At 40.5% G+C, this 72,089-nt stretch overlaps 4 protein-coding genes, 1 long non-coding RNA gene and 1 pseudogene across 6 annotated transcripts; 2 read left to right on the top strand and 4 right to left on the bottom strand.

Moving 5' to 3' along the window:
• Positions 1-10,637: 10,637 nt before the first annotated feature.
• Positions 10,638-11,673, bottom strand: Olfr45 (olfactory receptor 45). The gene has a single exon (NM_146963.2). It carries the CDS (start codon positions 11,648-11,650, stop codon positions 10,715-10,717), a length of 936 nt encoding a protein of 311 aa, NP_667174.1. The 5' UTR covers positions 11,651-11,673; the 3' UTR covers positions 10,638-10,714.
• A 14,357-nt stretch (positions 11,674-26,030) lies between these two features.
• Gm39112 lies at positions 26,031-49,023 on the top strand. Of its 2 annotated transcripts, none has more exons than XR_880994.2 (3): positions 26,031-26,233; positions 28,559-28,705; positions 45,440-49,023. It is a non-coding gene; the product is annotated as a predicted gene, 39112 (long non-coding RNA). The 2 variants fall into 2 exon arrangements; XR_880993.2 differs by having other exon boundaries at positions 28,562-28,705; positions 45,440-45,647.
• Olfr540-ps1 (olfactory receptor 540, pseudogene 1) lies at positions 32,743-33,425 on the top strand (annotated as a pseudogene).
• Positions 34,309-35,268, bottom strand: Olfr539 (olfactory receptor 539). The gene has a single exon (NM_146961.1). It carries the CDS (start codon positions 35,266-35,268, stop codon positions 34,309-34,311), a length of 960 nt encoding a protein of 319 aa, NP_667172.1.
• Positions 49,024-49,637: 614 nt separating the features above from the next.
• Olfr53 (olfactory receptor 53) lies at positions 49,638-56,105 on the bottom strand. The gene is made up of 2 exons (NM_146960.2): positions 55,969-56,105; positions 49,638-50,662 (listed from the first exon to the last, which is right to left on the bottom strand). Exon 2 carries the CDS (start codon positions 50,574-50,576, stop codon positions 49,638-49,640), a length of 939 nt encoding a protein of 312 aa, NP_667171.1. The 5' UTR covers positions 50,577-50,662; positions 55,969-56,105.
• A 7,813-nt stretch (positions 56,106-63,918) lies between these two features.
• Olfr61 (olfactory receptor 61) lies at positions 63,919-64,854 on the bottom strand. Its single transcript, NM_146964.1, has one exon. The coding sequence runs from the start codon at positions 64,852-64,854 to the stop codon at positions 63,919-63,921; it is 936 nt and encodes a 311-aa protein (NP_667175.1).
• Positions 64,855-72,089: the final 7,235 nt, after the last annotated feature.

The raw sequence follows: 72,089 nt of genomic DNA, 5'->3' as shown, positions 1-72,089 counted from the left end.
TCAGTTTTGTTTACTGATGTGATCTCCCTTTATAGACCACACTCCAAAGTAGACTCTAAAGAGTAGTTAGCCAACCTCCTGTAGCCATGCAGGACCCAGAGTGGAGGGATTAGGACACTAACCCACCCACAAAACTTTCAATTCCAAAATTTATCCTGTCTAAAAGCAATGCAGGGACAACAATAGAGCAGAAACTGAAGGAATGGCCAGGCAATAACTGGCTCAACTTGAGACCCAACCCATTGACAAGCACCAATTCTAACACTTTATTAATGATACTCTCTTATGTTTGTAGACAGGAGCCTAGTATCAAGGCTAGAGGACTCTGAGAAGCATTACCCAGCAGCTGACTGAAACAGATGTAGATACCCACAACCAAACATTGGACAGAGAGGGATACAATATCCACAGGAAGACCAACAGAGTCAACTAACCTGGCCCTTTGGCAGATCTCAGAGAGTGAGCCCCAACTGGAGAGTATTATACATGGGCTGGACCAAGGCTCCCGGCACCTAGGACTGCCTGGCTAGCTACAGTGGTAGAAGATGCACTGACCTTGCAGAGTCTTCACGTGCCAAGGTGTGGGGGGATACTCAGGGAGGACCCAACTCCCTCAGAGGAGAAGGGCAGGAGGGGTGGCAGGAGGGACTCTGTGAGGGGAGGATTGTGAGGAAGGACAGTGTTTGGGATGTAAATTAAAATGGGTAGGTGGCCCACAGAGATTGGTGTGTTTTAAAGGAGAAGATACAAAAAGTTGAGTGAGTAGGGTGGTGGGGATGTATCTGGGAGGAGTTAAGGAGGGAAAATGAACCTCATCAAAATATATTGTATGAACTTCTTAAAGAATTTATAAAAATATTTTAGAAATCACATCATTTCAAAATTGGTGGACATGCTGGCAATGCACCTTTTCTCCAAGCTCTTGGGAGAAAGAGGCTGTTGAAAGCCCGAATCATCTACATAAAAAAGGTTCAGATTAGCCAGAATACATAATGAGACACTTTCAAAATGCAGAAAATAAATTCAGGAAATATGGGGAAAGAGAACCTGTAGAGACCATATCCAGAGGTTAGGCATGCCCCCTCCCCCCGATTGAGGGATGAGGCCACCCATTCTTCTCAACATTTTAACCCAGAATTGCTCCTGTCTAATAGAAATACAGGGACAAAGAGCGGAGCAGAGACTGAAAGAAAGGTCATCCAGAGACTGCCCCACCTTGGATTCATCCCATATGCAGTCACCAAACCCAGTCATTATTGCTGATGCCAAGAAGTGCTTGCTGACAGGAACCTGATATGGACGTTTCCTGAGAGACTCTGTCAGAGCCTTACCTATACAGATGGGAATGCTTGTAGCTAAAGATGGGACTAAGCAAGGGGACCCCTATGGAGGAGTTAGGGGAAGAACTGAAGGAGCTGAAGGGGTTTGCAATCATATAGGAAAAAAAAAACAACAGCATCAGCTAACCAGACCCTCCCAGAGCTCCCAGGGACTAAACCACCAACCAAAGAATACACATGGAGGGACCTATGGCTTCAGCTGCATATGTAGCAGAGGATGTCCTTGCCTGGAATCGTTAGGCCCTTGGTCCTGTGAAGGCTTGATGCCTCAGTGTAGGGGAATGCTAGGGCAGTGGGGCGGGAGTGGGTGGGTGGGTGGGTGGGTGGGGGAACACTTTCGTGGAGTCACCGGGAGGGGGGTGGGATGGGGGTTTTTGGAGAGGAAACCGGAAAGAGTGATGCCATTTGAAATGTAAATAAACAAAATAACCAATAAAAAAAATCAATATACCAAAACAACACCAATACACTCTTGTGGAGAATAGGTCACATTAGCAAATAAACAGAATAACCCTAGGCATACATCTTGAAATGAGAGAATGAAAGAAAGATAATAAAGATGCACAATAGAATTTATTCAACCATAAAAGCATGGAACCCTTTTATGTACAGTACGATGGATAGGGATGAAGAAACTATAGGAAGAAAAATAATCCAGGTGCAGAGACAGGTATCACATTTATCTCTCACACGTGGAAATTAGAAAACCCTATTTTAGAAGAATAGTGATTAATAAGATAATAAATGTCAAAGACGAGAAAGTGTTAAGTAAGATATGACAATGGTAGTAACCAAGTCTGTTTAGACAGAAAAAATAAGTTCTAGGGATCTGCATGGTGGAGTGATGACACTCTGCAGCCATATCTTATGTATATACAGACAACAAGAAGAGAGGAGATCACACCCAGAGAAGACAGAGATGATTAAGTCACAGAAACATAAACATTTACTTAGAATATGCATAAACATATTGAAATATCAACCCATGTCCCATCAACACATATAGTGATGCTCTGTTACAAATAGCAACATTGATCAACATCACTCATGGTAGCTTTATTCATATACCAATTCATAAAAATATATCACAGAGAAACCAAATATAAGCAGACAATGTGGATAGTGGCCAAAGTTTAAGATGAGAAAATAACTGTTTATAATGAACTTATATGATTGTGTGTAGAGGGAACTGCACTTCAAGACCTGACTTACAGCAGAAAATGCACACGGGGCTGCCTCTTAATAATTGTGACCTGAACAAGAGACTGTAGAGGACATCTGGGCTCATGAAACTGTCCTGCATCTTCACTGAACTGGGCTACAGGGAAGGAAGTGGTCTGTAAAGCACACCAAAGGGTCAAAAAAGAATTCAAACCACTTCCTCAACAATACCTTTAAAAGTGTAAAAAACATCATTTTCACTTTTTAATTTTAATTTAATCAAAGCCTTGGCTTCGAAATAGTTTAAGTGCATTTGAGCAAATGGAATTTGTATTAAGTGTAATAGGCGACAAGTGTATTAAGGCAAAGAGATGAGACCCCAGTGTAAAAGGAGAGAGAGTGTGGCCTCTGTGGAGTAGGCTTGTTCCAGGAGAGGTTAGATGGAGACATGTATTTTGAACAGTGGAACACAATGCCTTTGCCACAGTAGTAATCCAACGGCAACCTGCACACTTGTGTGCTCACTTCACAACTGCTAGAGATGTCATGTGAGTGTGTGCACAGCATCAGACAGGTCTGAAATGAACACACACACAAAAACCCACCAATGATTCCATAGCAGGTGTGCCAAAATTTCTGTTTGTATTTGTGTCAAGCATATTGAAAAATACCATGTTCCAGTCCCCTGAGAACACTTAGAAGGAAGAATGGAACAATTGCAATCAATGTCTGAAGCCTGTAAACATGCAAAGGATTAAAGGCTTGTTCTTGGCTTTGGCATTGACGGTGAGGTGAAACCTCTAAGAGCCTGTAGTGACTTGATGTGTATATACACCTGATGAATAAGTAGCACTCATTCAAGGAGACAGAGACACCATTAGTGCTCTTGTCCATGAACCCAAAGCTTCTAAAACTGGAACAAAGAGTGAAATTAAACAGGTGCCCAATTATGGGATTCCTAAGTGCATATTGAGGCTGGCTAGCAAACTAGAAGGGGGGGGGCTTGTTTTTTCTTGAAGAACCAGCAGTTGGAAGGAAATTAGAAAATCAATACAAATCAGTGATGGCCAAAAGCTGGATTAGACACTGGATTTTCAGTCTCAGCTCCCCATAGATTTTTTTTGTCATTTCCACAGGAACAGTGCTAACATCACCTTGTGTATCCCACTAAGTGGTACCAGCTGCTGTTTTTTATTTGGATTAAACCAGGCATTCCCTGTAGAGTATCACAGAGGAGCCATGGAACTTGTACTATCATAGAAAATAAACTACAGAGAGAAGATGTTGGTGGGAGATCATTTTGGTGGACAATGACTGCCATTTTGCCTGGACTGGCCACCTTTGGCATGCTGTATACTGGAGCATCCAACCACCAAAAGCACAGATTTTCTGTGGGATAATTTGCATGCACAACAGGGAAGAGAATGACATTTCTGTAAAACTATGAATCAATAATTAGTTGTTTTGTATGCAATATGTTTAGCAAGCATAGGTCTAGCAGAAAATATTATCTAAGTCAGATGTGATTTTGTTACACAGAGGGAAAAATAAATTAGTAAGTTTCACAAATGCTCAACCATACACACTGTGAAGCAGAGAGATGAGCTGGGCCTACCCTAGCTCTCTTTCCATAATTCCATCCTGGTCTTTTGGGAACTTAGCTTTGATTGTTTGTGTGTCCATTTGTGCATAAGAGGACATGGGAGATCTAGGTGGGGAGTTCGTGTGGAGCAAATTCACAACAGCCTCTCATGGTTACCTGTAAGCCAGATCTCAGCAAGGCTGACCTGAAAACCTTCAGAGGCTGAGCTTCAGCAAGAAGCAAAGTTGCTGAGGCTCCTTACCAGGGTCATGAACTAGAATGCCTGCAGATACCGTGGTTAGGACTAAAAAAGGCAGAGAAAGTATCTACACCTCCAGACCTCTTATCACAGCTCCCTGTTTGTTTGGTCATTTTTCTTGTCAACTTAATATTAGACAGCTAGGTAACTCTCAGTCATACCAGTCTTGTCCTGCAGCAGACAGGACAAGGTTAACACCATAAGGGCTTTGCTGGTGTTTTTAACTCCAAGGAAGCTGCAGGTCATTTTGTGAACAGTGGACTCTGGACAATAGGATAAAAAAAATCTCTGTGGCATTTCTCACCATTCTCTGTGGATACCACAGACCAACAAGACAACATTCAAGTCCTATCTATTCATCTATATTTATCTTAGATTCATCTGAATCTGTTGGCTGCATCTAAAAATTAGTGTGAGCACTGTGGGTGATGAATGGATAGATCCAGATATGAACATAGACAAAAACAACAGGCACGACGAAGCCCTCTGATGGTGATTAGATGATAGAAATTCTGCTGTTTATACAATGGAGGAAGATAACAAATCTTTCTATCATATTCTGTTATCTGGCCTCTAACCCAGCACTCTTCATCAAACTCAGAGTTCATTGAGAAGATAAGTTGTTGTCCTTTAATGGTGACATGCAAACACTAGGACTAATGTCACTTTTATAGTGAGACGTTTGTTTTGGAGCTCCACTACTGGCCAAAAGAGACACATAAAGGAACTTAGGATTTAACCCACCTTTTTCTGTCACAGTGTATTCAGGTGACAGATGACTCCAATAAAGGTGCACACTGGGCTGAGCACAGACTATTTTTCTGCAAGCAGCAGGTCTTGACCCTGTGAAGCTCTGTCTTCCTTTGGATAGAGGCAACTGACCTTCAGGAATAACTGTCATTTCTGAGACCAGTGGTAGGTGCTTATCTTGTGCCTCATGGGATAGAAACTCAAGGAGAAAACTCTTAGGATCAATTAACAGAAATTTATGACATAATGATCCAAGCTCCCTGCAGACTTGTGTGGAGGACAATGGTCAGGGGAGTCACATACTGTGGGTACTACCTGGGTTGGAACTGTTCCCACTCTACAGCCTTGTTGTCACCAACCCTATGCATGCCCTGGTGTTACCATGTCCTGTATGGAAGTTCTCACCATAATACTAATTGTCTACTCTGTATTCTGCTGAGATTGCTTCCTCTGAATCAGACATGCACACAATGGGTCTATTCTAAGTATCTTGTACTGCCCATCTCTCTCCTCCTTTCCCTACACTCAAGACATTCTGTATATTGTTATGAATTGATGTTCCTTCAGCACTTCCATTCTGTTTGCTACAACTTCAAACATTTAAAATATTTATTCAGTCCTGGGACTCTCTATACTAGTAGCATTATACAGATAGAAGAATTCATACTTAAAATATATATAAATTTATGTATACATATATGCATGCAATAACAACTGGAATAAAAGAGCAGCCATGAATTTGGAGAAGAGTGACAGAGGGTTACATAGAAGGGTTTCAAGGAGAAAGGCAAGTCACAAAGGATATAGAGAAAGGATAATCTCACCAGAGAACTCCTAAACCTGATAAACAGCTTCAGTGAATTAGCTGGATATAAAATTAACTCAAACAAATCAGTGGCCTTTCTCTAAACAAAGCATAAATAGGATGAGAAAGAAATTAGAGAAACAACACCCTTCACAATTGTCACAAAAAATATCAAATACCTTAGTGTGACTCTAACTAAGGAAGTGAAAGATGTTTGATAAGAACTTCAACTCTCTGAAGAAAAAAATTGAAGAAGATCTCAGAAGATGGAATGATCTCCCATGCTCATGGATTGGCAGGATTAATATAGTAAAAATGGCTATCTTGCTGAAAGCAATCTACAGATTCAATGCAATCCCCATCAAAATCCCAACTCAATTCTTCACAGAGTTAGAAAGGGCAATTTGCAAATTCATCTGGAATAACAAAGAACCGAGGATAGCAAAAACTATTCTCAACAATAAAAGAACCTCTGGTGGAATCACCACACCTGACCTCAAGCTGTACTACAGAGCAATTGTGATAAAAACTGCATGGTACTAGTACAGTGACAGACAGGTAGATCAATGGAACAGAATTGAAGACCCAGAAATGAGCCCACACATATATGGTCATTTGATCTTTGACAAGGAGCTAAAACCATCCAGTGGAAAAAAGACAGCAATTTCAACAAATGGTCCTGGATTAACTGGTGGTTATCATGTAGAAGAATGTGAATTGATCCATTCTTATCTCCTTGTACAAAGCTGAAGTCTAAGTGGATCAAGGAACTCCACATAAAACCAGAGACAATGAATCTTATAGAGGATAAAGTGAGGAAGAGCCTGGAAGATATGAGCACAGGGGAAATGTTTTTTTTTTTTTAACAGAACAGCAATGGCTTGTGCTGTAAGATCAAGAATTGACAAATGTGTCCTTATTAGAAGTTGGAAAATCTTCTGGGTATATGCCCAGGAGAGGTATTGCTGGATCCTCTGGTAGTACTATGTTCAATTTTCTGAGGAACCGCCAGACTGATTTTCAGAGTGGTTGTACAAGCTTGCAATCCCACCAACAATGGAGGAGTGTTCCTCTTTCTCCACATCCTTACCAGCATCTGCTGTCACCTGAATTTTTGATCTTAGCCATTCTGATTGGTGTGAGGTAGAATCTCACCCAAGAAGAAGGAAGACCAAAGTGTGGATACTTTGTTCCTCCTCAGAATGGGGAACAAAATACCCATGGAGGGAGTTACAGAGACAAAGTTTGGAGCTGAGACAGAAGGAAGGACCATCCAGAGACTGCCCCACCCAGGGATCCATCCCATAAACAGCCACCAAACCCAGATACTATTGCATATGTCAGCAAGATTTTGCTGACAGGACCCTGATATAGCTGTTTTGATTTGCACTTACCTGATGATTAAGGATGCTGAACATTTTTTTCAAGTGCTTCTCAGCCATTTGCTATTCCTCAGTTGAGAATTCTTTGTTTAGCTCTGTAGCCCATATTTTAATAGGGTTATTTGATTTTCTGGTGTCCATCTTCTTGAGTTCTTTGTATATATTGGATATTAGTCCCCTAGCTGATTTAGGATTGGTAAAGATCCTTTCTTAAGCTGTTATGGCCTTTTTGTCATATTGACAGTGTCCTTTGCCTTACAGAAGCTTTGCAATTTTATGAGGTCCCATTTGTTGATTATCTATCTTACAGCACAAGCCATTGCTGTTCTGTTTAGGAATTTTTCACCTGTGCCCAAATCTTCTAGGCTTTCCCCCACTTTATCTTCTATAAGTATTAGTGTCTCTCATAGCATCCTTTTTTATAATAACCAGAAGCTGGAAAGTACCTAGATGTCCCTCAATAGAGGAATGGATACAGAAAATGTGGTGCATTTACATAATGGAGTACTACTCAGCTATTAAAAACAATAAATTTATGAAATTCTTAGGCAAATGGATGGATCTGGAGGACATCATTCTGAGTAAGTTAACCCAATCACAAAAGAACTCACACGATATGCACTCACTGATAAGATAAGTGGATATTAGCCCAGAAACTTAGAATACCCAAGATACAATTTGCAAAACACATGAAACCCAAGAAGAAGGAAGACCAAAGTGTGGATACTTTGTTCCTCCTCAGAATGGGGAACAAAATACCCATGGAGGGAGTTACAGAGACAAAGTTTGGAGCTGAGACAGAAGGAAGGACCATCCAGAGACTGCCCCACCCAGGGATCCATCCCATAAACAGCCACCAAACCCAGATACTATTGCATATGTCAGCAAGATTTTGCTGACAGGACCCTGATATAGCTGTCTCTTATGAGACTCTGCCAGTGCCTGGCAAATACAGAAGTGGATGCTCACAGTCATCTATTGGATGGAACACAGGTTCCCCAATGGAGGAGCTAGAGAAAGTACCCAAGGAGTTGAAGGGGTCTGCTACTCTATAGGAGGAACAACAATATGAACTAACCAGTACCTCCAGAGCTTGTGTCTCTAGTTTCATATGTAGCAGAGGATGGCCTTGTCAATCATCACTGGGAGGAGAGGCCCTTGGTCTTGCGAAGATTAAATGCCCCAATTCTTGGGAATGCCAGGGCCCAAGAAGTGGGAGTGGGTGGGTTGGGGAGCAGGGTGGGAGGAGGGTATAGGGGACTTTTTGGATATCATTTGAAATGTAAATGAAGAAAATATCTAATAAAACAGCATACAAAAAAAGAAGCGATTTTAGATTCTAATCTTGCTTTTCCAGTGCGTTGGTGTATCCAGGACTTGCTATGGTGGGAGAATTGGGTTCTCATGATGCCAAGTAACCTTGGTTTCTGTTGCTTATGTTTTTATGCTTACTTCCTGTCATCTGATTATCTCTGGTGCTACCTGCCCTCGATATATCTGACTGGGGTCTGTCCTTCCTGTGATCTTGATTATGTCAGAACTCCTCAGAGTTCAGCTGTCTCTGGGATCCTGTGATCATGAGATCCTGGGTGTGTCAGAGCTCCTGGGAGTCAAGCTGCCTCTGGGACCTTTAGATTCTGGTGTGACCAAGCTCCTGTGATCCTGTGATCCTGTGGTCCTGAGCGTGTTAGAGCACCTGACAGTGGAGCTTCTTCTGGGTGTTGTGGGACTGGCTGCAGAGTTCAAACCCAAGGTCTGTTCAGGGCACTACCTCTCACCAAAAGGAACATGTGCCACTGGTCAGGTGGAATTCCTGGATGCCTGGGTACTGCTCATCTCAGTTAATTCCAGTGTTGGGGCAGATGTGTACTCCTCACCTCTGATCCTCTGATCCTGGGCGTTTTAGAGAGCCTGGGAGTAGAGCTTCTTCTAGGTGTTGTGGGACTGGCCATGGAGTTTCTGTCCAAGGTCTGCTCAGGACACCAGCCCAGACTGGAAGGAAATCGTGCTACTAGATGGGCAGAATTCCTAGGTCTGGCTGGTCCTCAGAAGTGTTCCTTTTTCATGTGTTCTGGGCTGCCATGATGGGAAGAAAGTTCTCCATCATACCCCCACTGCTGCAAAGCCCTGCCTCACAAAAGGCCAAAACAAAGACACAAATGGCCATGGACTGAGGCCTCTGAATCTCTGAGTCAGTATAAATACATTGAAAATATATTTATTTGACACAAAGATTAAGAGTTGATTAATACAACATACAGAGTTTTCACCACAAGTTCTGGTATGGTACAGCATTTATGAAGAATAGTGAAGTAGGTTGACCAAGAACGTGTTTAGTCTGAAAAGGATACAGCATCTTTTCAGCAGCATTTCCTGCAGAAGCTGCCCTTTATCCACTGAGGTGGCATTGCACCATTCTTTCAACAGTTACTATAGATACACGTCTCCACCCTCTTCCTTCCTCCTGCTGCCTCCTCATTGTTCTGAAGTGTTTGAGTCAGGGGTAATTGGTCAATGTATAAAGGACTTCATTTTCTGTGCATTTGTTTTGTTTTGGTATTATTGGTATTGTTTTATTGGTTTGCATTTTGTGCATTTTGTTGCAAGAGAAAGAGAGGTGTGGGTGTTGGGTAGGTAGGCAAGTGGGTAGTTAGGACCTTAGAAGAGTTGCAGGAAAGAAAAACAAGAAGATTAAATGATGTATGAGTAAGAAGGTTTTAACCTAGCCTTGTCGTCTATGATCTATATTTGGTTAATTTTTATTTATAGTGTGAATAAAGCTCCACTCTATGCTTTGCATGTCATCAATAAACTAGTTTCCCCATTTCTCTTTGCTGGAAATAATCTTTCCCATGAAAGATCGATTGTTTTCATGGTCGTAAGTATGCTTTGTGACATATGTGACTTCATTTTGAAACTTAAATGTTACCTCAGTTCCATAGATTATCTCTTTCTCCATACCATCTGACTCCCAGAGCTCATAGAAAAGTGTGAAGTGGAGAATCCAAGACATGCAACTTGTGGCCATGCTGGCCCCTCATGTTTCATTATGAAGTTTAGATTGATTAGTCATAGCTCTGAAACAAGCACCTGTTATATTTGCAGAGTCCCTGCATGAAATGCTTTTGTTTTGTGACAATCACTATTGACACTCACTGAAAATCATCCAGTGGCCAGTGGCACCTCCATTTAGGTAAACTTTAGTTACTTTTGAAATAGTTTGTATTTATAAGGAAGTAAAGCTTGAGTGTTTTGTTTACATTGCCAGTAAGAATTTTAGTGTATTTAAGGTTACAGTGAGTTGAATGGTCCAGTCCTTGCATCAGGCAAAGCCTTTCTAAAGCAGAGATAAATAAACCACACCCCACGAATCTGCTCTTAGAAAAGTGTGATTAGGAACAGCACAGGCCAGAAGAAAAGCCTGCACATCTCCACTTAATGTGAGAAAGAGGCCAATATTCTGCCCAAGGCAAGCTTGACATCCTTGTTCCTCAGTGTATAGATGAGGGGGTTGAGGGTTGGGCTGACGATCGAGTATAACACTGAGGTAACTTTGCTTCTTTCTGGACTGTAGCTGGAAGCAGGGCTGACATAGGCACAGAACACAGATGAGTAGTACACAGAGACCACAATGAGGTGGGATGAGCAGGTAGAAAAGGCCTTCCTCTTGCCCTCAGCAGAACGCATGCGCAGGATGCTGGCAATGATGCAGCCATAGGATAGCAAGGTAAGCACAAAATTGACGCCTCCAAAAAAGGAATCTCCCAAAAGAGTCATAATGGTATTTACATATGTAGGACTACAGGAGAGCAGGAGGAGTGGGGGAATCTCACAGAAGAAGTGGGTGATGACCTTGGGTCCACAGAATGACAGCCGTGTCATCAGGCCAGTGTGCACAGATGCATTCACAGCACTGATGGACCATACACCCATGGCCAGGGCCCCACACATCTGTGGGCTCATCCTAGAGCTGTAGTGCAGGGGACAGCAGATGGCCACATAGCGGTCATAGGCCATGACCGTGAGCAGCAGCAGCTCAGAAGATGCTGACCATGCAAGGAAGAAGAGCTGAGACATACATTCCTTGAAGGAGATAGTGTTTTCCTCAGACACTAGGCCAACCAAGGCCTTAGGAATCACAGAGGAGGTGCACAAAATATCCGTGGTAGCCAGGTTGCACAGGAAAAAGTACATGGGATTGTGGAGCCCAGTGCTGGAGGTAACCAAAGCGATGATCAAAATGTTGCCCATCAGAGCCATTATGTAGAGGGTCAAGAAGCAGCCTATCAGGAACAATCTTAGATCAGGGTGCTCTGAGAACCCTTCCAGCACAAACTCTGTTACTTCTGTCTGGTTGAGTCTCAACATCATCAAGGAGAGGATGGGGTCCACTGCTATGTCTTTCAGGTTCCTATAAAATGCCACAGTTTACCTCTTCAAAATCTGGATCCAAACTGTCTGCTGTCAGAAAGGGAAGGAGTGAGTGTATTTCCTTCATGAAAGCATCTTGTCTTTTCTTGTATGTACCACACCATTGGAAAGCCACATATATTTCATTTTCTCTTATTTCTCACATAGTAACTTTCCCCCTATAGTGTTTTATCAAGGGGAACCTATGTTCTTCTCTGATCTTGAACATTCGGAAAGGGAGAAGCATCCTTTACTCAGCACTTGCCTATGCTTTTCTTCTCCATCGCTACTAAGCCCTGTGCTCTGGGGACAGTGTTTGGTGACCCAGCTGTACCCCTTACTTTCACATCTCCTATTCTCCACCTGATGAGAATTTTAGGTAGATACACTGAGATGATTATTATGTCTTTGTTTCTACACTTGGCCTCCTTAGCTGACAGGCACTTTGTCTCTTCTGATATCTGGAGTGGTTGTCCAACTACCCATCTCAATGAGATATTGGCACCCCCATGGCCAAGTAGCCATGTATTTTCTGAATTAATTACTGTTATTGGTATCTTCTGTATTTGGAAGTCTTCTGACTCTACCCAACATTGAATCTATGACCACAAAGAACATTCTTAAAACCCAGCCCTATGAACCTAAACTGCTCATGGGGCTCTTCTGTCTTAATGAACCCCATTGAACACTGAAGTCAACATACCCACAGCTGAAGTCATTACCACTGTCTACAGATGTTTCTTGTAGTTTCAGTATCTTTAATCAGTAATTCACCCTCAGCTACACAGTGACTCCAGATACTTTTTCCATGGAGCTCAGCTCCATCTTTCTGACTCATTTTCTCATGTGTAATCTATTCCCTTGATAGATCCTCATTAGTGTCCAGATGCTGAGCAAAGAGAATGGTGTTCTTTACCCTCTTTCCTCTCTAATCTAACTGATCCTCAATGAGTGCAACTATAGCTTCCCCATTCTTACAACTCACATTCTCAAGGTCTTCAGTAGTTTCATAATTTCTGGGTTCTTGTCATTTCCATCATTTCTAGTTTCCTTCTCTACCACTCAAGGGATACCAATGGTATACTTAAGATAACTGGACTTCTGCCCTAAGCAAAACTCACCATGTTTCCCCAGTCTTTCAGTGAATAACACTCCATAGCTTGACACAGTAGACTCATCTAACATCCTTCATTAGCATTTTCCATAAGTTCCTGTCTGAGCGTATATGTGAATATACTCTACCCTATCTAGAAATCTGTTTTGGAAATTATTTTCAGTGCTCCTCATCTGGAAATATTCTTCATTTTGCAATAGTCTTCCAGTGAAATGTTTCATTCACTGAGTGCAGTGGCATAACCCACTCCCCAATTTGCTGTATAACCCTTCATTTTCTTTGCTCACATTTTATTTCACATAATTTTCATAGTATGGCTCACAATCTATTTTCTCTCTTATTTAGTTATGAATGCTGATTATATCTTTCTACATTTCAAACTATAGCTACAGAAATATTGTATTTACCCTTTGGAACCATATGAATATTGATATGACTGACCATGTCTCCTCCTCCCCATTCTATTGTACTGGAGAATGTTAATGCATATTTAGTATTGCTCAAGGTTCTGCTGAAACAGAAGTTCAAAACCAAATTCCTATAATGTTCTTGAGATTTTCTTGATCAGGCTATCTAATTCATCTATACTTGATACTGTAAAATACTCCCTCAATAGTACATGTAATCAATTTTATTTGCTTCCATTCCTTTGTACACCTGCCTCAGAGCTTAAGGGAAAGATTAAAAAAATAATCAAAACCTGTAATAGACATGTGATATATGATAGAAATTTCTTAGTATTAATAACACATCTATACAAATCTAACTATGTGGAAAATAACTAACTTATTCTTAAATAATGCACCTTAGAAGAAGTGACAGAGAAATATAGTCCTTGGGGTGATCTGAGGACCCAGAAACATGTTAACACATCTATGGACACATGACTTTTTGTAAACAGACAAAGAAAGAAAGAAACAAGCGGGGGGAAAAACAAACTAGAGAAATAATCGCATGTTCAACAAATGGTGCTGGTTCAATTGGACATTTACATGTAGAAGAATGAAACTAGTCACTTTCTCTTTCCCTGTACAAAACTCAGCTGCAATTAGACCAAGGACCTCAGCATAATATCAAACACCCTAAAAATGACAAAGGAGAAATTATAGAATATGTGACTCATTATCACAGGAAAAGACTTTCTGAACAGGACCATGGTAGTTCAAGCATTAAGTTCACATGCTTCACTATGTTTATAACAGCCTTATCTATAATAGCCAGAAGCTGGAAACAACCCAGATGTCTGTCAACAGAGAAATGGATACAGAAAATGTGGTACATTTACATAATTTACCCAGCTATTAAAACAGTGACTTCATGAAACTCACAGGCAAATGGATGGGACTAGAAAATATCATCCTAAGGTAACCCAGACACAAAAGAACACATATGGTATGTACTCACTGATATGTGGATATTAGCTCAAAAGCTCAGAATACCCACGATACAACCCACAAACCATATGGAGCTTAAAAAGAAGGGAAGACCAAAATGTAGATGCTTCAATCCTACATAGAAGGAGAAACAAAACAATCATAGTAGGTAGAGGGAGGGAGGGCCCTGGGAGTAAGAGAGTAGGGGGAAGGAAAAGGGGAGCAGGATCAGGACTGGAAAGAAATACAGAAGAGACAAAAGAGACTGGACAGAAGAGAAATACAGATGGTCAGAAAATTGAATAGAAAGACGTATCAGTGGGGGATGGGGGACTGGGGTTAGCCACTAGAAAGTCCTAGACTCCAGGTTACCCAGATTCTTCCAGGACCTAATGGTGATGACTTTAGCCAAAATACCCCCCAAAACAAAAGATACAACCTGTAGAGACCACCTCCAATAGATAGGCATGGCCCCCAGTTGAGAGATGGAGCCACCCACCTATCTCAAAAAATTTAACCAGAAATGTTCCTGTTCAAAGGAAAGACAGGGACAAAAAATGGAGCAGAGATGGAAAATAAGGCCAACCAGAGACCACCCCACCTAGGGATCCATCCCATTTGCAGATACCAGCCCTCCTCACTATTGCTGTCATCAAGAAGCACTTGCTGAACAGGAGTCTGCTATGGCTGTTCCCTGAGAGGTTCTACAAGTACCTAGGCAATACAGATGCAGATACTCGCAACCAATCATCGGTTTAAGCCTGGGAACCCCAATGAAAGAGCTAGGGGAAGGACTGAAGGAGCTGAAGGGGATTGCAACTCCATAGGAAGAAGAATATCAACTAACCGGAACACCCAGAGCTCCCAGGGACTAAACCACCAACCAAAGAGTATACATCGAGGGAGCAATGACTCCAGCTGCATATGTAGCAGAGGATGGCCTTATCAGGCATCAATGGGAGAGGAGGCCCTTGGTCCTGTGGAAGCTAGATGCCCCAGCGTAGAGGGATGCTAGAGTGGTGAGGCAGGAGTTGGTGAGTGGGAGGAGAAGCACCCTCATAGAGGCAAAGGGGAAGGGGCAGAAGGAGGATGGAATGGGGATTTTCTAGGGGAAGAAACTGGGAAGGGGGATATCATTTGAAATGTAAATGAATAAAAGTATTAATAAAAAGATCAGTAATGTACAAATTAGTCCACATGCTATAATTATGCATCTATTTATAAAAGAACACCATCATTTGAGTGAATTGGCAGACTGGAGAATGGCAACAAGTCTTTAACAACTATATATGTGATAGAAGGTTAGTATCTAGAATATACGAACAACCAAAAATGTAAATATCAAGAAATCAACAGCCCAGCTAAAAATGAGGAATAGAACTTAACAGAGAATATTCAGAAGATGAAACACAAATAGCCCAAAAACAGTTTTAAAGAAATGTTCAACATTCTAAGCCTACATAGAAATGGAAATTAAAAATCTTTTGAGACTTTATCTTAACTCAGTAAGAAGTGTCAAGATAAAAACAAGGACAATAGATGCTGTCTAGTTGTGGGGCAAATAACAATTATTCACTGTTACTAGAAGTGCAAGTTGGAGCAATTACTGTAGAAATCATGAAGATTCCTCAAAAAGATGGACACAGATTACACTACATGCTTCAGTATACCATTATTAGCATATTCTCAATGACTATATATCTTAATACAGTGACACCTGCTCTTTTATGCCCATTGCTGCTCTATTCACTGTAGCGAGGGAGGGAAAACAACATAAACGTCCAACACATGAGTAATGTGTAGTCAAACTATGATACTTATGCAATAGAATATTATTTAGCTGAAAAGAAAATGAAATTATGCAGTTTTTTTTTTTTTTAGGAAAATAGGTTGAGTTGGAAGTAATCATGTTGAGAGAAGTAACCCAGACCCATGAAGCAAACATCCCACGCCTTGTCTCACATGTGGATATCACTTTTAAGACTTTCTGTCTGTGCACTCCTTCTGGAATACTCAAAGAGTTTAGCATCTAGTGAGGCACCATGGGGAGGAAGAAGAGGAGATGACATAGAATGTTTCAAATATGGGAAGAAGAACATTAGATCAGAATGATGAAGTGGGGCAGGGGGTGGGAGGGAGAATGAAGGAGGGAATATGTGTAGAGACAAGCAACCCTAATAGTCTTTTTAAAATTCCTTATAGAACTCTATTACAGTTGAAGATCCTAAACATACAAATGTAAAAATAATTTTAATAAGTTACTCTCTAATGGGAGGCCTGCATCGGTACTGCCTAGTTTTATGTCAGTTTGACACACACTAGTCATCTGAGAGGAGGGGACTTCAATGTAAAAGAAGGCTTTCATTAGATTATTCTATAGGCAAGCCATTAGGACATTTCCTTATTAATGTTTGATGGACAAGGACCCCAATCCACTGCGGATGGAGTCATCACTGTGCTGGCAGTCCTGGGCTGTATAACAAAGCAGGCTGAGCAAGCTATGCCAAGTGAGACAGGAAGCATAACCCCTCCATGGCCTCTGGAACACCTTCTGCCTACAGGTCCCTGCCATGTTGAAGTTCTGCCTTGAATTGCTTACCTCTTTCTGAGATGTCAATCATTAGGTCTGATAGACCCTCAAACATTATAGGCTACTGCTATTGTTTTTGGTTATCCTTCAGAATGTTTTGGTAAGTCTTTATGACTGGAGGCACCACTCATTGATCCATAAACATGGAAACATGAAATGGGTACTGACATGAAATCTTCACTCCTTTTTGGGTAGCTCTTACAGCTCTGGAAGTTGCTATCCACACTATTTGAGAAGAAAAGCATAAATATTGGTCTTACCTAGCTTAGAATACTATGAGCTATAACAACAACCTTCTTGATAAGATTGGCCAAGGATGCAGTAGTAGCACAATGTTAAGGGCCAACCAACTACTTTCTGACAGAATTTTAAGGTCCACCACCCTAGCTAGAACCCATACGTGGTACTGCTAACAAGGCCAAGAACTTGTGACTAGATGCATCATAGTCCTCAGAAAAAAAACCCTATTAATGTTTTTCTACTAAATGTACATAGCAATAAAATGACTCCTCATAATGCATTGCTATACTCATATATCAGCCCATCATTTAACTTTCATCAGAGAACCCTCTTCTTTGAGCAGAGGACAATTACCACAAAGGACTATAATTGGCCAATGTACACAGAAAAAGGAATGTCGGAATGCACAGACTTAAATGGGAGGTTTAGATCACAATACTTCCTTGAAGACTTAAGAATCTTCATGGAAGACATGGAGGCAATAAGGCTCTAAGAGGCAGAGGTGGTAGAGGACATCAAAGAGAGAATGTTTTCTGGAAGCAGTGAGGCAGATGCATATACTAACTCACAGAAGTTTTACAGTGTACAAAAGAGCTGTGCAAGCCACACAAAATTCCTCAACAGAGGAGCTATTGACATATGGTGGGTGGTGGCAAAAGCTGCGTCAGTTTTGCTTACTGATGTGATCACTTTATATAGACCATACTCCAAAGTAGACTCCATATCTAAGAGTAGTTGGCCCACAGAAATCATTCTTAATTTTAAAGGAGAGGAGAAGTTTGAGTGAGTAAGGTGGTGGGGATGTATCTGGAAGGAGTGGATTGGGAAATTGAACTTGATTGAAGTACAGTATATGTAATTCTGAAAGGCTATTAATATATATATATATATATATATATATACATATATATATGTATATATATATGTATATATATATATATATATATATATTTAAGTCACATTATTTCTAAATGGTGGATATGTTGGCAATGTACCTTTTATCCTAACTGTTTGGAAAGAAAGGCTGTTCAAAGCCTGAATCATCCACACAACAAGTTACAGATTAGCTGGAGCTGCAAAGTGAGACAGTTTTCAGAAAAGCAGAAAATATATTCAGGAAATAAAATCAGCACATCAGGGTGTCAGCAATACACACTTTTGAAGAAATGTTCATATTAGCAAATGGACAGGATTACCCTATGTATTCCTCTGGGGATGCAAGGATGAAGGAAAGGTAAGAAAGATGTATAATGGAATGTTATTCAAATGTCAAAAGCATGGCATGTTAAAATTAATGGGAATGGAGAATAATGTGTGAAGAAAAATAAAGCAGGCATAGATAAAGTGATACCATATCTATCTCTCACATGTGGAAACTAGAAAACACAATCATAGTAGAATAATGATCAGTAAACATGATAAATGGCAAAGGTGAGAAAAGGTTAAATAAGATAGATCAATGAGAACCAAGTATATTTAGACAAAAATATAAACTTTTGAGATCTGCATGGTAGAGTGATGGTACCCAACAATCATACCTTATGTATATACAAATAACGAGAAGATAGCAGGTCATAACTTGAAAAAAACAGAGATGATAAAGTCACAGAAACAAACATTTACTTAGGATATGTACAAACATATTGAATGATCAACACATGTCCTATCAACATGTACAGTGAACTGCTATCACAAACAACATGGATTGACACCAATAATAGCTGCTCCATTCATATAATATTGCCTAAAATATGTCAGAGAAAATCCAGATATAAACAGAAAACGCTGAAGATAGTGCTCAAAGTTTAAGATGAGAAAATAACTGCTTACAATGCGCTGATAAGATTTTGTATGGAGGAAATGCACTGAAAACCTAACCTGCAGCAGAAAATGCACACCATGCTGCCTTTTAATTATTGTGACCTGCACAAGAGCAGGTAGAGGACATCTGGGATCATAAAACTGTCCTGCATCGTCATTGAATTGGGCTATGTGGTAGGAAGTCTTCTATAAAGCACACCAACTGGTCAAAAAACGAATTGAAATCATTTCCTTAACTGTACCTTAGAACTGTAAAGAAAGACTAATTTCACTTTTAAATTTTACTTTAATCAAAGCCTTGACATGACATCTACCTTCAAAATTCTTTTAGTGTAGTAGAGCAAATAGAATGTATATTCAGAGTAATGGGAGCACATGCCTTCAGGTGGAGAAAGGAGACACCAAAGACAAGGGGGCAGAGTGTGACCTCTGTGGAGTAGGATTGTTACTGGAGAGGTTAGATGGAGTTATGCCTTTTGAACAGTGGAGCACAATGCCTTTGCTATGTGCATATTCCAGTGGCTACACTTTGATGCTTATAAGTCTTATAGGTGTAGCAGACAATTTTATGTTAGTCAGAAGTAATCCAGGTACACAGAAGGAAAAATAAATCAGTAGGTTTTCCAAGTTTTATCCATATCTATGGTGGAGCAGGGAGATGAGATGTGCCTACCCAAGCTCTTTTTCCATAAATACATCCTGGTCGTCTGTGAGTTTAAGTTTGTTTGTATCTAAGTGAACAGGAGGGAATCTACTATCCAGGTGGGGAGTTATTGGTCATCAAAGTCACTAATAGTCCCTCATTATGTCAGCAAGGCTGATCTGAAAAACCTTCAGAAGCTGAACCTCAATGAGGAGCAAAGCTGCTGAGGATCCTCACCACAGTCAGGAACCAAAGTGTCTGCAGATTGTGTGGTCTGCTGAGAACAGTCGGCAGTGGAAGGATCCACATGTGCAGCCCTGTATCCCAGCCCTCACCCCTTTATTTGGACATTTATCTTCATACAGAATATTGGACAGCTGTAATTTTTTCTTTAGGTGACTCTCAGTTGTGCTATCCCTGTCCTTCAGCAGACAGGGCAAGGCTAACACCATCAGTGCTATGCTGGTGTTTTTAAGTCCATGGAAGTTGCAGGCCAGTTTCTGTCCCTGAACAGTGGACTCTGGACAACAGGGTAAGAAAAATCTCTTCTGTGGCATTTCTCACCTTTCTGTGTGGATACCACAGACCAATAAGACAGCATCTAAATCCCATCTACTCATATAAATTTATCTTAGATTCATCTAAATCTGTTGGTTGCCTTTCACAATTAGTGTGAGCACTGTGGGCGATGAATGAATAGATCCTGTTATGAACATAAGACGAAAACAACAGGCATGACGAAGCCCTCTGATTGTAATTAGATGCTAAAAATTCTGCTGTTTATATAATGGAGGAAGATAACAAATCTTTCTATCATATTCTGTTTTCTGACCTCTAACCCAGCACCCTTCATCAAACTCAGGAATCATTGAGAAGATAAGTTGTTGTCCTTTAATAGTGAAATGCAAACAGTCTGACTAATGTCACTTTTATAGTGAGCCTTTTGTTTTGGAGCTCCACTACTAGCCAAAAGAGACACATAATGGAACTCAGGACTTAACTCACCTTTTTCTGTCACAGTGAATTCAGGTGACAGATGACTCCAACAAAGGTGCACACTGGGCTGAGCACAGACTCTTTTTTTTGCAAGCAGCAGGTCTTGACCCTGTGAAGCTCTGTCTTCCTTTGGATAGAGGCCACTGACCTTCAGAAATACCTGTCATTTCTGAGACCACAGGTAGGTTCTTGTCCTGGTGCCTCATGGGATAGAAACTCAAGGAGAAAGCTCTTAGGATCAATTAAGAAAAATTATGACTTAATGACCCAAGCTTCCTGCAGACTTGTGAGGAGCACAATGGTCAGGGGAGTCACATACTGTGGGTACTACCTGCATTGGAACTGTTCCCACTCTACAGCCTCATTGTCACCAACCATGTTCATGCCCCGGTGTTACCATGTCTTGTATGGAAGTTCTCACCAGGATACAAATTGTCTACCCTGTATTCTGCTGAGAGTGTTTCACCTGAATCAGACATGCACACAATGGGTCTATTCTAAGTATCTTGTACTGCCTATTTCTCTCTTCATCTCCCTACAGTCAAGACATTCTGTATATTGTTATGAATTGATGTTCCTTCAGCACTACCATTCTGTTTTCTACAATTTCAAACATTTAAAATATTTATTCAGCCCTTAGGCTCTCTATACAAGTAGCATCATACAGATAGAAGAATTCATGTTTAGGAATATGTATCAATTTGTGTATACATATATGTATGCAATAACAACTAGAATATAAAAAGTGGCCATGAATTTGGAGAAGAGTGACAGAGGGTTATATAGAAGGTGTGCAAGGAGAAAGGCAGGACATAAAGGATCTAATGAAAGCATAATCTCAAAATTATTAAAGATAAAATATTATTTAACATTTTCTGTGTCACTAGATTATATAAGAAAACATAAATAAACCAATTTAATTACAAGTTTTAGATGCAAAATAATTTTTTCACACAATGTTTTCTGATCATGGCTCTTTCCTTTTACAACTTCTCCCAGATCTTCTCTACCTTCCCCAATCCATGACCATCCTTCTTGGCTCTTCAGAAAAACAAACAGAAGTGCAAACAACATACAAATAAATCAACAAAAATGAAGAAACAAAGGAAATAAACACACATAACCCTAATCCAAGAAAAAATAAGAAACCATAACGTACAGGTACAAGGTTAGTAAGACAAACATAGCTACACAAAGGAATATGAGAGAAAAAGTCCTTTGAAATATTGAGTTTGGTTTTTGCTTTCCACCTACTATTGGGGAAATGTCCTACTAGTTATTTGGGTTTTATGTATCTGGTGAGACTCTATTGGGGAAATGAGTTTTCCATGATTGTTCCAAGGTCTCTCACTATTGCACATTGTTCAGTGTGGGTTTTTGTGTTAGTTTCCATGTACCGCAGAAGGATGCTTCTCTGATAATGGGTGAGTGAGACACTGACCGACCTCGAGTATATATGTATGTTGGGGCCGGCCTGCGGCTCTCATGTCTGGGTTCGAGCCTGGGAGGCAACCTGGAGCTGAAAGAAAGGGAAACTAGGCGGACAAGAGAGAGGATTCTGATCAAGGCTCAAATGTTTAATAATAGTCTGCGCTTTATAAAGAGGGAAGCCCATCCCCAGTCACTCTAAGTTTCTTGTGAAGTTGTCAGAGCAGCCTTTTAGCAGAAACTCGCCAAATTCACATTTTGCTGATAACTCCAGAAAATCTTGGAGAACTGGTTCAGCCTCAGGCAGGCAGCAGGCAGTGTCACATCAAAGGAGAGGGATGAGAAGCAGCACAGCAGGTGGCTCAGCCTCAGTGGCTAATGGTCTGAACCAGCCTAGGCTGAAGAAGGGTACATTTTCCTCCCTTTAAATAATATAAAAAAACTGGACTGAGGCATAAAATTTATTTATGCTCTATAGTTCTGCCTGGGAGTTATGGTGGCTGGCGGCTGTGCCTGCCTTAGGATCTCTGATCTTCTCAAATCATCCTTATCCATCATAGGAGCATACGTGCAGCTTGTTTGTGTTTATTTTACACAAAACATGGCTCTGTGGTGTATTATTAACAGCCACGGCCTCTTGGCATGTACCCCTGTCTTAGATTGGTATGATTCCGTGATCTGGTTGCCCGTCATTGACTAACCAGCCCTCATAGCACAGTATACTCCCAATTCAGACCAAAACCACAATATGTACTTAGAATGCTTCTTGATGGAGAATAATAACTGCCACCTGTGCTGTTGGAGGCGAATCTGTACACCTGCTGCAGTCAGGCTGAAAGGTGGCTGACCTGCTTGAAAAACAAAGGTGGGACAGTGAAAAGGCAACAGTATAAAAGCTGCTTTGAAGAAGTCCAGGTACTCCATTCAGTTGCAAATTAGCAACGACCAAGCTCAGGCTCTGGCCTCTCAGTGTGGGGGAGCTGGCTTTGAGAATTAGCACAAAGGTCAGAGATTCTCTGGAAGGTTGTGCTCCAAATTAACTTTGCTAGGTAATTAAGAACTTTAGCAATAGGAATCTCTAATATTGGAATTATTACTAGACCAGTCTAAGATTGAGTTAGAATAACTGGTCACATTGAAGAAAAGAGAAGAATCACTATAACTCTATTATATGACTAATCATTCTAAGTCAGATTACACAGTCTCTGATGTTCTTTTTACCATAAGGTCAAAAGCTTGAAACAAGGCAGCTTCACTTGTCCAAACTGGAAAAATGGCAAGCAAGGATGGGTTGAAAACATGTACCCAATTTAGCTTCCTTGTCACTAAAGTCAGGGTACTGAGTGAACTTACCTGTCAGCCTGTCACACGAATTAGCCATCATGCTTCTGCAGCATTCTGTGGAGAGAACCTATGCTTTCCCCTTTCCTGATAGGGTAGCTGTTCAGGATCAAACCATATGCCAATAAGTAAATCCTTTTAAGATACTATAAGGCATTTATTAAGTTCTTTGACATCCAAATTTCAAAATTCTAAAATAAAAGTATGATTTAAATAATGTGCACGGGAATGCATTAAATAATATGCATGGGGATATATTTTCCCCCTTCTTTGTCTTTTAAGAATCTAGAGTTTTAAAGTTCCACAATACCTTGTCCTTGAGAATTAATAATATGTTGACAAAACATCTCAAATACTTGACTGTTATAGTCAGTATTAATGTAACATGGGCAGTGACTAATTGCACTTTCAATTGTTTCTCTTAAAGAGTGGTTGTAACTAGAAAGCTTGAAAAGTTATTAATAGTCACATGTGTATTATTTATTATTAAATCAGAAATAGGAATATTTATTTGTAGCAATTTATTAAGTATAAGTCCTCAAGAATTAACACTATTATGTGGAAACAAGTAACTGAGGACACTAAGAGCAAAGAATTTGACATTCACAATTTCCAAGAACACTAAAATATTATCTTTTTTTTTTAATTAGGTATTTTCCTCGTTTACATTTTCAATGCTATCCCAAAGGTCCCCCATACCCACCCCCCCAATCCCCTACCCACCCACTCCCCCTTTTTGGCCCTGGAGTTCCCCTGTACTGGGGCATATAAAGTTTGCAAGTCCAATGGGCCTCTCTTTGCAGTGATGGCCAACTAGACCATCTTTTGATGCATATGCAGCTAGAGACAAGAGCTCCGGGGTACTGGTTAGTTCATATTGTTGTTCCACCTATAGGGTTGCAGTTCCCTTTAGCTCCTTGGGTAATTTCTCTAGCTCCTCCATTGGGGACCGTGTGACCCATCCAATAGCTGACTGTGATCATCCACTTCTGTGTTTGCTAGGCCCCTGCATAGTCTCACAAGAGAGAGCTATATCTGGGTCCTTTCAGCAAAATCTTGCTAGTGTATGCAATGGTGTCAGCATTTGGAAGCTGATTATGGGGTGGATCCCTGCATATGGCAATCACTAGATGGTCCATCCTTTCGTCACAGCTCCAAATTTTGTCTCTGTAACTCCTTCCATGGGTGTTTTGTTCCCATTTCTAAGAAAGGGTAAAGTGTCCACACTTTGGTCTTCGTTCTTCTTGAATTTCATGCGTTTGGCAAGTTGTATCTTATATCTTGGGTATCCTAAGTTTCTGGGCTAATATCCACTTATCAGTGAGTACATATTGTGCGAGTTCTTTTGTGATTGGGTTACCTCACTCAGGATGATACCCTCCAGGTCCATCCATTTGCCTAGGAATTTCATAAATTCATTTTTTTAATAGCTGAGTAGTATTCCATTGTGTAAATGTACCACATTTTCTGTATCCATTCCTCTGTTGAGGGGCATCTGGGTTCTTTCCAGCTTCTGGCTATTATAAACAAGGCTGCTATGAACATAGTGGAGCATGTGTCCTTCTTACCGGTTGAGACATCTTCTGGATATATGCCTAGGAGAGGTATTGCGGGATCCTCTGGTAGTACTATGTCCAATTTTCTGAGGAACCGCCAGACTGATTTCCAGAGTGGTTGTACAAGCTTGCAATCCCACCAACAATGGAGGAGTGTTCCTCTTTCTCCACATCCTCGCCAGCATCTGCTATCACCTGAGTTTTTGATCTTAGCCATTCTGATTGGAGTGAAGTGGAATCTCAGGGTTGTTTTGATTTGCATTTCCCTGATGATTAAGGATGTTGAACATTTTTTCAGATGTTTCTCTGCCATTCGGTATTCCTCAGGTGAGAATTCTTTGTTCAGCTCTGAGCCCCATTTTTTAATGGGGTTATTTGATTTTCTGGAGTCCACCTTCTTGAGTTCTTTATATATGTTGGATATTAGTCCCTTATCTGATTTAGGACAGGTAAAGATCCTTTCCCAATCTGTTGGTGGCCTTTTATCTTAAACCATAACTGTTTTGACTATATAAAGAATGAGATTATATATCCAATCTATCTTATATGTAGGACCTATAGACTGCCTGATATATAAATCCAGCATGGCATTGCTTTAAGATGTCCAGGCAATCCAGAACAATTTATTAAATGTCCAAAAACAGCCTTCTTAAAAGGACAGCATTTTTTCTTATGAGTTGTATATGCATAAGCAATTGCCAATTTGAGAATTAATGGCATCAGAGTGACGAACAGAACAATCTTAAGCAATTGTGGGCTCTGAGATATAATATTGACTATTAATATACAAATTAAGGTTTGATTGTTCAACATTTTAAAACACCCTCCACAGCACACAACTTGATTATCTGTGCTGAAACAGGAGGAAACTCAAAAGAATAAACGTGTGGTCTAATTCACATCTACTTATTTCCCATAGAGGGGTTGTTTTTAAACACAATAATTGGGATGCATGCATGCATGAATTTATAGAAGATATAAAAGCATGCATAAAAAACAATTTTTAACTTATCTTTGGGATATTGATTGTCAATTTTATTTAAAATGATGGTATGCAATAGATCAATTATTAATATTCTGTAATAACCAAATTAATTGCTGTTTGGAACAAGGAACAGACACTTTGTCAGGTTTCTAAGATACAATTTTTGTTATAGGTTTTCCAAAATACACAAATATATCTTACAATTCTTTATTAGCACCACAGTAGTTTTAATAGGATGCTGAGACTGTGCTTTGAGGTGAGCGCCACTTTGGCCCCGCACACCTGCCTTGTTGCAGCTCCGCTGTCCAGGGTCCTACACCCACCGGGCACCTCAGAGGGCCCGTTTGCCATCGTCCTTCCTGGCCCCGCCCGAGCCGAGCCTCAGCAGCAGAGCCACTCTGAAAAGGACTCTGGATTTCGATCAGCTGCCAAGCCCCGCATCTCCGAAGCGGAGGAGGTACGTGACTTTATCTGTGTTGCTTTCGGCTGCTGCGGCCACCACCACTGCCACCTTGGCCTTCCTCTCAGGTGGAAGAGGCTGAAGGTGGTCTGATCTGTAGTAGGCTAGAAAACCCGAGCGAGGGCAGCAGAGCACCCTTAGGGGGGGGGCGGGGGGGGGGCGGGGAGGAATACAGACAGAGAGGCTCATGGGGGCAATGATTAGCAAGGCCCTCCCCTGAGTTTGCTACAAAGCTGCCTGCTTTCTGGTGGCCTCCCATGTCACCACACTTATGAAAGCTGCGTGCCCAAAGGCCCCACCCTGCAGACATCAGCAGCCAGCCGGCTGGGAGGATAAGAATAATGTTTTCTCTTGCCAAAGAATACAGAAAATAAAGAGGGGTAGGAAGTCACAGCAGGCAAAGTACCTTGAAGTTATTTGACATGAAAGAAAGGAATGACTTTAAATAGATTTATAGGAACCAGATAAATGTTTACAGTAAGGCTAAAGCAGCTCTGCTTAGGATCAGCTTAATGACAGCTAAGGTTTTCACACCCTTAGTCACTATGCAGCCTGTTAAAGAATTGCTGTGGGCACATTTAATAACCATTAACTAAAATGGGCAGCTAATATTTAATTACCATTGATTATAATTGATAACAATTATAAAAGCTTTCTTTATTTTCTGCAAAGCTTTCTGTAGTAAACTAAAACCCTAAGTAATAAAAAGATATTGCCTTGGAATGTTTTCTGGAGCAACAGCCACTCCCCAGAACTTAAAAGCTTCTTGTGTGAGAGCAAAGAATTAAAGTAAACTTCCCTTGAGAGGCATTAGCTAATAAAATACTTTCCACTTAGAAAACAATATACACTGAAAGATTCAAACTCTTAGCTTCTTGTATAGAAGCAGAAGTGATAAAAATTTCTTACATAATGTAGACCTATATTTAGCCATACCCAGAGGCAAAATTTTCCAGTGATTACAAACTCACTAGAAGCAAACCTTTACAATTATTAAGATGTAAAAGAAAAAACCCAAACTTTTAAATCTATAATAACTTTATATAAAGTAGGCAAGTCAAATTGTAATGTCCTGATAAATTCTACAGCCTGATTGACCTTTTTTATAAACTTAGAATCTAAACTCTATTTAGAGCAACATCTGGATAGATCTGCAACAGTGTTCTTTTAGCTAAAAGAAAATTCCCCTGGAGGCAAGGAGAGGCAAGGAGAGCTTCTTTAGGCACCATTTGCAAGACAAAAGAAAGTCACACAAACCCTGCAGAGGCTGCTCCTAGCTTAGTTCCTCCTGCCATGAGGACAGATTTTAGAATTACTAAGTTTCTTTTGCAATATTAGACCATAACTACAACTTTGGGAAAGCAAAACCCAATTTCAAAACAATTTATCATCTTTAGAATCAATATTAGAAGCATTACTATCATATTACAAAGTTTGGATGCCAATTTATACCTATGAATACATGACAGTGCAAACTTTAATGCTTCATTAAAGAGAGCTTGCTTTAAATCTTATCATAATCTTACTTTGTAGGATAAGAATCACATTAAATATTATCTCAGCTAGAAGTATCTTAGGAGGCCCAATTTTTTGGCCCGCTTATGCCACGTGTTAGAAAAGACTCCTGAATTGCCAATTTAAGGCTAACCTTCTGTTACCAATGTAACAATTATTTAATCCTAACCAATAACTTTTGAGCTGATTGTGAAGACAGACAGAGCACATTACCAGTAAAAAACCAAAGGCAGCAGCTACACTTAGACCAATCAGAGAATATTAATTTTTCTAGCTATAATTATAAAATAAAAAGCACTTTGTCAGTAGCTAAACACAATAATCACGACTGCAGAGAATTTTCTTAGGAAAAAACCATCTATTAGCTATTTCGCCCCAAAACCATGAGGCTGCAGACTCCCTTTTTTTTAAAAAACAGTTTTTCCAGCAGGGGCTCTCCTGCTGTGCCTGATCCTGGCTAAAGCATGTGGCCACTCTAGGCTTTGCTATACCAGCAGAGAAAGTATTAGCCATCTTTTATTTTCCAACATGAAACACAGAACATTCAGTAATTCAGATGACTAGACACGAACATACATGAATTGAACACGTGGACAGACCGGTGCACCAGACATTAGACAAGACCTTAGACAAAAACACAAAGAGGGCAGAGAACTTCTGCTATAAGGCCCAGAGAGAATAAAGCAGGACGTCCCCAATTCTCTCTGTCTCTGGGAGAGTTTTCCTCCCGCCTGATGCAGTTCTTAGACTGCGGCCAATCCGCCTGATTATTAAATCCAAACCCTTTTATTTCTCTCACCTAAAAAGCAGCTTCTGGAAGCTTCGGCCGACTGCCTGTTACGTTCCTAGATCCTGATATCACTGCTGCACCTACTCGAATCCAGCGCGCGGGTTTAGCATTGTTCCAGCTTAGACTGTACCACACCTAGCAACCTTTTGCCTGTTGCTTCTCCCGTACGTACGAATTTTCTTTAATTCTTTTCTTCTTCCATGGAGCTCCAAACCAGCAGTGTTTCTTCCAGTGTCCTCTGCCTTTTCTAGGCCCCGCGTGGGACGCCAAATTGTTGGGGCCCGGCCTGAGGGTCTCATGTCTGGGTTCGAGCCTGGGAGGCAACCTGGAGCTGAAAGAAAGGGAAACTAGGCAGACAAGAGAGAGATGGAACCAAGACAGGATTCTGATCAAGGCTCAAATGTTTAATAATAGTCTGCACTTTATAAAGAGGGAAGCCCATCCCCAGTCACTCCAAGTTTCTTGTGAAGTTGTCAGAGCAGCCTTTTAGCAGAAACTCGCCAAATTCACATTTTGCTGATAACTCCAGAAAATCTTGGAGAACTGGTTCAGCCTCAGGCAGGCAGCAGGCAGTGTCACATCAAAGGAGAGGGATGAGAAGCAGCACAGCAGGTGGCTCAGCCTCAGTGGCTAATGGTCTGAACCAGCCTAGGCTGAAGAAGGGTACATATGTATATATACTTCTTTTGCCATTTGGTTGTCCCTGGATGTTCCTGATGTAGCAGGTCTCTGGGTAAGTGGCCTCAAACAGATGTTTATGGTACAGTAGGCCTCAGGTGGGCAGTCTTGGACTGCACAATAGTGCTCAGGGAGCAGGATGAAAGAGAGAGATGGAACCAAGACAGGATTCTGATCAAGGCAGGGGACTCATATGGGAAGGGACTTATTCAGGATGTTACTGGTATAGCAGATCTGGTGAAGGCAGTTGGAGTGGTGACTGGAGAATAGATCTGGGGGTGGGACAGTATGCAGCTTAGGGTATTAGGGCATGCCCCAGGGTTTCATTTGGCAGAAGAGTGGGGCTGGATATGGTCTAACTTGGATGGTCCCAGTGTAGCAGGCCTAGTGCAAGTGAGAAGAGCTGTGTCTAGACAATGGTGATCTTGAGGACAGCACAGAGCTCTCTTTGAAGGTCTTTCATATATGTAATTATATCACCTGAAAATAAAGATACTTTGACTTCTTTTCCATCTGTATCCTCTTGATCTCCTCCTGTTGTCTTATTACTATAGCTAAGAATTCAGGCACTATATTGAATAGGTATACAGAGAATGCACTTCTTTGGTGTATTCCTGATTTGGTGGAAATACTTTTGATTTTCTTTCTATTTAGTGTGATGTTGGATGTGGGTTGTGTAAATCACCTTCATAATGTTGACTTATATCCAGTTTATCTCTAGTTTCTTTGGGGATTTTACCATAAAAGGGCTTTGAATTTTGTCAAAGGCCCTTTCTGCATCTAATTAGTAATTTTGTTTTCAATCTGTTTCTGTGGTAGATTAATTAGGTTTATTGATTTATACGTGTATCAGATCTGTATCTGTGGGATGGAGCCTACTTTGTCAAGGAGGTGATCTTTTCAATATATTCTTGGATTTTGTTTGCAAGTTTTTGTTATGTGCTAGAATATTTTTATATTATTATTTTACTTATCCACTTTACATCCTGCTTACTGCTTCCCTCCTGGTCACCTTGTCCCACAGCCCTTTCTCCATTTCCCCTCCCCTTCTACTCCATCCTGGGTGTCGTCTGACCCTGGCATGTCAAATCTCTGTTAGGCTAGGCTCACTCAACTTTTCCCACTGAGGCCAGACAAGGCAGCCCAGCTAGAATAACATATGCCATGTACAGGTAACAACTTTTGGGATAGTCCCCACATGAAGATCAAGCTGCAAATCTACTACATTTGTGTGAGGAGGTTTAGGTCCAGCCTGTGTGCGTTTAGTTTAGTTTTAGTCTGTGTGACCTGTCTCTTGGGGACTTGGCTAATGAAATCACTAAGCATTACTCTTTGAGGATCAATATGTGCTTATATCTGTAGTAGTGTTTCTTTATGAACTTGGGTGCCCCTGTGCTTGGTACATAGATGTTTAGAATTGCAATATCCTCTTGCTGGCCTTTTCTTTCCATGATTACATTATGTTCTTCAAGGTCTCTTTTGAATAATTTTGGATTGAATCTACATTGTCAGACATTAAAATGGCCTGCTTGCTTCGTGTGTACATTTTCTTGAGATATCTTTTACCATCCTTAATCTGAGGTGATGTCTATCCTTGATGTCGAGATGTGTTTGTTGGATTTAGCAGAAGAATGGATCCTCTTTTCAAATATGATCTCTTATTCTGTCTTATTCGAAAAATTGAACCTATTGAGATTGAGAGATTTTGTGAGCAATCATTTTGATTCCACTTAATTTGTTGGTATGCCTCATCTGCAAACCTTTGATTTGGGATAATTGCGATTTTAGGTATTTATATTTTGTCTTGTCTTGGTTTGCTGGTTGCTCACTTTCTTGTTTTTACTGCTTTCTCTACATCTTAACAATGTGAGGTGGTTGTAGGTTTCCTGGTAGGTTGTGCTTCTAATATAGGTATTGGGGGCTGATATGAAGAAATGTGGGTGGGCAAAAAGGATGGGCTTAAAGGGTATACAGGGAGGATTGAAGCTTTTTCTCCTCTGAGGTTTGGTGCAATCCTTTGGGAGTTGATTTGGAGATGAAGGAAAGACCTCTGAATTTGCTACAAGGCTAGACATGAGACTAAGAAATTTGAAAAGGAGAACGGGAATGTGTATTATGATCATGTACTTGATTTTCAGTCTTGTTTGGCCAGGCTATTCTCATTGTTCTCAGGTAGAGAGTTGTTGTATGCTGACCTGCAGCCTACTTGAGCTGGGTATACCAGGGAGGCAGCCTGGGGCTGAAAGAGACTTAGATGGCGAGAGATTAATGGAGACTAAGACTTGATTTTGTTCAAGGCCCTCCAGTTTACTAAGAGAGTCTACTTATAAAAGGGGAAGGCCCATCCCCCACCAGTCCATTCTTGGTGTCTGGAGCCAGCCTGTTGGTGATGTGCAGAATAGGATGTTCCTCCCGAATATCTCAGGGGCTTCTCAGCCCGTAGCAGTGTCTTGGAGAGAGCAGTGGCAGGTGGCAGAACAAAAGAGCCATCTAGGTTGGAAGGCTCCACCTTAGGTAACTTCCTTCTCAGTGGCAGCAAGGTCAAAGTCTGGATCAGCCTGCTTCAGGGCTGAGGGAGGCTACAGAGAGTGGCTCAAGGTATTGGAAGCTGACACAATGGGAGGAAATCTGGATCTGCAGAGAAAATGGAAGCAGGGAAGAGAGGCCCCTAAAAGTGATCTGCTACAGGAATGAGGAGTTAGAAACAGAGGGCAGGAAGGAAGTCAAAATCACTTACCTACGTCTAAGTGTGGTGTAGTCAGAGGTTTCTCAGGTAGAAGTTTTAATTTCATTTCTATTGCTAACATATTCACATAGTCACCTTGCTGGAACATGGTCATCTCTGTGTCTATTTTGGGGCAGGTCCTTGATGCATACACCAACTTGCTCAGGGACTTGATACAGAGTGTCAGTCCACATTCTTAAGCCATCTCCATGGAATATGTCCCTAATTTGCTCTTTCATTCAATTTTCGAGTCAAGAGACTAAAAACTAAAGGGGAGGTCTAATCTCCTTTTGATTATGTGGATGAAGGTCCACATTGATAAAGACTACACTCAGGTCTGTTTCTAGAGTCTGCCATCTGCAGAAAGATTGTGATTATCAAAATAAGACCCTTATTACTGCCTGCTAAACCCCACTGCCTCATTTCTAACTGTATTTTCTAGCATCGCCACAGTTTCTACAACAATAGAAGACAGCTTGTCAGCCTAAAAGAGTACTCAAACACAATCGTATCTGCTTAGGTGTGGTGTTACATTTAGCACACAAAGCACCATTTTATGAAAGACCTGATTTGGCGTCTACTTATGTCCCCAAACTTGTTTATTCATTTAACATGTAAAGCAAGATAATAAAAATTAAACCTTTGTTTCTTATTAGAGCAGATTGTCCATTACATGAATTTATTTTTCTGTGGTTTTAAGGCAAATTTCATCTAAGAATAATAATATTTCCTATTTCTTGAGGAGGGGGCCCATGCTGAAATTTCTGCCCTGGGCCTAGACAACAGTGTCAGCCAGCTATGGCTCTAGGATGCCAGTCCACTGTAATGTGTTGGTCCTAGAAAGTTTTTTAGACCAATAGTGACCTCAGGCCACACTATTCTCTTTCTTTACTCTGTTTAGGAAAAGAGTCATGGCCACCCATTACAACGTCAACCTCCATACTATTAACTAACATGTACTTCTTCCTGTTTAATCCTGTCTAGCTGGATGTACTCTACATGGAAACCATTCTATTCAAGATGCTGCAAAGCCTGGTAGCAGAGAACATAATTTCTTTCATGGGTTGCCTTATCCAAGTGTTTGTCTTCGCCTGGGTCCTGAGTACTGATCTACTCCTTTTGTCTGCTACAGCCTTCAATGGATATCTAAGCATTTGTTGGCCTTTGTACTATAGCATACCAATGTAGAGCTTGGCTTGTGTGACTCTGGCACCTTTGCCTGGCTCAGAGTGTCTCTCAGCTACATGTTGCTCATCTACTTAGCTTGCCACTATTCTATGACTCCATTCTGGGCTCACATTTTTCCTGAAGATCCTATAGATATTGTTCATATTCCATAGCCCCACTTTCATCAACAATGTCATGAAAGTCATTTAAGACATTTTCCTTAGTGTTCTAAATTTCTTAATGACCTATTGTTCTATGGCTTCATCATTGTAAGCATCCTGCACATTTGCTCAGCTGAGGACAAGAAATGTGTCTTCTCAGCAATAGGAGATATGGAAATGAGATATCCAACTCCTGTATCTAGGCAAAACTTCAGTGGAGTAATTATGACAGCAACCCAGTCATAAAACATTGACCCACATTTTTTCTGCCTACCAGATGTGCAGGGATAAAGAAGGAGCAAAAATTGAGGGCATGGCCAACCAATGACTGGCCCAACTTCAGACCCATGCCATGAGAGAGAGTGTTTCTACTCTACCATTTGCATGTGGTCATTAATATAAATCTGTTTGTTGGAAATAATTAATCTTTGCCATGATCTTGATTGTTTCCATTGTCATAAGCATGCTGTGTGACATATGTGACTTCATTATGAAACTTCAACTTTATCTCTACTCCATAGATTATCTTTTTCTCCATGCTACTTGACTCCCAGAGCTCATAGGAAATTGTGAAAGGGAGACTCCAAAACCTGAAACGTGATTTCCCCAAGACATTGTGGTCATGCTGATCTCTCAAGTTTCCCTATGAAGTTGAGGTTTATTAGCCATAGCTCTGAAAAAAGAACCTGTTATATTTGCAGAGAGTTCCTGCATGAAATGCTTTTGTTTTGTGACAATCACCATTGACAATCCCTAAAAATCATCCAGTCCTGGAATATGAAACCCCCATTTAGATAAATTTTAGTTAGTTGTGAAATGGTTTGTATTCATCAGGAAATGAAGCTTGAGTGTTTTGTTTATATTGCCACTAAGAATTTTGTTGTTTTTTAGGTTACAGTTAGTGGAATTATCCAGTCCTTGCATCAGAGAAAGTCTTATCAAAACAGAGAAAGATAAACCACACTACACGAGACTGCTGTTGGGAAAGCATGTTTAGGAACAGTGCAGGCTAGGAGAACAGCATACCTATCTCCACTTAATGTGAGAAAGAAGCCAATATTCTGCCCAAGGCAAGCTTGACATCCTTGTTCCTCAGTGTATAGATGAGGGGGTTGAGGGTTGGGCTGAGGATTGAGTACAGAACTGAGGTAACTTTGCTTCTTTCTGGGCTGTAGCTAGAAGCAGGACTGATATAGGCACAGAACATAGATGAGTAGTACACAGAGACCACAATGAGGTGGGATGAGCAGGTAGAAAAGGCCTTCCTCTTGCCCTCAGCAGAACGCATGCGCAGGATGCTGGCAATGATGCAGCCATAAGACAACAAGGTTAGCATGAAGTTGATGCCTACAAAAAAGGCATCTGCCACAAGAGTCAGAATGCTATTCACATATGTAGGACTACAGGAGAGCAGGAGGAGTGGGGGAATCTCACAGAAGAAGTGGGTGATAACCTTGGGACCACAGAATGACAAGCGTGTCATTAGACCAGTGTGGACACATGCATTCACAAGACCGATGAACCATACAACCATGGCTAGGGCCCCACACAGCTGTGGGCTCATCCTAGAGCTGTAGTGTAGGGGAAAGCAGATAGCCACATAGCGGTCATAGGCCATGACCGTGAGCAGCAGCAGCTCAGAGGATGCTGACCATGTAAGGAAGAAGAGCTGGGACATACATCCCTTGAAGGAGATGGTGTTTTCCTCAGACACTAGGCCAACCAAGGCCTTAGGAATCACAGAAGAGGTACAGATAATGTCCATGGTGGCCAGGTTGCACAGGAAAAAGTACATGGGATTGTGAAGCCCTGTGCTGAAGGTGACCAAAGCGATGATCAAAATGTTGCCCATTAGAGCCATCATGTAGAGGGACAAGAAGCAGCCTGTCAGGAACAATCTTAGACCAGGGTGCTCTGAGAACCCTTCCAGCACAAACTCTGTCACTTCTGTCTGGTTGAGATTCAGCATCATCATGGAGAGCACCAGGTCCACCATTGTGTGTATCAGTTTCTGAGAAAATACTACAGTTTACCACTTGAAATCTGGTTTCAAAATGTCTGCTGTCAGGAAGGCTCGGAACAAATGTATTTCCTTCGTGTAAGCCTCTTCTTTATTGTTTGTACCACACCATTTGAAAACCACATATCTTTCATTTTCTCTATTTTTTGCACCTAGAAACTTTCTCCCCATCATTCTGAATCAGGAGGAACATCTGCTGTTCCCTAATTTTGAACATGTGAAAAGAGAGCAGCATCCTTTACTCAATACCTGCCTATGCTCTCCTTCCTCATTGCCACTAAGCTCTGTGCTCTGGGGACAGTACTCAGTGACCCAGCTGTACTCCCCACTTTCACATCTCCTATTCTCCACCTGATGAGAACTTTAGGTAGATACACTGAGACGACTATTATACCTTTGTTTCTATACTTAGCCTCCTTAGCTGACAGGCACTTTGTCTCTTCTGATATCTGGAGTGGTTGTCCAACTACCCATCTCAATGAGATATTGGCACCCCCATGGCCAAGTAGCCATGTATTTTCTGAATTAATTACTGTTATTGGTGTCGTCTGTATTTGGACGTCTTCTGACTCTAACCCACATCAATTCTATGACCACGGAGAACATTTCTCAAAACCCAGCCCTATGAACCTAGACTGCTTATGGGGTTTTTCTGTCCCAATGAACTGCAGTGAACATTGAAGTCAACATACCCACAACTGAAGTCATTACCACTGTCTATAGATGTTTTTTTCTATGGAGCACAGCTCCTTGTCTCTGACTCATTGTCTCACATGTAGTCTACGCCCTTGATACCTCCTCATTAGTGTCCTATTCCATGAGCAAAGTGAATGGTCTTCTTTACCCGCTTTGCCTTTCTAATCCACTGATCATCAATGAATGCAACTATAGCTTCCCCATCCTTAGTACTCACATTCTCAATGTCTTCAGCAGTTTCATAATTTCAGGGTTCTTGTCATTTTTATCATTTCCAGTTTCCTTCTCTACCACTCAAGGGATACAAACAGTATACTTAAGATAACTGGCCTTCTGCCCAAACAAAACTCACTATGTCCTCCCACAGCCATTTAGTGAATAACACTCCATAGCTTGACACAGTAGACTCATCTAACATTCTTCATTAGCCTTTTCCATAATATCCTGTCTGAGCATATATGCAAATATACTCTACCCTATCTAGAAACCTGTTTAGGAAATTATTTGCACTGTTCCTCATCTGGAACAATTCTTTATTTTACAGCAGTGAAATGTTCATTCACTGAATGTAGTGGTAAGTCACATTCCCCACTTTGCCCCATAACACTTCATTTTTCTTTGCTCATATTTCATTTCACATTTAATTTCCATAGTATAGCTCACAATTTATTTTTTCCAATCCTTAGTAGTGAATGTTGAGTTTTAAGCATTATATTTTTCTAAATTTTAGATATAGATAAATATTGTATTTACCCTTTTGATCCATGTGGATAGTGATATGTCTGACCACTTTTCCTCCTCCCCATTCTATTGTGGTGGAGAATGCTAATTCATATTCAGCATTGTTCAAGGTTCTGCAGAAATAGAAGTTCAAAACCAAATTCCTATAGTGTTTTTTGCAGTCTCTTGATCAGGTTAGTTAAACTATACATGATTGTGCAAAATACTCTCTTGATAGTACCTATAATTACTGATATTTGCTTCCATTTCTGTGTATGTCTGCCTCAGAGCTGAGCTGAAGGGAAAGATTAAAAATAATTGAAACCTGTTACAAACATGTGCTATATGATAGAAACTTCCTAGTATTAATAACACGTCTACAAAAATTATTTGGAATATAACTAATTTATTTCTAAATGGCACATCTAAGAAGAAATGACAGAGAAATATAACAAGTGGAGACATCTAGGTCCCAGAGAATGTCAATACATCTGTTGGACACATGAAGTATTGCAAACAAATAAAGAAAGAAACCAATATACTAGAGAAATGATGGCATGTTCAACAAATGGTGCTGGTGAAGTTGGGCAGTTACATGTAGAAGAATGAAACTAGTCCCTCATCTCTAACCCTGTACAAAACTCAACTCTAACTTGACCAAGGTCCTCAGCATAAGATCAGACATCCTAAAAATGACAAAGGAGAAATTGTGGTATATGCTTACACTCATTGTCACAGGAAAGGTCTTTCTGAACAGGACCATGGTAGCTTAAGCATGAAGATCAGTAATGGACAAATTAGTTTAGATGCTACAATTATGCATCTATTTAAAAATAACACCATCATTTGAGTGAAGTGGCAGATTGCAGAATGGTATCAAGTCTTTAACAACTGCATATGTGATATAAGGTTACTATCTAGAATATACAAACAACCAAAAACTTTAAACAGCCTGAAGCCAAACCACCCAGATATAAATAGGGAATGGGATTTAACAGAGAATATTCAGAAGATGAAACACAAATAGCTAAGAAACAGTTCTTTTTAAAATAAATGTTAAACGTTCTAAGCCTTCAAAGAAATGGAAAATAAAAATCTTTGAGATTTTATTTTCTCTCAGTAAGAATGGTGAAGATAAAGGACAGCAGATGCTGGCAAGGATGTGGAGAAAGGAGCAGTTATTCACTGTTCTTAGAAGTGCAAGTTGGAGCAATTACTGTAGAAATCAGTATGAAGGTTCCTCAAAAAGATGGACACAGATACACTACATGCTTCAGTATACCATTATTAGCATATTCTCAAAGACTATATATCTTAATACAGTGACACTTGCTCTTTTATGCCCATTGCTGCTCTATTCACTGTAGCCAGGAAGGGAAAACAACATAAATGTCCATCACACGAGTAATGTGTAGTTAAACTATGGTACTTATGTAATAGAATATTATTTAGCTGAAAAGAAAATGAAATTATGCAGTTTTTAGGAAAATAGGCTGAGTTGGAAGTAATCATGTTGAGAGAAGTAACCCAGACCCATAAAGCAAACATCCCACGCCTTGTCTCACATGTGGATATCACTTTTAAGACTTTCTGTCTGTGCACTCCTTCTGGAATACTCAAAGAGTTTAGCATCTAGTGAGGCACCATGGGGAGGAAGATGAGGAGATGACATAGAATGTTTCAAATATGGGAAGAAGAACATTAGATCAGAATAACGAAGTGGGGCAGAGGGTGGGAGGGAGAATGAAGGAGGGAATATGTGTAGAGACAAGCAACCCCGAAAGCCTTTTGAAGAATCCTTGTAGAACCCTATTACAGTAGAAGATCCTAAACATACTTATACAAATGTATAAAAAATAATTTTAGTAAGTTACTCTCTAATGGGAGGCCTGCATCTGTACTATCTAGTCTGACACAAGCTAGTCATCTGGGAGGAAGGGGCTTCAAATTTAAAAAAGGATTTCATTAGATTGTTCTATAGGCAAGCCATTAGGGCATTTCCTTATTAATGTTTGATGGACAAGGACCCCAATCCACTGTGGATGGAGTCATCACTGTGCTGGCAGTCCTGGGCTGTATAACAAAGCAGGCTGAGCAAGCTATGCCAAGTGAGCCAGGAAGCATAACCCCTCCATGGCCTCTGGAACACCTTCTGCCTACAGGTCCATGCCATGTTAAAGTTCTGCCTTGAATTGTTTACCTCTTTTTGAGATGTCAATCATTAGGTCTGATAGACCCTCAAACATTACAGGCTACTGCTATTGTTTTTGGTTATTCTTCAGAATGTTTTGGTAAATCTCTATGACCGGAGGCACCACTCATTGATCCATAAACATATAAACATGTAATGGGTACTGACATGAAATCTTCACTCCTTCTTGCTGGCTCTCACAATTCTGGAAGATGCTATCCACACTATTTGAGAAGAAAAGCATAAATATTGGTCTTACCTAGCTTAGAATACTATGAGCTATAACAACAACCTTCTTGATAAGATTTGGTCAAGGATGCAGTAGTAGCACAATGTTATAGGGCAACAAACTATTTTCTGACTGAGTTTAAGGTCCATCTTCCTAGCTAGAACCCATATGTGGTACTGTTAATAAGGCCAAGAACTTGTCACTAGATGCATCATAGGCTTCAAAAGAAAATCTATCACTTTTAAAAAAATGTACACAGGAATAAAATGACTTCTCATAATTTATTGCTATACTCATAGATCAGCATATCACTTAACTCTCATCAGAGAACCCTCTTCTTGTAACATGGAACATTAACACAAAGGCCTATAATTCACCACTCTACATAGAAAAAGGAATGTTGAAGTGCTCAGACTTAAATGGGAGGTTTAGATCACAATACTTTCCTGAAGACTTAAGAATATTCATGGAAGACATGGAGGAAATAAGACTCTAAGAGCCAGAGGTGGTAGAGGACATCAAAGAAAGAATGTTTTCTGGAAACTGTGAGGCAGATGCACATACGAACTCACAGAAGTTTTACAGTGTACAAAAGAGCTGTGCAAGCCACACAAAATTCCTCAGCGGAGGAGCTATGGACATGTGGTGGGTGGTGGCAAAATCAGGTCAGTTTTGTTTACTGATGTGATTGCTTTATATAGACCATACTCCAAAGTAGACTCCATACTTAAGAGTAGTTGGCCCACAGAAATCAGTCTTAGTTAATTTCAAAGGAGAGGAGGTTAAAAGGTTGAGTGAATAGGGAGGTGGGATGTATCTGGGAGGAGTAGAGGAGGGAAATAAAACTGGATCAAAATACAGTGTGTGAAATTGTCAAAGACTTTAAAAAATACTTAAAAAAACCCACATAATTTCAAAATGGTGGGCATGTTGGCAATGCACCTTTTATTCTAGCTATTGGGAAAGAAAGGCTTTTCAAAGCCTGAATCATCTGCACAACAAGTTTCAGACTAGCTGGAGCTGCAAAGTGAGATAGTGTTTCAAATAGCAGAAAATATATTCAGGAAATAAAATCAGCACATCAGGGTGTCAGCAATACACACTTTTGAAGAAATGGTCATATTAGCAAATGGACAGGATTACCCTATGTATGCTTCTGGGGGTGCAAGGATGAAGGAAAGGTAAGAAAGATGTATAATGGAATATTATTCAACTGTCAAAAGCATGGCACAGTAAAATTGATGGGAACGGAGAATAATGTGTGAAGAAAAATAAAGCAGGAATAGAAAAAGTGATACCACATCTATCTCTCACATGTGGAAACTAGAAAACACGATCATAGTAGAATAATGATCAATAGACATGATAAATGGCAAAGGTGAGGGAAGGTTAAACAAGATAGATCAATGAGAACCAAGTACATTTAGACAAAAATATAAACTTTTGAGATCTGCATAGTGGAGTCATGGCACCCCACAATCATACCTTATGTATATAGAAATAATGAGAAGATAGTAGGTCAGAGCTTAGAAAAATAGAGATGATAAAGTCACAGAAACAAACATTTACTTAGGATATGTACAAACATACTGAACGTTCAACACATGTCACATCAACATGTACAGTGACCTGCTATCACAAACAACATTGATTGACACCAATAAAAGCTGCTCCATTCATATACTATTGCTTAAAATATGTCAGAGAAAATCCAGATATAAACAGAAAATGCTGAAGATAGTGCTCAAAGTTTAAGATGAGAAAATAACTGCTTACAATGCCCTACTAGGACTTTGTGTGCAGGAAATGCACTGAAAAACTAACCTGCAGCAGAAAATGCACACCATGCTGCCTTTTAATTATTGTGACCTGCACAAGAGCAGGTAGAGGACATCTGGGATCATAAAACTGTCCTGCATCTTCATTGAATTGGGCTATGTAGTAGGAAGTCTTCTATAAAGCACACCAACTGGTCAAAAAACGAATTGAAATCATTTCCTTAACTGTACCTTAGAACTGTAAAGAAAGACTAATTTCACTTTTAAATTTTACTATAATTCAAGCCTTGACATGACATCTACCTTCAAAATTCTTTTAGTATAGTAGAGCAAATAGAATGTATGTTCAGAGTAATGGGAACACATGCCTTCAGGTAGAGAAAGGAGACACCAAAGACAAGGGGGCAGAGTGTGACCTCTGTGGAGTAGGATTGTTACTGGAGAGGTTAGATGGAGTTATGCCTTTTGAACAGTGGAGCACAATGCCTTTGCTATGTGCATATTCCAGTGGCTACACTTTGATGCTTATAATTCCTATAGGTGTAGCAGACAATATTATGTTAGTCAGAAGTAATCCAGGTACACAGAGGGAAAAATAAATCAGTAGGGTTTTTCAAGTGTTTATCTATATCCATGGTGGAGCAGGGAGATGAGCTGTGCCTACCCAAGCTCTCTTTCCATAAATACATCCTGGTCTTTTGTTCGTTTAAGATCCTTTGTTTGTGTCTAAGTGGACACGGGGGAATCTTCTATCTAGGTGGGGAGTTATTGGTCATCAAAATCACTAATAGTCCATCATTATGTCAGCAAGGCTGACCTGAAAACCTTCAGAAGCTGAGCCTCAATGAGGAGCAAAGCTGCTGAGGACTCTTACCAGAGTCAAGAACCAAAGTGTCTGCAGATTGTGTGGTCTGCTGAGAACAGTCGGCAGAGGAAGGATCTCCATCTGCAGGCATGTTACCCCAGCCCTCACCCCTTTATTTGGACATGTATCTTCATACAGAATAGTGGACAGCTGTAATTTTTATTTCTTTAGGCGACTCCCAGTCATGGTATCCTGTCCTTCAGCAGACAGGGCAAGGCTAACACCATCAGGACTTTGCTGGTGTTTTTAAGTCCATGGAAGTTGCAGGTCATTTTATGTCCCCGAACAGTGGACTTTAAGCAACAGCGTAAGAAAAATATCTTCTGTGGCATTTCTCAACATTCTGTGTGGATACCACAGACCAACAAGACAGCATCCAAGTTCTATCTACTCATATAAATTTATCTTAGATTCATCTGAATCTGTTGGTTGCCTTTCACAATTAGTGTGGGCACTGTGGGTGATTAATGAATGATCCACTTATGAACATAAGACAAAAATTACAGTCATGACTAAGCCCTCTGATTGTGATTAGACACTAGACATTTTGCTGTTTCAACAATGGAGCAGGATACCAAATCTTTCTATCATTTTCCGTTTTCTGACCTTTGACCCAGCACCATTCATCAAACTCAGGACTCGTTGAGAACATAGGTTGTTGTCCCTTAATGGTGACATCCAAACAGTATGCCTAATGTCACTTTTATAGTGAAACATTTGTTTTGGAGCTCCACTACTGGCCAAAGAGACACATAAAGGAACTTAGGATTTAACTCACCTTTTTCTGTCACAGTGAATTCAGGTGACAGATGACTCCAACAAAGGTGCACACTGGGCTAAGCACAGACTATTTTTTTGCAAGCAGCATGTCTTGACCCTGTGAAGCTCTGTCTTCATTTTTATAGAGGCCCCCGACGTTCAGGAATACTTGTCATTTCTGAGACCAGTGGTAGGTGCTTATCTTGTACCTCCTGGGATAGAAACTCAAGGAGAAAACTCTTAGGATCAATTAACAGAAACTTATGACTTAACGAGCCAAACTCCCTGCAGACTTGTGTGGAGGACAATGGTCAGGGGAGTCACATACTGTGGGTACTATCTGGGTTGGAACTGTTCCCAGTTTACAACCTCGTTGTCACCAACCCTATGCATGCCTTGGTGTTACCATGTCCTATATGGAATTTTTCACCATGATACTAATTGTCTACTCTGTATTCTGTTGAGATTGCTTCATCCGACTCACACATACACACAATGGGTCTATTCTCAGTATCTTGTACTGCCCATCTCTCTCCTCCTCTCCCTACACTCAAGACATTCTGTATATTGTTATGGATTAATGTTCCTTCAGCACTTCCATTCTGTTTGCTACAATTTCAAATATTTAAAATATTTATTTAGGCCTGAGACTCTTTATACAAGTAGCATTATACAGATAGAAGAATTCATATTTAGGAATAATATCAATTTGTGTATACATATATGCATGCAATAACAACTAGAATATAAAAAGCAGCCATGATTTTGGAGATGAGTGACAGAGGGTTATATAGAATGTTCTCAAGGAGAAAGGCAGGACATAAAGGTTATAATCAAAGCAAAATCTCAAAAATATTAAAGATAAAAATATTTTTAACATTTTTTGTGTTACTAGATTGTAAAAAGAAACATATAAAACTAAGTCAATTACAAGTTTTAAATGAAAAATAAGTTTTTCACACAATATATTCTGACCATGGCTTTTTCCTCAGTGAACTTCTTCCAGATCCTCCCTACCTACCTAGTTCCATGACTATTCTTCTTATCTCTTCAGAAAAGAAACATAAAAGTCAACAAAATACAATTAAATGAACAAAAATGAAGAAACAAAAGAAATAAAGACAAATAACATAAATCCAAGACAAAAATCAGAAACCAGAATAGACAGGCACAAGGCCAGTCATACAAACATAGCTACACAAAGAAATAGAGAAATAGTCTTCTGAAATGTTGTGGTGACATCTAAACATAAAATTATTATTGTTGCTACTTCATAACACTAATTTGTTGTGTAATGAATCATAATGTAAATATCTGGCATATCTGATTTTAGGTGACCCCTGTTAAAGGGTTATTTGACCTTCAAAAGATTTGCAACCCAAAGGTTATCACAGGGATGAGGAATCCCTGCTCTGAACCCATGCTTCATGTAGACTTCTATGACTCATGTAGGGCATGTTGTCAGTGCCACCAGAGGTCCTGGCATGGAACTGTCAAGGTGGAGCATGTTCAAATCCTGGAGATTTCAAGACTTGAGGTTTAGATCTCATCCTGAGAATGGCAGGAGTGAGACTAACATCTCTTTTTCCATGCCTGCCAAATGGTCATAGTTAGTCAGCCACATAGCCCAGGACCTGGAAGTCTTCTCCATGATATTGAGGCATCACAGTAGCCTTAGCCTTTAGCCAAAGACCTTTTCACACCCTAGATATTCTCACCTCCTTCTTCAAAACTATATAACTCTTGGCACACCCTGAATAAAGAGGTGTGTATACCACATGGAATAAAATGCTCAAATTAAAATCATCTTGGAGAGCTGTTTCATTGAGGATTGCTGAAGAAGGCTTTCACTTAAAAGAGCTGTAATACTAAGAATCTCAGAGAAGGCCTTCTCTCTCTACCTGCCTCCATGGAATTTGTCCCAGCTTGACTGGGATGCTGTTTGCCATGGACTATGCTTCACCCCTCTTGGCCTGGTATGCAGCAGCCACCTGATGTTCTGGAGGAAAAAGTGGACCCCACCGGTTTCTGACTTTGCCCAGTCCTCTCAGAGTCAGTGTAACAGTGGTATCCAGATACCCCAGAGGAAAGGCAGAACCCAGAACCACAGACCCATTTTTGATTATATCTTTCCTATTGTTATTTCACAACAACCCTTGAAGCATAGTTTATACCCAATCTTGAAGGAAGGATACCCACTGTAGAAAAATAGGAGGTTGATCTTGACAGCCACTGACACCTACAGAACCTCCCCTGATCCAAATACAGAGAGGTGAGACCAGAGCCAGACACTGACATAATAGACTTTTTCTAGACAAAATGACAAATTAAGAGTTTGCTTAGTCACATTTCTCTCTTAGACACCACTGACTGGTGCATTTTGTGTGACCTGACTTTTCTTGGATGGCCATTGCTATATTGTGTTGTATGTTGTAGGTAATGTTAATATAACATAAGGCATGTCTCATGATGATGAGAATTCCCAAATAATGTGTATATGAGATGTATGCACATGTATGTGTTTCTGACAAGTTGTATACTTTTGTTTAGGTGTGTATCAGTTGCTTTATAGCTTAAATCATAGTTATGAGACTAATACTTGAAGAAATGACTCAAAACATGATTGAAGGTGACACAAATAGTGTCAAAGAAATCAATAGGTATATCAGGTCAAGGCCCACATTTCACAGATGCTACTCTTTACTACCACCATAACTGAATTCATAATTAACTGGGACAGTGTTCTCAGCCATCCCAATGCTGCAGTCCTTTAAAACAATTGTTCTTCATGTTCTGATGTCTTTTAAGCATAAACTTGTTTTTGCTGCTACTTTATAATGTTAATTTGCTATGTAATGTTGATACATTTACATTATGATTAATGTAAATACCTGGCATTTCTATCTTAGGTGACACCAATCAAAGTGTTATCTGACCATTAAAGAATTTTAAACCCAGAACCTGAGACTGAGGTACATAGGGAAGCAGACTACCCGGGCCTGACCTGGGGCACAAACCCCTTCCGCTCCACTCGAGCCCCGGGCTTCCTTGCCAGCGGAGTTGCCTGACACCCGCAAGGGCCCACACAGGATTCCCCACGGGATCCTAAGACCTCTGGTGAGTGGAACACAGCGCCGGCCCCAATCCAATCGCGCGGAACCTAAGACTGCGGTACATAGGGAAGCAGACTACACGGGCCTGACCTGGGGCACAAACCCCTTCCGCTCCACTTGAGCCCCGGGCTCGAGTCTAGCTAAGGGTTTATCTATCTTGTTGATTTTCTCAAAGAACCAACTCCTCGTTTGGTTAATTCTTTGAATAGTTCTTCTTGTTTCCACTTGGTTGATTTCACCCGAGTTTGATTATTTCCTGCCATATACTCCTCTTGGGTGAATTTGCTTCCTTTTTTTCTAGGGCTTTTAGATGTGTTGTCAAGCTGCTAGTATGTGCTCTCTCCCGTTTCTTCTTGGAGGCACTCAGAGTTATGAGTTTCCCTCTTAGAAATGCTTTCATTGTGTCCCATAGGTTTGGGTACGTTGTGGCTTCATTTTCATTAAACTCTAAAAAGTCTTTAATTTCTTTCTTTCTTCCTTCCTTGACCAAGGTATCATTGAGAAGAGTGTTGTTCAGTTTCCATGTGAATGTTGGCTTTCCATTATTTATGCTGTTATTGAAGATCAGTCTTAGGCCATGGTGGTCTGATAGGATACATGGGACAATTTCAATATTTTTGTATCTGTTGAGGCCTGTTTTGTGACCAATTATATGGTCAATTTTGGAGAAGGTCCTGTGAGGTGCTGAGAAGAAGGTATATCCTTTTGTTTTAGGATAAAATGTTCTGTAGATATCTGTCAGGTCCATTTGTTTCATAACTTCTGTTAGTTTCACTGTGTCCCTGTTTAGTTTCTGTTTCCACGATCTGTCCATTGATGAAAGTGGTGTGTTGAAGTCTCCCACTATTATTGTGTGAGGTGCAACGTGTGCTTTGAGCTTTACTAAAGTGTCTTTAATGAATGTGGCTGCCCTTGCATTTGGAGCATAGATATTCAAAATTGTGAGTTCCTCTTGGAGGATTTTACCTTTGATGAGTATGAAGTGTCCCTCCTTGTCTTTTTTGATAACTTTGGGTTGGAAGTCGATTTTATCCGATATTAAAATGGCTACTCCAGCTTGTTTCTTCAGACCATTTGCTTGGAAAATTGTTTTCCAGCCTTTCACTCTGAGGTAGTGTCTGTCTTTTTCCCTGCGATGGGTTTCCTGTAAGCAGCAGAATGTTGGGTCCTGTTTGTGTAGCCAGTCTGTTAGTCTATGTCTTTTTATTGGGGAATTGAGACCATTGATATTAAGAGATATTAAGGAAAAGTAATTGTTGCTTCCTGTTATTTTTGTTGTTAAAGTTGGCATTCTGTTCTTGTGGCTGTGTTCTTTTAGTTTTGTTGAGGGATTACCTTCTTGTTTTTTCTAGGGCGTGGTTCCCGTCCTTGTATTGGTTTTTTTTCTGTTATTATCCTTTGAAGGGCTGGATTCGTGGAGAGATAATGGGTGAATTTAGTTTTGTCGTGGAATACTTTGGTTTCTCCATCTATGGTAATTGAGAATTTGGCTGGGTATAGTAGTCTGGGCTGGAATTTGTGTTCTCTTAGTGTCTGTATAACATCTGTCCAGGCTCTTCTGGCTTTCATAGTCTCTGGTGAAAAAATCTGGTGTAATTCTGATAGGCTTGCCTTTATATGTTACTTGACCTTTTTCCCTTACTGCTTTTAGTATTCTATCTTTATTTAGTGCATTTGATGTTCTGATTATTATGTGTCGGGAGGAATTTCTTTTCTGGTCCAGTCTATTTGGAGTTCTGTAGGCTTCTTGTATGTTCATGGGCATCTCTTTCTTTAGATTTGGGAAGTTTTCTTCAATAATTTTGTTGAAGATGTTTGCTGGTCCTTTGAGTTGAAAATCTTCATTCTCATCCACTCCTATTATCCGTAGGTTTGGTCTTCTCATTGTGTCCTGGATTTCCTGGATGTTTTGAGTTAGGATCTTTTTGCATTTTCCATTTTCTTTGATTGTTGTGCCGATGTTCTCTATGGAATCTTCTGCACCTGAGATTCTCTCTTCCATCTCTTGTATTCTGTTGCTGATGCTGGCATCTATGGTTCCAGATTTCTTTCCTAGGGTTTCTATCTCCAGCATTGCCTCACTTTGGGTTTTCTTTATTGTGTCTACTTCCCTTTTTAGGTCTAGTGTGGTTTTGTTCATTTCTATCACCTGTTTGGATGTGTTTTCCTGTTTTTCTATAAGGACTTCTACCTGTTTGGTTGTGTTTTCCCGTTTTTCTTTAAGGACTTGTAACTCTTTAGCAGTGTTCTCCTGTATTTCTTTAAATGAGTTATTAAATTCCTTCTTTATGTCCTCTACCATCATCATGAGAAATGCTTTTAAATCCAGGTCTACCTTTTCAGGTGTGTTAGGATGCCCTGGACTGGGCGAAGTGGGAGTGCTGGGTTCTGATGATGGTGAGTGGTCTTGGTTCCTGTTAGTAGGATTCTTACGTTTACCTTTCACCATCTGGCAATCTCTGGAGTTAGTTGTCATAGTTGTCTTTGTTTAGAGATTGTTCCTCTGTTGATTTTGTTACCCTCTATCAGCAGACGTGGGAGACTAGCTCTCTCCTCTGAGTTTCAGTGGTCAGAGCAGTCTCTGCAGGCAAGCTCTCCTCTTTCAGGGAAGGTGCACAGTTATCTGGTGTTTGGACCTCCTCCTGGCTGAAGATGAAGGCCCAAAACAGGATCTTTCCCAGAAGTTGTGTTGCTTTGGCCAGGAAGGTGGCCGGTTGTCTGGAGCCGAAGATGGCGCCGCCTCATAAGCTCTGTGGCTCTCGCCTGTCCCAGAAACGGCTGGCCTCTGTATTCCACACCGTCACCCATGCAGCCTGCCCTCCGTGGAGTCCCGGAGCCAAGGAGGCTCCCGCCGGGGCCTGAGGCACAAACCTCTCGGGCTGGCGGACCCCTGTGCACTCACCAGGAAGGTGGCCGGTTGTCTGGAGCCGAAGATGGCGCCGCCTCAGAAGCAGTGCTATACTTTCAACGTTCCACATCGTTCTTTCAACAGTTACTACAGATACACTTCTCCATCTTCTTCCTTCCTCTGCTGCCTCCTCATTGTTCTGAAGTGTTTGAGTCAGGAGTAATTGGTCAATGTATAAAGGACTTCATTTTCTGAGTGTGCATTTGTTTTGTTTTGTTATTATTTTGTTTTATTGGTTTGGATTTTGTGCATTTTGTTTGCAAGAGAAAGAGAGGTGTGGGTAGGCAAGTAGGTAGTTAGGACCTTAGAAGAGTTGCAGGAAAGAAAATCAAGATGATTAAATGATGTATGAGTAAGAAGGTTTTAACCTAGCCTTGTTGTCTATGATCTATATTTTGTTAATTTTTATTTATAGTGTGAATAAAGCTCCACTCTATGCTTTGCATGTCATCAATAAACTAGTTTCCCCATTTCTCTTTGCTGGAAATAATCTTTCCCATGAAAGATCGATTGTTTTCATGGTCGTAAGTATGCTTTGTGACATATGTGACTTCATTTTGAAACTTAAATGTTACCTCAGTTCCATAGATTATCTCTTTCTCCATACCATCTGACTCCCAGAGCTCATAGAAAAGTGTGAAGTGGAGAATCCAAGACATGCAACTTGTGGCCATGCTGGCCCCTCATGTTTCATTATGAAGTTTAGATTTATTAGCCATAGCTCTGAAACAAGCACCTGTTATGTTTGCAGAGAGTCCCTGCACGAAATGCTTTTGTTTTGTGACAATCACCATTGACACTCCCTGAAAATCATCCAGTGCAGGAACGTGGCACCTCCATTTAGATAAACTTTAGTTACTTTTGAAATGGTTTCTACTTATCAGGAAATAAAGCTTGAGTGTTTTGTTTACATTTCCAGTAAGAATTTTATTGCTTTTGAGGTTACAGTGAGTGGAATGGTACAGTTTTTGCATCAGACAAAACTTCTATAAAACAGAGATAAATAAACCATGCTCCATGAAGCTGCTCTTAGGAAAGTATGATTAGGAACAGCCCAGTCAAGGAGAATATTCTACACATCTCCTCTTAATGTGAGAAAGAGGCCAACATCCTGCCCAAGGCAAGCTTGACATCCTTGTTCCTCAGTGTATAGATGAGGGGGTTGAGGGTTGGACTGACGACCGAGTATAGCACTGAGGTAAATTTGCTTCTTTCTGGGCTGTAGCTGGAAGCAGGACTGATATAGGCACAGAACACAGATGAGTAGTACACTGAGACCACGATGAGGTGGGATGAGCAGGTAGAAAAGGCCTTCCTCTTGCCCTCAGCAGAACGCATGCGCAGGATGCTGGCAATGATGAAGCCATAAGATAACAGGGTTAACATGAAGTTGATGCCTCCCAGAAAGACATCTGCCACAAGTGTCATAACACTATTAATGTATGTGGAACTACAGGAGAGCAGGAGGAGTGGGGGTATCTCACAGAAGAAGTGGGTGATGACCTTGGGTCCACAGAATGACAGCCGTGTCATCAGGCCAGTGTGCACAGATGCATTCACAGCACTGATGGACCATACACCCACGGCCAGTGCTCCACAGAGCTGTGGGCTCATCCTAGAGCTGTAGTGTAGGGGAAAGCAGATAGCCACATAGCGGTCATAGGCCATGACCGTGAGCAGCAACAGCTCTGCGGATGTTGCCCATGCAAGGAAGAAGAGCTGGGCCATACATCCCTTGAAGGTGATGATGTTTTCCTCAGATACTAGGCCAATCAGGGCCTTAGGAATCACAGAGGAGGTGCACACAATATCCGTGGTAGCCAGGTTGCACAGGAAAAAGTACATGGGATTGTGGAGTCCAGTGCTGGAGGTGACCAAAGCAATGATCACAATGTTGCCCATTAGAGCCATCATGTAGAGGGTCAAGAAGCAGCCTGTCAGGAACAGTCTTAGACCAGGATGCTCTGAGAACCCTTCCAGCACAAACTCTGTCACTCCTGTCTGGTTGAGACTCAACAACATCATGGAGAGTGTGGGGTCCACTGCTTTGTCGTTCAGGTTGAGGAAATATTACAGTTTTTCACTTCGAACTCTGGGTTCAAACTGTCTTGCTGTCAGAAAGGGAAGGAGTGAGTGTATTTTTCTTATTAAAGCCTCTTGTCTTTTCTTGTATATACCATACTATTGGAAAGCCACATATATTTCATTTTCTTTTATTTCTCATATGGTAACTTTCCCCCTGTAGTGTTTTATAAAGGGGAACCTATGTTCTTCTCTGATCTTGAACATTCGGAAAGAGAGAAGCATTCTTTACTCAGTACCTACCTATGCTTTTCTTCTCCATTGCTACTAAGCCCTGTGCTCTGGGGACAGTGCTTGGTGACCCAGCTGTACCCCTTACTTTCACATCTCTTATTCTCCACCTGATGAGAATTTTAGGTAGTTACACTGAGGTGATTATTATATCTTTGTTTTTACACTTGGCCTCCTTAGCTGACAGGCATTTTGTCTCTTCTCATATCTGGTGTGGTTGTCCAACTACCCATTTCAACCAGATATTGGAACCCCCATGGCCAAGTAGCCTTGTATTTTCTGAATTAATTACTGTTATTGTGGTCTTCTCTACTTGGAACTCTTCTGACTCTAACTCACATCAAATCTATGACCATGGAGAACATTTCTCAAAACCCAGCCCTATGAACCTAGACTGTTTATGTGGCTTTTTTGTCTCAATATACCACAGTGAACATTCATGTCAACATACCCACACCTAAAGTCATTGCCACTGTCTACAGATGTTTCTTTGTAGTTTCAATATATTTAGTCAGAAATTTACCCTTAGCTACGCAGTGTAGTCTATTCCCTTGAGAGATTCCCATTAGAGTCTAGCTCCATGACCCAAGAATGGTCTTCTTTACCCTCTTTGCCTCTCTAATCCACCTGATCCTCAATGAGTGCAACTATAGCTTCCCTATCCTTACAACTCACATTCTCAAGGTCTTCAGTAGTTTTATAATTTCTGGGTTCTTTTCTTTTCCATCATTTCCAGTTTCCTTTTCTATCACTCAAGGAATACAAATGGTATACTTATGATAACTGGCCTTCTGCCTCAGACCAAACTCACCATGTCCTGTCACAGTCATCCAGCAAATAACACTACATAGTTTGAAGTAGAAGACTCATTTAACATCATTAGCTTTTTCCATATGTTCCTGTCTGAGTATATATGCAAAATACTCTGCCTATGTAGAAACCTGTTTGGGAAATCATTTGCAGTGCTCCTCATCTGGAAATATCATTTTTCAGCAGTCTTCCAGAGAAATCTTTCATTCACTGGATGCAGTGGAATGCTCCACTCTCCACTTTGCTATATAACCCTTCATTTTCTTTGCTCACATTTTATTTCACAGAATTTTCATAGTATGGCTTATAATCTATTTTCTCTCTTCTTTAGTGGTGAATGCTGAATTTTAAACTTTATATCTTCCTACATTTCAAATTAGAGATACATAAATATTGTATTTACCTTTTGGAACCATGTGGATAGTGATATGTCTGACCCTGTCTTCTCCTCCCTATTCTATTGTGCTGGAGAATGCCAATGCATGCTTAGTATTGTTCATTGTTCTGCAGAAACAAATTCCTATAATGTTCAAGGGAGTTTCTTGATCAGACTATCTAATTCAACTACACTTGATATTGTAAAATACTCTCTTGATTGTACCTATAACCAGTAATATTTGCTTCCATTTCTGGTTACACATGTCTCAGAACTGAAGGAAAAGATTTAAAAACAATTGAAACCTGTGACAAACATGTGCTATATGATAGAAATTTCCTAGTATTAATAACACTTCTATACAAATCTAACTATGTGGAAAACAAGTAACTTTATTCCAAAATGATACACCTTAGAAAAAATGACAGAGAAGTAAAATCACTGGGGTGATCTGAGGACCCAGAAACATGTCAACACATCTATGGACACATGACTTTTTGCAAACAGACAAAGAAAGAAAGAAAGAAACAAAAAACACACTAGAAAAATAATAGCATATTCAACAAATGGTGCTGGTAAAATTGGACATTTACATGTAGAAGAATGAAACTAGTCACTTTCTCTTACCCTGTACAAAACTCAGCTGCAATTAGACCAAGGACCTCAGCATAAGAACAAATATCCTAAAGATGACAAAGGAGAAATTATGGAATATGCTTGCACTCATTGTCACAGGAAAGGACATTCTGAACAGGACCATGGTAGCTCGAGCATTAAGTGCAATACACATGCTCCACTATATTCAAAACAGCCTTATTTATAATAGCCAGAAGCTGGAAAGAACCCAGATGTCCTTCAACAGAAGGATGGATACAGAAAATGTGGTGCATGTACACAATGGAATATTACTCAGCTATTAAAAACAACGACTTCATGAAATTCACAGGCAAATGGATGGAACTAGAAAATACCATCCTAAGTGAGATAACCCAGACACAGAAACACACACATGGTATGTACTCACTGATATGTGGATATTAGCTCAAAAGCTCAGAATATCCACAATGCACCTCACAAACCATATGGAGCTTAAGAAGAAGGGAAGACAAAAATATAGATGCTGCAATTCTACATAGAAGGGGAAACAAAACAATCACAGGAGTTAGAAGGAGGGAGGGCCCTGGGAGTAAGAGAGTAGGGGGAGGGAAAAGGGGAGCAGGATCAGGTATTGGAAGTGACAGGAGAGAAGTACAGATGGTCAGGAATTGAATAGAAACATTTAGCACTGGGGGATAGGGAACTGGGGTTAGCCACTAGAAATCCCAGACTCCAGGGAACCCAGAATCTCCCAGGACACATTGGTAATGACTTTAGCCAAAATATCCCCCAAAAGGAGAGATATAACCTGTAGAGACCACCTCCAGTAGATAGTCATGACCCTTAGTTGAGAGATGGGGCCACCCATCCATCTCAAAAATTTTAACCTAGAAATCTTCCTGTCCAAAGAAAAGACAGGGATAAAAAATGGAGCAGAGACTGAAGGAAAGGCCAACCAGAGACCACCCTACCTAGGGATCCATCTCATTTGCAGACACCAAACACTCACACTATTGCTGTCATCAAGACGCACTTGCAGAACAGGAGTCTGTTATGGTTGTTCCCTGAGAGGTTCTACCAGCATCTGACCAATAAAGATGAAGATTCTCATAGCCAACCGTGGGGCTAAGCCTGAGAACCCCAGTGAAAGAGCTAGGGGAAGGACTGAAGGAGCTGAAGGGAATTGCAACCCCATAAGAAGAACAGTATCAACTAACTGGAACACTCAGAGCTCCCAGGGACTAAACCACCAACCAAAGAGTGTACATGGAGGGGGCAATGGCTCCAGCTGCATATATAGCAGAGAATGGCCTTATCTTGCATCAATGGGAGGGGAGGCCTTTGGTCCTGTGGAGGCTTGATGCCCCATCATAGGCAAATGCTAAAGTAGTGAGGCGGGAGTGGGTGAGTGGGTGAAGAAGCACCCTCAAAGAGGCAAAGGGGAAGGGGGAGAAGGAGGATGGAATGGGGATTTTGTGGAGGAGAAACCTGGAAGGGGAATATTGCTTGAAATGTAAATGATTAGAACACCATCATTTGCGTGAATTGGCAGACTGAAGAATGGTATCAAGTCTTTAACAACAGCATACGTGATAGAAAGTTAGTATCTAGAATCTAAAAACAACCAAAAACTTAAAACTGCCTGAAATCAAACAACCCAGCTAAAAAATAGGGGATGAAATTTAACATAGAATATTCAGAAGATGAAACACAAATAGCTAAGAAACAGTTTTTAATAAATGTTAAACATTCTAAGCCTTCAAAGAAATGGAAATTAAAAATATTTGAGATTTTATCTTCTCTCAGTAAGAATGGTGAAGATAAAGGACAGCAGCAGATGCTGTCTAGTTGTAGGGCAAATGACAATTATTCCAGGCTGGTGGAATTCAAACCACTTCCTTAACTGTACCTTGAAACTGTAAAGAAAGACTAATTCCACTTTTAAATTCTACTTTAATCCAAGCCTTGACATGGCATCGACCTTCAAAATGCTTTTAATGTGGTAGAGCAAATGGAATGTATGTTCAGAGTAATGGGAGCACTTGCCTTCAGGTGGAGAAAGGAGACACCAAAGACAAGGGGGCAGAGTGTGACCTCTGTGGAGTAGGATTGTTACTGGAGAGATTAGATGGAGTCATGCCTTTTGAACAGTGGAGTACAATGCCTTTGCTATGTGCATATTCCTGTGGCTACACTTTGATGCTTATAATTCCTATAGGTGTAGCAAACAATATTATGTTAGTCAGATGTAATCCAGCTTCACAGAAGGAAAAATAAATCAGTATGTTTTCCAAGTGTTTATCTATATCCATGGTGGTGCAGGGAGATGCACTGTGCCTACCTAAGCTCTCTTTCCATAAACACATCCTGGTCATCTGTGAGTTTAAGTTTGCTTGTGTCTAAGTGAACTTAGAAGGAGGAATCTACTATCCAGGTGGGGAGTTATTGGTCAGCAAAGTCAATAAAATATCCTCACTATGACAGCAAGGCTGACCTGAAAACCTTCAGAAGCTGAGCCTCAATGAGGAGCAAAGCTGCTGAGGATCCTCACCACAGTCAGGAACCAAAGTGTCTGCAGATTGTGTGGTCTGCTGAGAACAGTCGGCAGAGGAAGGATCTACATGTGCAGCCCTGTTAACCCAGCCCTCCCCCCTTTATTTGGACATTTATATTCATACAGAATATTGGACAGCTGTAATTTTTTTCCTTAGGTGACTCCAAGTCATGGTATCCTGTTCTTTAGGAGACAGGGCAAGGCTAACACCATCAGTGCTATGCTGGTGTTTTTAACTCCATGGAAGCTGCAGGTCATTTTCTGTTCCTGAACAGTGGACTCTGGACAACAGGGTAAGAAAAATCTCTTCTGTGGCATTTCTCACCTTTCTGTGTGGATACCACAGACCATCAAGACAGCATCCAAGTCCTATCTACTCATATAAATTTATCTTAGATTCATCTAAATCTGTTGGTTGCCTTTCACAATTAGTGTGAGCACTGTGGGTGATGAATGGATAGATCCTGTTATGAACATAAGAAAAAAAACAACAGGCACGACTAAACTCTCTGATGGTGATTAGATGCTAGAAATTCTGCTATTTATACAATGGAAGAAGATAACAAATCTTTCTATCATATTCTGTTTTCTGACCTCTGACCCAGCACCCTTCATCAAACTCAGGACTCATTGAGAAGATAAGTTGTTGTCCTTTAATGGTGACATGCAAACACTAGGACTAATGTCACTTTTATAGTGAGCCTTTTGTTTTGGAGCTCCACTATTAGCCAAAAGAGACACATAAAGGAACTTAGGATTTAACCCACCTTTTTCTGTCACAGTGAATTCAGGTGACAGATGACTCCAACAAAGATGCACATTGTGCTGGGCACAGACTGTCTTTTCTGCAAGCAGCAAGTCTTTAGGGTCCCCCTGATGCTCTGTCTTCCTTTTTATAGAGGTCACTGACCTTCTGGAATACCTGTTATTTCTAAGGCCAGGACAGGCACTTGTCCTGGTGCCTCCTGGGATATAAATTCAAGGAGAAATCTCATAGGATCAATTAATGGAGACTCCATGACTTAATGACCCAAGCTCCCTGCAGACTTGTGTGGAGGACAATGGCCAGGGGAGTCACATACTCTGTAGAAGTAGTTATTTCTGTTATAGCGTCCTCTCACCAACACTGTGCATGCACCATATCATTGGGATTCTCATGTCCTGTGTGGAAGATATCACCATGAAAAAGCTGACTACTCTATTCTGCTGAGATAACTTCATTTGTCTTATACATACACACAATGGATTTATTCTAAGTATCTTGTACTGTTGATCTCTCTCTTCCTTTCCCTACACTCAAGCCTTTCTGTACATTGTCAAGAATTAATGTTCCCTCAGCACTTCCATTCTGCTAGGTACATTTTTAAGCATTTAAAAATATTTATTTAGCCCTGAGACTCTCTATAAAGATACCAATATAGATATAGAAGAGTTGATATTTAGGGATATGTAGAAATATAAACATACTTATATCTATGCAATAACAATTAGTCATTTAAAAAGAACCATGACTACTGTGAAAGTTATTGTCTCCATAACTTTTTCCTCAGCCCATTTATTGTTTGTATAAAGATTTCTTTGGCCAGTCAGTGGTGGCACATGCCTTTAATCCCAGCATTTGAGAGGCAGAGGCAGGCAGATTTCTGAGTTTGAGGCCAGCCTGGTCTATAGAGTGAGTTCCAGGACAGCTAGGGCTATACAGTGAAACCCTGTCTCGAAAAACCAAAAAACCCAAAACCAAGCCAAGCCAAACCAAACCAAACCAAACCAAACCAAACCAAACCAAACCAAACCAAACCAAACCAAACCAAACCAAAAAAAAAAACCTAGCTTAAGAACGTCAGATGTTAACATGCCTGACCTAAAGCTGTACTACAGAGCAATTGTGATAAAAACTGCATGGTACTGGTATAGTGACAGGCAAGTAGATCAATGGAATAGAGTTGAAGACCCAGAAATGAACCGACACACCTATGGTCACTTGATCTTTGACAAGGGAGCTAAAACCATCCAGTGGAAGAAAGACAGCATTTTCAACAAATGGTGCTGGCACAACTGGCAGTTATCATGTAGAAGAATGTGAATTGATCCATTCCTATCTCCTTGTACTAAGGTCAAATCTAAGTGGATCAAGGAACTCCACATAAATCCAGAGACAGTGAAACTTATAGAGGAGAAAGTGGGGAAAAGCCTCGAAGATATAGGCACAGGGGGAAAATTCCTGAATAGAACAGCAATGGCTTGTACTGTAAGATCGAGAATTGACAAATGGGACCTCATAATACTGCAAAGCTTCTGTAAGGCAAAAGACGCCATCAATAAGACAAAAAGGCCACCAACAGATTAGGAAAGGATCTTTACCAATCCTAAATCAGATAGGGGACTAATATCCAATATATATAAAGAACTCAAGAAGGTGGACTCCAGAAAATCAAATAACCCCATTAAAAATGGGGCTCAGAGTTAAACAAAGAAGTCTCAACTGAGGAATACTGAATGGTTGAAAAGCACCTGAAAAAGTGTTCAGCATCCTTAATCATTAGGGAAATGCAAATCAAAACAACCCTGAGATTCCATCTCATACCAGTCAGAATGGCTAAGATCAAAAATTCAGGTGACAGCAGGTGCTGGCTAGGATGTGGAGAACGAGGAACACTCCTCCATTGTTGGTGGGATTGCAAGCTTGTACAACCACTCTGGAAATCAGTCTGGTGATTCCTCAGAAAATTGGACATAGTACTACCAGAGGATCCTGCAATACCTCTCCTGGGCATATATCTAGAAGATGTTCCAAATGGTAATAAGGACACATGCTCTACTATGGTCATAGCAGCTTTCTTTATAATAGCCAGAAGCTGGAAAGAACCCAGATACCCCTCAACAGAGGAAAGGAATGGATACAGAAAATGTGGTACATTTACACAATGGAGTACTACTCAGCTATTAAAAAGAATGAATTTATGAAATTCCTAAACAAATGGATGGACCTGGAGGGCATCATCTGAGTGAGGTAACCCAATCACAAAAGAACTCACATAGTATGTACTCACTGAGAAGTGGATATTATCCCAGAAACTTAGAATACCCAAGATACAAGATACAATTTGCAAAACACATGAAACTCAAGAAGAATGAAGACCAGAGTGTGGACACTTTGCCCCTTCTTAGAATTGGGAATAAAACACTCATGGAAGGAGTTACAGAGACAAAGTTTGGAGCTGAGATGAAAGTTATGGACCATCTAGAGACTGCCATATCCGGAGATCCATCCTATAATCAGCTTTCAAATGCTGACACCATTGCATACACCAGCAAGATTTTGCTGAAAGGACCCTGATATAGCTGTCTCTTGTGAGGCTATGCCGGGGCCTGGCAAACACAGAGGTAGAGGCTCACGGTCAGCTATTGGATGGAACACAGGGTCCCCAAGGGAGGAGCTAGAGAAAGTACCCAAGGAGTTAAAGGGATCTGCAGCCCTATAGGTCGAACAACAATATGAACTAACCAGTACCCCCTGGAGCTTGTGTCTCTAGCTGCATATGTATCAGAAGATGGTCTAGTTGGCCATCATTGGGAAGAGAGTTCCCTTGGTCTTGCAAACTTTATATGCCTCAGTAAGGGGGAATGCCAGGGCCAAGAAGTGGGAGTGGGTATGTAGGGGAGTGGGGGGGGGAGGGTATGGGGGACTTTTGGGATAGCATTTGAAATGTAAATGAAGAAAATATCTAATTTTAAAAAAGTAAGGAAAAAAAAAAGAAAGACAGATGTTTTTCACTTGTTGAAAGAGCAAAGAATATTCTTTTGGGCTGGAGAGATGGCTCAGTGCTTAAGAGCAATGTCTAGTCTTCCAGAGGTCCTGAGTTCAATTCCCAGCAACCACATGGTGGCTTACAACTATCTGGAATGGAATCTGATGCCCTCTTCTGGTGTGTCTGAAGACAGCAACAGTGTGCTCACATACATAAAATAAATAAATATGTCTTTAAAAAAACCCAATAGCTAAGATTTCTTTGAGTTGATTTTGCATCCAGCTCCTTTGCTGAAGGTGGTTTTCAGCTCTATTTGTTCTCTGGTATAATTTTTGGGGTTGTTTATGTCTATTATATCATCTGTGAATCATAATACTTTGATTTCTTCCTTTTCAATTTGTATCCCCTTGATCTCTTTTAGCTGTCTTATTGGTATAGCTAGAACTTCAAGTACCTTCTTCAAGAGATATGGGGAGAGCCTTGTGTTCTCTTTGATTTTAGTGGGTTTGCTTTAAGTTTTTTCTCCTTTCAATTTGATGTTGGCTATTGGCATGCTGTATACTGCTTTTATTATGTTTAGCTATGTGCCTTTTATCCCTGATCTCTCCAAGACTTGTAACATAAAGTGGTGTTGGATTATGTTAAAGGCTTTTTCAGCATGTGATAAGATAATCATGTATCTTTATTTCTTTCAGTTAGTTTATATGGTTGATTATGTTGATGGATTTTTGCATATTGAGGCACTCCTGCATCCCTGTGATGATGTCTATTTGAGCATGTTGGATGATATGTTGTTAGATTCAGAAGTATTTTATTTAGTATTTTTGCATCAGTGTTCATAATAGAAAATGGTCTGAAACTCCTTTTTTTTGTTCAGTTTTTGCGTGGTTTAGGTATCAGGGTGACAGTGTCATCACAGAATGACTTAGGTAGCATTCCTTCTGTTTTTATTTTGTGGAATAGTTTGAGGAGTATTGGTGTTAGCTCTTCTTTGAAATTATGGTAGAATTCTGAAGTAAAACCAACTGGCCCTGGACTTTTCTTTTGGTTGGACGACTTTTAATGACTGCTTCTATTTTCTTATGGGGTTATAGGACTATTTAGATAGTTTATATGATGTTGATTCAAATTTGGTAAGTAGTATCTTTCTAGAAATCATCTATTTCATTTGGATTTTCCAATTTTGTGGAGTACAGGCTTTTAAAGTAATAGCTAATACTAATACCACTCCTGGGCATATACCCAGAAGATACTCCAACAGGTCATAAGGACACGTGCTCCACTATGTTCATAGTAGCCTTTTTTTTTTTAATGTACCAAAGACTTTTATTGGGGTTACTTACAAGAATATGGGTGTTTTAGGGTTTCTAATTTTTGCAATGAAACACCATAACCAAAAAGCAAGTTGTGGAGGAAAAGGTTTATTTGGCTTACACTTCCACATTGTAGTCCATCATTGAAGAAAGCCAGACAGGAACTCAAACAGAGCAGGAACCTGGGGGCAGGAGCTGATGCAGAGGCATAGAAGGGTTCTGCTTACTGGTTTGCTCAGTCTGCTTTCTTACAGAATCTAGAACCATGAGCCCAAGAAAGGAAGCACCCACAATAGGTTGGGCCCTCCCCCATCAATCATTAATTTTTAAAATGCCTTATGGCTAGATCTTTTTTTAATTATTATTATTAGGTATTTCCCTCGTTTACATTTTCAATGCTATCAGTAGCCTTTTTTATAATAGCCAGAAGTTGGAGAGAACCCAGATGTCCCTCATCAGAGGAATGGATACAGAAAATGTGGTACATTTGCACAATGGAACACTACTGAGCTATTAAAAACAATGAATTCATGAAATTCTTAGGCAAATGGATGGATCTGGAGTATATCATCCTGAGTGAGGTAACCCAATTCTGAAGAACACACATGATAGGCACTTCCTGATAAGTGGGTATTAGCCCAGAAGCTCGAAATACCCAAGATACAATTCACAAACCACATGAAACTCAAGAAGAAGGAAGACCAAAGTGCAGATACTTCAATCCTTCTTAGACGAGGGGAAAAATACCCATGGAAGGAGTTGCAGAGACGAAGTGTGGAGTAGAGACCGAAGAAATGACTGTCCAGAGACTGCCCCACCTGGAGATCCATCCCATATACAATCACCAAACCCAGGCACTATTTTGGATGCCAACAAGTGCTTGCTGACAGGAGCTTGATATAGCTGTCTCCTAAGAGGCTCTGCCAGTGCCTGACAAATACAGAAGTGGATACTCACAGCCATCCTTTGGACTGAGCACAGGGTCCCCAAATGAAGGAGCTAGAGAAAGGACCCTAGGAGTTGAAGGGGTTTGCAGTCCCATAGGAGGAATAACAATAGGAACTAACCAGTACCCACAGAGCTCCCAGGTAACTAAACAACCAACCAAAGAGTACACATAGTGGGACTCATGGTTCCAGCTACATGTGTAGTAGAGGATGGCCTAGTTGGTTATCAGTGGAAGGAGAGGCCCTTGGTCTTGTGAAGACTCTATGCCCCAGTGTAGGGGAGTTCCAGGGCCAGGAAGCTGGAGTGGGTGGGTTGGTGATCACTGGGAGGTGGAGGGTTTTTTCTTGGTGTGTGTGGGGGATCAGGAAAGGGGATAACATTTGAAATGCAAATAAGGAAAATATCTAATAAAAAAGAGAAATTCCTTAGTGTCTGTTGTTATATCTCCTTTTTCATTTCTGATGGTTATTTTTTCATATTGTTTCTTTGGGTCTGGGCTCTAGTGGAGGAATAAGGACACTAACCCACCCACAATAACTTTGACTCAAAATGTGCCCTACCTACAGGATGTTTAGGGAAAAAGATAGAACAGAGATGGAGGAAATGGCCAACCAATGACTGGCTCAACTTGAGAGCCATTCTATGGTCAAGAACCAATCCCTGACACTACTAATACTCTGTTTTGCTCACAGACAGGAGTTTAGAATAACTGTCTGCTAAGAGGCTCCACTCAGCAGCCAATGGAAATAAATGTAGAGACCCACAGCCAAAAATTTGATGGAGCTCAGGGCGTCTTGTGGAAGAGTTGGGGGAAGAATCAATGAACCCAAAGAGGATAAGGACTCCACAGGAAGACCAACAGAGTCAAGTAAACTGAACCACTGGGGACTCCCAGAATCTCAACCACCAACCAAAGGGCAAGCATGTGGTGAACCTATGCCCCCTCCCCAGCCACATGTATGTAGCAGATGTTCAGCTTGGTCTTCATGTGGATCCCCCAATTACTGGAACAGGGGTTGTCCCTGACTCAGTTGCCTTCCTGTGTCTCATGTTGCCCTAATTGAACCACCTTGTCTGACCTCAGGGAGGGGAGGAGTAAGTGCCTAGTTCTGCAGTGACTCCATGTGTGTGGGGCTTGGGGTGGGGATGATACTCAGAGGAATATAGTAGGGAGGAATGGGTGGAGGATCTGTATGAGGGATTAATTGAAGGAGAGGCATTCTGATATTGTGATATAAAGTGAATATACACAATAAATTAAAAAAGGAAAAGAGGAGGTTGAGCTTGACAGCCACTGATGCCTACAAAACTTCCCTGATCCAAATACAGAGAGGTGAGACCAGAGCCAGATCCTGGCACAATAGCTCTTTTCTAGAGACACAGAACATCAGGAATTTGCTTAGTCACATTTCTGACATAGACACCAGTGCTGGTGTGTTTTTGTGAACTGTTTATCCTGGAGGTTCACTACTATATTGTGTTGCACATCATAGGTAATGTTAACATGACATAAGGCTTATCTCACAATAAGGAGACATATATGAGATATATGTATGTATATGTGTTTGCAGCTATTTGTATACTTGTGTTTGGGTGACTATCAGTTGTTCTATAGTTTAAATTATAATAAGACTAATACCAGAAGTAATGGCATTAAACATGACTTGGAGGTGAAGCAAATAATATACACAGCCAGAATAGGCCAAGGCTAATATTTCATAGGTATCATTCTTCATTATCACCATAATTATTGTGTGTGTGTGCTTTCTTTTGTTTTGGTATTGCTTCTTCTTATTGGTTTGGGCTTTGTGCATTGCTTGCCAGAGAGAAGGAGAGGTGCAAGTATTCATTGGATAGGTAAGTAGGTGGGTGGGATCTGAGAAGAGTTGAATGAGAGGAAACAAGATGATTAAATGATGTATGTATAAGATGGTTTTAACTGACATTGCTGTCCATGCTCTCTTTTTGGTTGATTTTTATTTGTAGCATGAGTAAGGCTTCTACTTTAGTTCTTGCATTCATGTAGTTTCTCCAAATATCTTTGTTGGAAATAATTAATCATTGCCATGAATTTGATTGTTTTCATTGTCATAATTATGCTGTGTGGCACATGTGACTTCACTTTGAAACTTAAACTTTACCTCAGTTCCATAGATTACCTCTTTCTCCATGCTATTTGACTCACAGAGATCATAGGATACTGTGAAATGGAGAATCCAAGACATTCAGCTTTGGTTTCTCCAAGACATTGTGGCCACGCTGGCCCCTCAAGTTTCCTTAGGAAGTTTAGATTTATTAGCCATAGCTCTGAAACAAGCACCTGTTATGTTTACAGAGAGTACCTTCATGAAATGCTTTTGGTTTGTGACAATCACCATTGATACTCACTAAAAATATTCTAGTCCAGGAACATGGTACCTCCATTTAGATAAACTTTAGTTACTTTTGAAATTATTAATTATTATAATTATTAATTATTATAATTAATTATTAAGTATTAATCAGGAAATGATGCTTGAGTGTTTTTATTACATTGCCTTTAAGAATTTTGTTGATTTTGAGGTTACAGTGAGTGGAATTGTCCAGTCCTGGCAACAGGCAAAGGTTTTCTAAAACAGCAATAGGGAAACCCCACTCTGTGAGGCTACCCTCAGGAAAGCACGTTTAGGAGTAGTCCAGGTCAGGAGAATATTCTGCACAGCTCCATCTACTTGGGGAAAAAGGGCAAGAGTCTTCCCAGGGCGAGTTTGACATCCTTGTTCCTTAGTGTATAGATGAGGGGGTTCAGGGTTGGGCTGAGGATCGAGTACAGCACGGAGGTAACTTTGCTTCTTTCTGGGCTGTAGCTGGAGGCAGGACTGACATAGGCACAGAACACAGATGAGTAGTACACTGAGACCACGATGAGGTGGGATGAACAGGTAGAAAAGGCCTTCCTCTTGCCCTCAGCAGAACGCATGCGCAGAACACTGGCAATGATGCAGCCATAGGATAACAAGGTTAGCACAAAGTTGATGCACCCATAAAAGGCATCTGCCACAAGTGTCATAACGCTATTAATGTATGTGGGACTACAGGAAAGCAGGAGGAGTGGGGGAATCTCACAGAAGAAGTGGGTGATGACCTTGGGGCCACAGAATGACAGCCGTGTCATCAGGCCAGTGTGCACAGATGCATTCACAGCACAGATGGACCATACACCCACGGCCAGGGCCCCACAGAGCTGTGGGCTCATTCTAGAGCTGTAGTGCAGGGGAAAGCAGATGGCCACATAGCGGTCATAGGCCATGACCGTGAGCAGCAGCAGCTCCGAAGACAAGGACCACAGAAGAAAGAAGAGCTGAGCCATGCATCCTTTGAAGGAGATGGTGTTTTCTTCAGACACTAGGCCAATCAGGGCCTTAGGAATCACAGAGGAGGTGCACACAATGTCCATGGTGGCCAGGTTGCACAGGAAAAAGTACATGGGACTGTGGAGCCCAGTGCTGGAGGTGACCAAAGCAATGATAACAATGTTGCCCATTAGAGCGATTGTGTAGAGGGACAGGAAGCAGCCTGTCAGGAGAAGTCTTAGAGTAGCATGTTCTGAAAACCCTTCTAGTATAAACTCTGTCACTTCTGTCTGGTTGGGACTGAACATCATCAAGGAAAATATGTGTTTCACAACTGTGTTTGTTGGCTTTGAGAAAAGATCACAGTTTACCACTGCAAAGTCTGGTTTCCAGCCTTGAGCACCTCAATTTTCCCTGCTGTCAGAAAGGGAAAGAATGATTGTATTTTTTTATGGAAGTCCCTAGTCTTTGTTGTTCATAGCACACTACTAGAAACCACATACATTTCATTTACTTCTCTTTCACACTTAGAAACCCTCACTTCACTGCTTTGAATCATGAGTTACAACTGGTCCTTCCTCATCTTCTTGGGCATGTGGCAAGAGTGAAGTATCTTCCCTGTCACCAGTAAGCCATATGTTCTGGGGACAGTGCTTAGTGACACAGCTTTACTGTTACCTCTACAGCAAGTGTTCTCCACATGATGACAATTTTGGATGGACACACTGAGATAACTTTTGTACATTCTTCCACACCCAGCCTCTTAGGTTCCCTGGCACTTGGTATTTTATGAAATTTTGAGAGTTGATCTGTTACACATCTCAACCTGATAATGTCATTTTCCATGGTCACATAGCTATGTATTTTCTGATTTTTAATCACTGTTGACATGTGGCTTCTACTGTGATCGACACTGTCCTGACTCTATAAAACTTCAAATCTATCATCCTGGAAAATATTTCTCAAATCATAGACCTATAAATCCATCAAGCTTTTGTGGCCTTTTTTTGTCTCTATGAATCACAGAAACTTCAAAGTCAACATGTCCACAGCTGAACTGTTTATAGATATTTTTGTGCACACTCAATGTCCTTATACAGAAGTTCACCCTCAGCTATGCAGTGTTTCTCGATTGTTTCTCTTTGGAGCACAGATCCATCTCTCTGACTCATTGTCTTACCTGAAGTATATGCACTTGGTAGATCCTGAGTAGAGTCCTGGTCTTTGAGCCGAGAATCATGCTCTATATCTTCTTACCTCCCTCATCAACTGGTCCTCTAAGTCAATAATGATAGCTTCCCCAACATTATAACTCATGTTCCCAATGTTTTCAGATGGTTCATATTTTCTGGGTTCTTGACATTGTTAACATTGCCAGTTTCCTCCTCTATCACTCAAGGAGTACAGTGTGTATATCTTAAAATAATTTATCCTTGGCCCCTAGGCAATTCACTATATGTTCTCCCAATTCTTCAGCAAAATATACTCTATACCTCGACACAGAAGGCTCATCTGACACCCCCATTAATCATTTCCATAGGTTCTATCATAAGTTCAGATATTTGCATTCAACCCTATTTATAAATCTGTTTGTGACAATTACTTTCAGTGTCACTTCATTTTTTGATCACATTTTATCTCAAATATTTTTCCATAGTAATGTTCACAATCTATTTCTTACCAACTTAATAGTAAGTGTTGAATTTTAAACATTATGTGTGCCTCCATTTTAAACTAGGGATACTCGAATATAGCATTTCCCCTCTGCAACCATGTGGACATTGTTGTGTCTGACCACTTCTCTTCCTCTCCCCCCTATCCTATTGTATAGATATTGCAAATATTTCTACAGAATCAGAATTACAAAAGTGAATTTTTCTAATATTTTTTTCAATTTCTAGACCTGGCTAGTTAAATCTACTAAACCTAAAATTGTGAAGTTCTCTCCTGATATTATCTATAATATATGTGTGATTTAACTTCCATTTCTAGGATGTACCTCCATCAGAGTACAGAAAGTGTTGATAAGGATGGACCTTAGGCTGAGCTAAAGAGAAATATTTAATGTTAATTGAAACCTGTGGAAAACATGTGTTATCTGGTAGATTTCTCTGAACATTAATAGCACATCTCTAAAAATCTAATTACATGAAAAATATCTATCTTATTTCTAAATGACACACTGAAGAAGAAATGACAAAGAATTTCAATATATAGGATAGGATAAAGATTTGACGACACGTCCACATACCCATGAACATATGTTTTATTACAAAGAAGTAAAATCTATACACTAGAGAAAAGTCAGGATGATTAAACACAGAAATTTCTTTTTTTTTTTTCCATTTTTTATTAGGTATTTAGCTCATTTACATTTCCAATGCTATACCAAAAGACCCCCTTACCCACCCACCCCCACTCCCCTACCCACCCACTCCCCCCCTTTGGCCCTGGCGTTCCCCTGTACCGGGGCACACAAAGTCTGCGTGTCCAATGGGCCTCTCTTTCCAGTGATGGCCGACTAGGCCATCTTTTGATACATATGCAGCTAGAGTCAAGAGCTCAGGGGTACTGGTTAGTTCATAATGTTGTTCCACCTATAGGGTTGAAGATCCCTTTAGCTCCTTGGGTACTTTCTCTAGCTCCTCCATTGGGAGCCCTGTGATCCATCCATTAGCTGACTGTGAGCATCCACTTCTGTGTTTGCTAGGCCCCGGCATAGTCTCACAAGAGACAGCTACATTAAAAGGATTAAACACAGAAATTTCTTATCTCTCAACCTGTACAAAACTCAACTCCAAGTGGGTCAAGGACTAGTGTCAGATCAACACCTGAAAAATGACAGAAAGGGGGCCATGTACTTCATTCAACTCATTGTTTCAGAAAACCTTCTGAACAGGACCATGGCAGCACAGGTACTGAGCTCAATAACTGATAAACTGACCCATATGAAACAATATATAAAGCTTCTGTATGTAATAGAACATCATTTGAGCGAAGAGGCAGCCAGCTTTCTTATAGAACTCCAGGCCAACAACCCACAATGGACTGGGCTCTCTCACATCAATCATTAATTTAAAAAATGCTCTATAGTCTCACCTTATGCTGAATATTATGGAGGTGTTTCTTCAGCTGGTGTTGTCACCTCTCAGGTAACTTTAGCTCAGATCAAGTTGACATAAAACTGGCCAGCACGATTGACTCCTTGTCAACTTGACACAGTACTTAAGACATAACCTTTCCTTTTGTTGGTCCATCCCCAAAATCTCAGATTAATAAATACCACAAATCTAAAACATATTACAAACATAAAATCCTACCATCTTTATCAACTTAAAATGTCAAAAGGTAGGACGAGGATAATAATGGACTGAACCTGGAACCCCAATTAAATGTCCTTTATAAGAAAAGAACCCCAAAATCAAAACAAAACAAAACAAAACAAAAAATCAAAAGTTTTGTCTCTGTAAAAATCCAAAATCTCTTACTATCCCAAATACCTTTTAAAAATTCAGTTTCAGCAAGACTCCCTGAATCAACTAAGCAAGGCACATACGCGCTCACAGAGGACTTAAGCTGGAAACATAGTGCCTGTATGGGTCTATACCAGGTCTTCTAGGTCTATCATAGCTATCAACTTGGTATTTTTTGTGGGATTCATGACTATGAGAATGAGCTGGTCTCTGACTCCTCTGCCTGCCTGAGACTCTACCTCCGGTTGGACTGCTGTGTCCAACTTTGATATGAAAGGTTTTGCTTCATCTTATATTTTTTCATGTTTGGTTACCACCTAGAAGCCTGCTGTTCTAATGAGAGAAGAAATAAAGTGAATCCAGAGTAGAGGGGAGGTGAGAGGGGTAAAAAGGGGGAAACTATAATCAAGATATATTGTGAAGAAAAGGATACACACACACACACACACACACACACACACACACACACACACACACACACACCGAAACCCAACCCAACCCAATGGAAAAAAAAAAAGAAAGAAAAATTTAAAGTCTATCAAGTGTGGGCTCCTATAAAATAAATAAAATAAGCCAAATACTTTTTTACTTCAAGAGGGAAGAACTAGGGCACAGTCACAATCCGAGCAGAGCAAAGCAACACTCAAACAGTATAAATAACTCAGTGTTAAATATCTGGGATTCATTTATGATCTCTTTGTGGTGCCAAGATTCAACTTCTCTCCATGGCCCCTTCAATCCTACAGGTTCATCAGCTACTGAAGCTGATTCTTTTTCAATGGCCTCTCCTGGCCTTTCATCAAGTCAAGCTGCAGATGCTCTCCATGACTTCTTCATGTCTTCAAAGCCAATGCCGCCTGCATGACTCTTACACCACCATGGTTGGCTGCTAACATGAGGTAGCTTCTGTGTGCTGAGCCTGAAGAAGCACTTTCAAGAATGCTTTATCTCATTTCTGGTCTCTTAATCACAGTTGATTCTTCAGGTGACCAGTCTCTATTGTTTCAGGGAAGCAAAGGGTTTACTTCAGTGGTTCTGGTCTCTTGATAGTCACAGCTGATTCTTAAGCTTTGGCTGGTCAGATACTATAGATTCTTCACACAAAAGGCCTGGCAGAGTCTGCTTCCCTCTGGAACTTTACAAGAATGGACTACATTGCATGTATTGCTCTCAGCATTCTTATCTTCCAAGGTCCTACAGTACAGCTCATTGAGTTCTCAACAAGCAGTGACTTTTCTAGTCCAAAGTTCCAATGTCCTTTCACAATTCCCACAAACAAGGTAAGGTCTGTCACAGCAATACCCAACTCTTGGTATCAACTTTTCTACATTAGAGTTCTATTGCTGTGATGAAACACCCTGATCAACGCAACTTGATGGGAAAGGGTTTATTTGTCTTACATTTCCACATCTCTGTTCACCACTGAAGCAAGTCACTACAGGAATTCAAACTGGGCAGGAACCTGGAGGCAGAAATGATGCAGAGGCCATGGAGGGTGCTGCTTACTGAATAGTTCATCATGGCTTGCTCATCCTGCTTTCCTATAGAACTTATAAAATTAGCTAGCACAATAAGCAACACTAAAAGTCTTTTGTGAAATCCATATGGAAACTTAGCATAGCACAATATCCTTAAAATATATTCATATACAGATATAAAGAGAATTTATATGGAGTTACCTTATAATTGTGGGGGTGGGGCAAAACCTCCATTAGCTACCACATGCTATCATATAAAACTCTTATACCAGAAATGGGTTGCATCTTTCAGAACATTAATCACGAGGTGACATTGGCCCTCAGACCTTACAGGTATTGTTGTTGCTCTTGGTTGTCCTCCAGAATGTGATCCTATTGCTGGAGATACCATGTAACCTGAGCCATAAATATGAAGAAATCAAATGGATACAGACCTGAAAGCTTTATCCCTACTGGCTAGCTTTCACAATTCTGGAAGATGCTATGCACATTACTTGTGGGAAAAAAATATGTGATCAATTTCACCTGTCTGAACCCTAAGAGCCATAACAACCTGCTTGCAAAGATATGGCCACAGATACAATAGTGACACACAAATGTAATAAGGTAACCAAACACTTCCTGACTGCATTTAAACTCCACTTCACTAAAGGGAACCCATATCTGGTACTGCTAACAAGGTCAAGAACTTATGGCTAGATAGATCTAGAAAAGGTCTAAGAAAAATCTACTACTGTTTTCCTACTAAGTGGACAAAGTCTTCTACTGATTTACTGCTATATGCATAGATTAGTCCATCATACAATACTCAGCAGAGAAACTTCTTCTTGCAGTAGATAAGAATTAGCAGAAAGGTCAATAAGTACAGAATACAAACTTTGGTGTGCTCAGACCTAAACAGAAGGTTTAGATCACTCCCTTTCCTCAAGTCTTAAAAATATTCATGGATGAGGGGAAGAAAAGAGTTTTGTAAGATTTAGAGGTGGTAGATGACTTCATTTAGGCAGAAAAACAAGTTCTAGGGCTCTGCATAGTGGAGTGACTACACTCCACAATCATCTCATGTATTCACAAACAGTGAGAAGAGATAAGCTCAAAGCTTGACAAGACAGATGACAAAGTCACAGAAGCAAACTTACTTAGAACAAATAAACTTTACTTAGAATATGTATAAACCATGTTGAAATATCAACCTATGACACATCAACATATGCAGCGACTTGTTATTACAAATACCAGTATTGATTGACACCATTCATGACAGCTATTGTTACTCATGATATTAATTCAGAAAAATATATCACAGAAAAGCCAGTTATAACCAGACAATGATACGTATGGAGTCCAAAGTTTAAGATATTAAAAATAACTGTTAACAATAAAGTTATATGTGTTCATGGGGAGGGAAATGCACTTAAAAGCTGATCTATAGAAGAAGATGCATATGTGTTACTTCCTAATTATTGTGCCCTGACAAAATGTATAGGACTTCTCGGATTATGAAGATGCCCTATATCTTCATGGAACTGGGCTACATGAAAGAAAGCATTCCATAAAACACAAAATGGTTTTAAAAAGCAAGCATATAAAAAGATTGCTTTCACTTTTTAAGTGTCCTTTAATCAAATCCTTGACATCTATCTTGAAAATATTTTAAGTGTGTTAGGGCAAATGCAATGTATATTTAGAGTAATGGGAGCACATGCCTTTAGGTGGAGAAAGGAGACACCAATGACAAGGGGAGAGAGTGTGAAGTAGGATTGTTATAGGAGAGGTTAGAGGTTAGAGGTTAGAGGGACATGTCTTTTGAACAGTGGAGTGCAATGCCTTTGCCACATGCATAATCCAATGGCAATATGTACACTTGTGCACTCACTTTACAATAGTGAGAGATGGAATATGAGTGTGCATAGCAGGAGACAGGTCTGAACTGAACACAAAAAGACTTCAATGATTCCACCAATACATTTACAAAATGTTTTGATCAAATCTGAATTAAATACATTAAAAAATACCATATTCTACTTGCTCTCACTGAGAGCACTTAGTAGCAAGAACATAGTAATTACAACAAATGTCTGAATCCATTAAGCATGATCAGTAAAGGCATTAAGAGTTTGCTTCAGGGTCTTGACACTGACAGTGAAGTGACAACCTGTAAGAGCCTGTAACAACATGATGAATAAGGAGCCCCTGTCCTAGCAGACAGAGACACCATCAAGGCTCTTGTATGTGAGCTCTGAAGTACCCAGAACTGGAACAAATTGTGAAATTAGACAGGTTTCTAGTTCTGGGATTTCTAAGTCCAAATTGTGACAGGCTAGTGAACTAGAGCAGGGGGTAGGGGCGGAGCTATGTTCTTGCAAAAAAACAACAGAGAGATTAAAAGGTTATGACCCTAAATCTGTGTTGGGCAGAGGCTAGATTAGACACAGGACTTTCTGATAGTCTCAGCATCCTACATATTATCTGTTGGCTTCACAGAAGCAATATCAACTTCATCTTGTGCATTTTGCCAAGTGGTATTCTTCGCTGCTTCTCATCATGATCAATCCAGACATTCCCTGCACAGTATAATAGAGGAGTCTCAGTATT

Source organism: Mus musculus, chromosome 7, assembly GCF_000001635.26.
Source record: "Mus musculus strain C57BL/6J chromosome 7, GRCm38.p6 C57BL/6J".
NCBI classification, from domain to species: Eukaryota; Metazoa; Chordata; class Mammalia; order Rodentia; family Muridae; genus Mus; species Mus musculus.
This window is presented reverse-complemented; position numbering and strand designations above follow the sequence as displayed.

Bases quoted from the DNA above. Each gene is read 5' to 3' on its own strand.
- Olfr45 (NM_146963.2), bottom strand. From the start codon at position 11,650: ATGATGTTGAGACTCAACCAGACAGAAGTAACAGAGTTTGTGCTGGAA.
- Olfr539 (NM_146961.1), bottom strand. From the start codon at position 35,268: ATGGTGGACCTGGTGCTCTCCATGATGATGCTGAATCTCAACCAGACA.
- Olfr53 (NM_146960.2), bottom strand. From the start codon at position 50,576: ATGATGTTGTTGAGTCTCAACCAGACAGGAGTGACAGAGTTTGTGCTG.
- Olfr61 (NM_146964.1), bottom strand. From the start codon at position 64,854: ATGATGTTCAGTCCCAACCAGACAGAAGTGACAGAGTTTATACTAGAA.